The sequence below is a fragment of the Gallinula chloropus genome (genome assembly GCF_964237585.1).
Source record: "Gallinula chloropus genome assembly, chromosome: 5".
NCBI lineage: Eukaryota > Metazoa > Chordata > Aves > Gruiformes > Rallidae > Gallinula > Gallinula chloropus.
In genome coordinates this window covers 75,617,661-75,679,889 of record NC_140090.1, presented here as the reverse complement: position 1 = coordinate 75,679,889, position 62,229 = coordinate 75,617,661, and the positions used below count along the sequence as shown (strand labels likewise).

General features: G+C 45.0%; 3 protein-coding genes across 3 annotated transcripts; 1 reads left to right on the top strand and 2 right to left on the bottom strand.

Moving 5' to 3' along the window:
* Positions 1-3,297: 3,297 nt before the first annotated feature.
* On the bottom strand, positions 3,298-10,846 carry DENND10 (DENN domain containing 10; the record flags this gene model as incomplete). Its single annotated transcript, XM_084264715.1, has 9 exons — positions 3,298-3,577; positions 4,284-4,378; positions 4,857-4,964; positions 6,348-6,448; positions 6,797-6,908; positions 7,178-7,326; positions 8,728-8,807; positions 10,003-10,199; positions 10,801-10,846. The coding sequence occupies 9 exons, from the start codon at positions 10,844-10,846 to the stop codon at positions 3,401-3,403; spliced, it is 1,065 nt and encodes a 354-aa protein (XP_084120841.1). The 3' UTR covers positions 3,298-3,400.
* Positions 10,847-13,491: 2,645 nt separating this feature from the next.
* Positions 13,492-45,429, top strand: EIF3A (eukaryotic translation initiation factor 3 subunit A; the record flags this gene model as incomplete). The annotated part of the gene is made up of 22 exons (XM_084264666.1): positions 13,492-13,540; positions 17,747-17,937; positions 18,095-18,231; positions 20,328-20,491; positions 21,733-21,932; positions 22,943-23,151; positions 24,044-24,215; positions 25,204-25,308; positions 26,074-26,172; positions 26,864-26,980; positions 27,789-27,974; positions 30,378-30,725; positions 31,273-31,377; positions 33,070-33,183; positions 33,478-33,600; positions 34,218-34,371; positions 35,107-35,291; positions 36,156-36,244; positions 39,972-40,822; positions 42,124-42,298; positions 42,700-42,869; positions 44,148-45,429. The coding sequence occupies 22 exons, from the start codon at positions 13,492-13,494 to the stop codon at positions 44,387-44,389; spliced, it is 4,185 nt and encodes a 1,394-aa protein (XP_084120792.1). The 3' UTR covers positions 44,390-45,429.
* A 5,313-nt stretch (positions 45,430-50,742) lies between these two features.
* NANOS1 (nanos C2HC-type zinc finger 1) lies at positions 50,743-51,764 on the bottom strand (the record flags this gene model as incomplete). Its single annotated transcript, XM_084264529.1, has 1 exon — positions 50,743-51,764. The coding sequence occupies one exon, from the start codon at positions 51,762-51,764 to the stop codon at positions 50,964-50,966; it is 801 nt and encodes a 266-aa protein (XP_084120655.1). The 3' UTR covers positions 50,743-50,963.
* Between the last annotated feature and the right edge of the window lie 10,465 nt (positions 51,765-62,229).

Genomic DNA, 62,229 nt, shown 5'->3' with positions numbered 1-62,229 from the left:
TCTCCTCAGCAGTCTCACATCCCTTGGCAGCTACAAGGAACAACCTCACTTGCCCAGGGATCCCCCCAAGGCAGCCTCCAGCTGCCATGGGAAGGGCGGAAGGCACAGTCCAAGGGCGCTGCAAATGTCTCGCACTGAGCTGTACTGCCTTCCTACCCAGGAACAGAGCTAACGCCATCAACACCCCACAACACCCCATTCACTGAGTATCAGTCACCCTTCCAGTGGTTGCAGGACTGAAGCAGAGGTTGAGATCAGCAGCAGTAGCCCATAATTTTTAAGGTGGACACTGTCAGACATCCTGCATCATTTTCTCCCCAGTTATGAGGCTTTGTTTTGCTCTTATCCAGATGGCAGTCAGGCACAGGGAAACAACCAGGATTAGCTTTGAGGGGCTGGCCCAACTGACTCAGCAAATTACACCAGAAGGGAGTGACCCTTGTCCCCGTTGCCCTTCACTCTGTTCTCTGCCTTCCAACATCTGCAGACATAGAGGAGATGTCCTGCTACAGCCACTGCATGAACTGGTACCCCTGGGCAGAGTGCTCTGGGAGGAACTGCTGCTCAACTGAGGGAGGAGCAGCACTACAATTTTCAACTGAATTCAAGGCTTTCAGCTGTTCCCCATGCTGTATGCCTTTCAGAGGGACACTTCTGAGCAGATCCACAGGTACCAACACCCACCATTTCATATTTGTCCGAGAACAGAAAGAGAGAGGGAAATGAACAAGTTGGAATGAGAAGTTTTTTACCCTGTCTAGGAGGAAGGCAGGACATCATCTGACCTTGCAAAGCCAGCAGCTGCACAGAGCCTGCTTGTATACATCCTGGGGAAAGGGAAGTGAGAAATCAGCAGAAATCTTCCCCTACCCTGACCTTCCAGATTTTTGTGGTTTATTCTGAACCTTTTTTGAGAGGAAATGGTGTCAAAAGTCATCACAGAAAATGTGAGAACACCGACAGTACTGCAGCCAAGGGAGGCCCAGCATCTTTCTCAGCACCAACACAATCAGCAGAGATGACAGCACAGTTCAAACCTGTAGTAGATTTCTCACCCAACCATCAAGCTGCAGCATAATCCCAGTATTGCAAAACCAAGAGCCAAGGCCTGTGACTCAGTGGCCACAACTATTCAGGAATAAATTTGCATAAGTTGAAGGGCAGGCAGTTCAGGACTTTGTTTTTTTAATAGACAAACATGCCATGAGTCTGGTTCCTTAAGTGCAAAATTATATTTCATTTGTTTCCCACAAACATCAGAATACAAGATCTAACATGCACCAGGACATGTCTGAAACAGAAAGCAAAGCAAGTATTCAACATTTAGTTTGTAACTGAGCTTCTCTGCTTTTTGGGGTTGTCTCTAAGCCCCAGACTACCTTAATGCTACACTGTAAGGCTTTGTGTTAGTTAGAAACTAGGGGGAATTGCCTCACAGTTACAATGTGGCAGCTGACTGAAAGCATGTTCAGGCTGTTCTGGGGAAAGGCTGTTTCAGTGGACTTGAAACTACTCCTTGTTTACTTCAGTAGGTCCCAAATGGGATTTTCAACATAGTTGTGCAATTCTGCTGTTTCAACTGCTCTAAGAGTCCCACAACAGAAGCAAAAGTACTAAAGAACCATCAAGGAAAAGCATTAATGGCCAAATGAGGGGAAAAACAAGCTGCAGAGCACTTACAGGTAAACAAAGGCAATTGCAGTATTTTTCTCAGCAGTTTCAAGGAACTAAACTCTTCTGTCTTCACTTTCAACTGCAGAGTAACCGTTTGAAGTAGAGTTTTACACCCCTGAAAATAGGGGATTATTCTGAAGGACTTTCATTTATTGACTGTAATAACTAGACATTTGATACACAGATGCCACGTTCCTTATCCACATTCTAAACAAGATTTCCTTAAGGTATGACACACAGCAAAAGGACAACCCTTTCTCAAACAGATATTGCTTGCAGGTAGTTATTGGTGAGCTCTACAGGTTTCAGGAAAACAAACATCCAGTTATTTAACAATATAAATATTGATTACTAAAGTTTTAATCATAAGTATAAAAACTCTATGTAAAACCACAGCCTATCTGTACAAAGGCCAGGAAAAAAGGTGATTGGGTTTTTTTTCCTTCTAACAAAGTGCTTCTGCAGAATTGACTGATTCATTGTGGACCTTTCTGAAGAAATACAGATCATTTGGCTCAGAGCATTCCCCTACAGAGAATCTAAGTTCTTCTTAGAAGGTTACAAAGCTGTTAGTTCCAGGCTACTTAAGCCAAACAAAAAGAAAATCTCTGGAGTTATGGCTATGCAACCAAATAGGCAAATTGTAATTTTCTTTGAACTATTTCCCAGTTTTCACTATTACTTCAAAAGTTTCCACCCATATTTAGTTGGCACAGAGCACCATCTGATAGTACCTGTGTGACAGCTTGGCAGGTTAAGAGGCTGCTGCTCTACCTGCAGTACCTGGCCATTCAAACATTTCTAGTCCCTTAGGCTGCAACTCCTCTGATTTTCTGCCAAAGGGATCAGGAATGAATGGCCAGGTATCTCCTCAGCAGAGAGCCCCAACAACTCCTTAGGTGACTCCAGCTGTAAAGCAGCACTTGTCTGACCCCCCCTTGGAAGCCCCATTTTAAATGCACTAATCCTGTCCTCTCTTTCCTCCATCCAAGGCATGGGACTGAGTGATGGGGGGGTAGCTTCTAAGGCAAGATTCCAAAAGAGGTTCTCTACTCCCACTTGAGCTTGAAAATACCTCTTTCTTTACATAGTAAGGCCTCCACATCAGATTTTCCCAGACATCCTTTTTCACACCTACCCACTTCCAAGCAGAAAGACAAGACCTTGTCCATTGATTTGGGATTTCCAGGCATGAGGAAGCCCAGAGCCAGCGCAGCACCTGACAGGCTGACACACCTGGAAACCCACAGCAAGCACTCAGACCAACTGCACGTTCTCTGTGTCCCTGTGCAGAGACTACCACATCCAAACCGTGCTGGTTTTACAGCCTGTGTGCTGCAGCCTGAGTTCCACAGCCCAGAAAGACAAGTTGGAACAAAACCAGAGCTGTCTGATACCTGGAACCTGCAGGACAAATGGCCACTGTAAGTGTCTGGCACAGCCTGGACACACAGACCCACTCTACTTGTACACACACTCACGTTGTGATATGAAATACAGGGGCCACATAAACAAAGTTATAGTTGGGGGAATATAACACCACCAGGAATGTTCCCAAATATGCCTCCATACATTCTCAGCCAAGCTCTGATAATCTGCATTGTATCACAGTAAATATGACATTATCTCTTATACCTTTAATTTCTCCATACAAAACCCCAGGCATACCCATCTGTATGGCAAAGAGTATCTCTCAGTCGGTCCCTAACACTGTGGTGCATCAGAATCAGATCTTGAGCAGCTGTTCAGCAGCTGCTAAATGGAAGAGGAAGTTTTCTGTAGCTGGTGGAAATCGCTTTTGTTTCAGAGCCTCAGAGTTAAGGGTGGGTTTCTCGTTGCCATTGGAAGCTTCAGTAAGGGAGGCTAAAGTAGCCAAGATTTCTTTTGTCTTCAGAGAAATATCCTTGAAGAACAGAAAAAACAAGCAACCCTGAATATATTATTAGGTATTAGCATGTTTTAATACACACACTAAAAAACCCCCCACCCAAAACTAAACAATAAAGAACAAAAAGGAAATAATGATAAATAAATCATTCATTTTATATAAAGGCCCCATTTATTTTAAGGAAAATTAGCAACAGCTCTTCAGTCTGCTGTGGCACAATATTGAATAAAGGGAGCACAGCAACTCCACAGGCTCCTCTCACTGACCTAACTCAGGTTTCTGGGCTAAGTCACTCAGTTGTGAAATCTCTAACTAATTATTAGACAGGGGAGGAAGTGAAAAAAAGCATCCTCATAAAAATCAGGCTTTATGGCTTCTCAGCTCTATCTCAGCAGGACTTTGTCAAAGGCATTGACAATACTATTGACAAGGTACTGAGCAAATCATGTGCTTCATAGAATAAATCTGGGACACTAATTATAGTGGAAGTCTTATAATCAATACAATTGCTGAAGTTTCTTCAGCAATATGGTTACCAAGAGATACTATAAACCAAGTATGTCCCCCTTAAAAACCTGTATGAAGAATAAAAATGCTCATTTCCCAGAAGTCAGAGGGTCCAAACAATCAACTCATTCCCAGAAAGAGCCTTCCTCTGCTTCAAACAAGATTCAGCAACAGGAAGTTAACTAGATTAAAATAAAAACCTTAAAATATTAACCTTAATGACTTGGCTGTCAGATTTATCTGGATCTTCTGCAGACTGAACAATTAGCTGTCCAATTTCTTTGTGAAGTTTCCCCATTGTCATTGCCTCTGAGTAAAGGGAAAAAACAAACAAAACAAGCATAAACCCCAGCACATTAAATGGCCACTTCTCTGACATTTCTACCTCCAAAACAGCCCAAAGCAGGTGACAAGGAACAGCAAGGTGACAAGCACATAAAAGATTCCCTTTCAAATAGCACCCAATCTCCATGTGTAGCAGAGTGTTTTTTCTAAAGACTCATGTGATGCATCTGCCTTCAGCTGAATGTCTCTTCCATATCACTGCCTAACATGGATGTTTTGAAACCTCAGCTGTACTCTTGTTGAAAGATGAATCACATCTTTCCAAATTCCAACTTTTTCCAGGGTCTCAAGGAAACTGAAAGACAAAAGCTTATATACTGACTTTTCAGAACCTGGATGGAAAAAAGGTCAAGACTGCTTGACCTACAGCAAAATTCAGCAATTACAAATCAACTCTGGAATAAATGGCTCCCTAAATCCAAAAATATAAAAAGCAACCAACCTTTTACTACAGGAGAAATGGTGATCTCACTATCTGCCAAATTCACATACACATCATAGAGGTCTGGTCTACTGTTCACTTCAGAATCTGTAAATCCAGCAATGTAACCTGGAGAGCAGAATTTTGGCAAGATGAAAATCAATCAAACCCAACCCAAACATTGTGGAAAACTGCAGTCCTGAAGTCTGTTCTAAGAGTATTTGGCTCCAAGCATTTGATCCAAGAGGTTGCTTTCTTGATATTGTCAGTCTTTTGATGAGTGCAGCCAGCAGGATCCTTCACTTCCGAGATTAAAAAAATCAACTTTTGAAAAAGCCTTGAACATGGATGAACAGCAAATGCTACATGCAACATCAAATGGTTATTCAAATTTGAAATTTTAAACCCCCTTCCTAACTTGCTAGTAAAATTAATCTACTGAAGGTTTAGATGAGATATTAGGGGGAAGTTTTTTACAGAGAGAGCAGTGAGGGGCTGGAACAGGCTGCCCAGGGAGGTGGTGGGTTCCCCACCCCTGGAGGTGTTCAAGGCCAGGTTGGATGGGGCCCTGGGCAACCTTGTGTAGCTCCAGGCTGGAGGTTGGTGGCCCTGCCTGCGGCAGGGGGGTTGGAACTGTTGGAACTCTCTGATCCTTGGGCTCCCTTTCAACCCAGACCGTTCTATGATTCTATAAGCTTCCACTTCAAAAGAATCTCCACTCAGAAGACCACATCTAATTTTGACTTAGAGAGTGACAGGGAACTGAAGAATAAACTCAGCAGATTTCCTTATTTATAACTTGCTGGGTGAGCAAACTGAGCAGCTTTTTGATGTTTAGTGAGCTCAAACACCATTGGTAATGCAGAAATAAGTGATGATGAGTAGTCTGCTTGCTCATTATTTCATACAGGGAAGCCTCCTACTTGCCAAATTATGTGTCACACTAACCTTTGCATAAACCAAGTGCCTCTTCCTGGATTACACATTAGGTACCACACAGAGCAACGCGTCACACGTAGCTGGTAAAGTCTACCTGTGTTAGGAGCCAGAGGCTTCGCTGGCAGCCCTCACAGCAAGAGTCTGGAACATCAGTTAAGGACTAAAAACATTTAACCCCCACCCCAAAAACTAAAAGTGAAGTTAGTAGCTATGTGTAGAAGTCAGAAAACAAGTGGCTGAAGGGAGCTGCTTCTGTACAAGGGCAAGAAGTAGTTCACACCCTCTGATCACATCAAAGAAGTCTCAAAGCTACTTTGCATCTACAAGTAGTGGTAGACTGATGAGGATCCACCCAGAAACACCAGATTAACTAGTTCTCTAAGATATCCACTTTGTTGATTTGCCTTTTCTAAAGAAAATTGCAGTTCAACCTCGAACAAAAGCATTAATAGCAGAATAACCCTTCCCCCCTACCCCCACCCCCCCAGCCAAAGAGCAGCGGTGCAAGACCTTGCAGCAACACAAACTGAAATTAAGTTCTCTTTCTATTTTTGATTAATTCATAATCACTACCTGTGCAGGCTTTTAAGGCTTCCACTTCCTCCTCATTTAGATGCACATATGAATGAAGAATTGACCAGTCTTGTCGATGCCACACTAAAGCAGGCAAAGTCCTAGAGAAATAAGATTGGTATTTGACATACAAGGGATTTTTACCTATAGTATTTACAGTTTAGCAGCAAGAAATGCATGTTGTGAAGTATAAGCTGGTTATAACTAGGTCTCATCCACCATGCATATACACAAACAACAGAGATTTCTGCTCTACGTGCAGAGTTATCACTCATTGTACAGTTAAGTTGATAAACACATGGCTAAAGCCTTAGGGATTTATTTATCAATAAACAGGTTTAAGAAAGTTGGGGTTCCCCCTCCCCTAAAATATAGTAATTTCTTTCAATGAAGGTTCAAAATTCGTTGGACTTTTGGGGGTGGGTGGGAGGTAGGGGTTGACCAAGTACCTGGTAAACTCCTGGATAGCTTCTATTCTAGGATGGTACACTACAATCCTCTTCTTTAACATCAGTGCTGTATACAAGATAACTGTTTCCATCCCAAACTGAGACACTACATCTGGGAAAGAGGGAGAAAGTTATTTTATGCCAACATTATAGTTTGGTTTTTGAAGGAGCTTAAAAGTAACAGCACAGACATGAGCAATATGAGCTTGGGAGCTGCTTTGGCAGGGGGGTTGGACCCGATGATCGCTCGAGGTCCCTTCCAACCCCTGTGATTCCATGATATTACTGTTATATAACACTATTTACTTGAGGTACACACAAAAACTGGATTGGTTTTTATGTAGTAAAAAAGAAATCAGAATAGAGACTTCTGGTATGAACCTTTGATGGAACCAGCAAGATAAGCCTTCCGAGCATCAAAGTCTTTGCTGAGGAAAGATCCATTTTCTTCACTTTGGCAGATCCCCTTGGTGAGGACCGCGATGTAACTCTCCATCATTTTAACTGGGCTTCCATGCTTCAAGTAGATCCTGCAGGAGAAGAAAGGGTCAAGTGATTTGACTGCAATCAGTACCAGCAGTATTATTTACCAAAAAAATTAAATCTTATTTTGGACACTTGGTGAGGGGTTTTTATACCCAAGTACAAGCCTTTCAACATGCACACAAAAAACGTGTCTGTCTTCTAGAACAGAAAACCACTCTAGACTTTTGAGTTTCCTATTTTATGAAAGAATGAACATTTACTGCCAAAGAAACAGCACAAAGGTGTAAGCAGGTGCCAGACAAAGGATTTTGTGCAGACTTGCTTCATGAAAAAAGCAACCACTACGGTAACACCTGCTGTTACAGGCAGACCACATCACTAGTTTTTATTACTGTCAGGCACTCTTCTGTACTCTTTGTTAAGTGATGAAAGAGAAACAGACATAGGGCCTTCGTACTCATTAAAAAAAACAACAAACCCCATGCACTTTCAGCTGTCTTCCTGACAGCAGAGACACACCATAACCTGCCTTACAGGTTAAGGTACTTCAAAGAATAGCTGAAGGTGAAGCTCTCAACTACCTCTCTTCCCTACCAGATATGGTACAAAACTACATCACATCTGAAACCTAATTATTACATATGGAAGAATCTGGATTTGAAAAATCTTACTTTATAAGTCAGCATTAACATGATCCACAGCCAATCTAAACTTTTCATATATCCATGAAAAACTGAGGTTGTTCTTGTCAATACCCTGAAGAACTGGCACACCTGACAGCATTCCCAAATCTGTGATACAATAACCTCACAAATGTACCCAGTTAGCTGCAAAAATCTCAGGAAATCCTCTTGGTATCAAGAGCCGGAACCCAAACAACTTGGGGAATGAAGGAAAAGCAAAGAAAGATGTAGAAGGAGATCAGGAGAACAGGAACGTGGGGGGAAGCAAGTAAATGGGGCTAGGGAAGGAGAAGATGGCAGTCTGGAGAGGCTGAGGGCCCTCATTTTCCTAGAGGAAAAGCAAAAAAAAAAAATCCTGGGTGCTGTGCCTATTTTAGAGGAGCTGCAGGAAGTGTCTGTAGTGGAAGGATGCACACTGTCCACAATACACTTAAACTCTGACTACAGAGCACTGACCTCTCCATACATGCCTGTAAGTTTTAAAGATATGAGAGAAAATGACCACGTGTGGGGAGTGGTGATGTCTCTGGAGAAGACACATCAAAACCCACTGGGCACCTGACATTCACCCAACACTCACTGCAGGGACTCAAGACAAGCAGCTCAAATCAAGGATTTATATCATTTGATTCAGTTTGTAGCACTGAGTTGCCAGCAGATTGTTAGACCAAAAGCAAACACAACATGATGAAACTTAATCTTTTGCCTTGGCAAGATTAAAACACCCACAGAGCAGTGGCACTAAGCAGTTTTTATACAGACCTACACAGTATCCTAGTGAAGGCTGCGTATTTCTCTGGGTTGAAGTCTTTAGCTGTCAGAACAATGGAGAAGTGGGTCACCTGGGCAAGACACACACAGAGAAAAGACACAGAGTTTATTTAATGAACCCATATGAAGAGTCTTCTTCACATAACTGAGCTTACTTCAGCAATCTGACAAGGTGTTTCAATTAAAAAGAAGCAAGCAGTAGCAGCTGATCCAAGTTATTAACTGAAGAAAAGGCCTGGTTAACAGATTTCTGATGTGACTCATTGCCACTGAGTCAGATCTAGCACATACCATCACTCCCTTCACCTACTCTTACAGAGTTGCTCTCCTTTAATCTCATAAGATTACTTTAGAAGGCTTTTTCTTTCCTCACAGGAGGTAGGAAGTTTCCAGAAATTCACTGCCCAAGGAGGCTGTGGAGGCAGACAGCATCACCATACTTAGAGAATGGAAAACAAAAATCACAGATGCAGGCCCACCAACAGAAATACTCTTTAACTTCCTTAATCCAACAGCTGTGGGCTGGGACAAAAGCCAGGCTCACGTGTTCTCCTTAAACAGTATCTGCCACTCTCAAAAACAGCACTGGGACACAGGATTTCATTTTTTACACCTCTAAGGTTCCTAGATGTAAGTTAGAGTGAAGAAACACAAGCAACATTCTGCTGTGGGCATGCAAAATCAGCATGTTACCTTTCTATTTAACAATACAGCATGTAAAATGATAAAGATTAATAAACTTAACAGGCAACTTAATGATTGTTTTAATGGGTATAAAGATATGAGCATAATTGCAGTCTTTCAGTTATAAATGCAGTGGAAGATAAAGTACCTGTATAACTCAAACTTTTGGATAAAAAAAAAGCATCAAGTTCTACATGAACAAGCTTTTGGACACTATGAAAGACCCGTTATAGAACTTTTTTGGAAAGAAAAAACACCACAAGAGAAAAAAAGAAGCTGAACTTGAAATGCAAAGTAACTAGAAATAACAGCATGAAGGAGCAACTCTATTTTAACACATCAAATGTAAGTTGTGTGACAAGCATCTCAATCTCTCTGTACCTCCATCCAATATACACCTTGGTGAAAACCTTAGCACGCAGGCTGCTTAGACAGCTGGGTAAGAGCTGCATTTGTGAGCACACAAAACCTCAAATCCTTTCCCCTTCTCACAGTACAAGGTGGGGAAAACTGGAAAACTGCCAGAGGAAGCTCTACAATCTTCCCTGCACCCTACCAAAAAAACAACAGGACAAGCCCTACCTTTTTCAAGGCTGGAGAATCCTGAACTTCCACTGTTGTGATGTAGAACCACAGCCTTTTATACTGGCCAAATACAAAGGTATGAAGCAATTTATTTTCATCTGTAAGGCAGCACTTCCGCAGCAACAAAGTCCTCAGTTCAGCTGTTATGGACGGATAACACCAAACCCACAAAGCATCTCCGTTGGTGTCTTTTTCTATGGTGGAAAGATGTTCACTGTGAGAATGCCAAACAGCAGCAAGGAAGTAAATCGATGGGTTAATCAGGTTTGTTTCCTGGAATCAGATTAAAATTCCACTTTACCCTGACCCTAGACCATCTAGTTCTGCCCCTACACCAGGGAGCATTCGTGCCACAGGTTTTATGCTTTAAATGTTAACAAATACCCACTTCTGACCTTCTTGGCCGAGGTCAGAGGAGCACCAGGCGTTCCAAGAGACATCCACACACGCAAAGCGCTGACCAACGAGCACCCAGACCAGCTCACTTAAAGAGGATTCCCCCGCTTCTCCCCCGACTCCCTAACAAAGCCCTTGAAGCCGTGAACCCAAGGCAGGGCGCCCGAGTTGCGCAAAGGTTTAGCCCCGTCGGAGGCAGCCCCAGACACCGGCCCTCAGCCGGCAGATACCCCTCGGCATCACCCCAGGCTGCCAAGAGCCCGACCGGGACAGGCCCCGCGGCCTCAGCTCTGCGGAGCAGCCCCAGCCGCCCCATCCCGAGCGGCCCCAAGCCCCGGCGCGGCCCTCCCTGCGGCCCCTCGCGGCCCGACCCCTCTGCAGGGCCGGGAGGGCCCTCACCGATGAGCCCCACGGCCAGCAGCAACTGTGGCTCCGGCTCTGCCATCTTCCGCGCCCAGCCCCGCCGCCTTCCGCCCGCCGAGAGCCCCGCCCCGCCGGAGCCCCGCCCGCCGGCTGCCCCCCTCACGGCGGCCGCCATTTGGCCGGTGCGGCCTCAGCTGCCCCTTATCAAAAACGAACGTTTTCCCCGGGTTTTTTTTTTCTTTTTGGGGTTCGTTTTTAAATAATTATTATCAAGTCTTTAGTGTTTAGGTGAAGCGTTACACAAAGAGGCGGCCACCGCCTCCCAAGTCAGAAGCCGTAGCCCTGAACAAAGCCCACACCAGCCTCCCCAGCGCATACAAGGGCTGGTTTGTGCCTGAAAGGCTTGAGCAAGCCTTCAGTACGTGTAAGGTGAGGAACAGTCATACAGCCTAACAGCTACTCCAGCATAACTCGGTGCTTGATGAGCTCAAGAATTAAAAGCACTCATTTTCAAGTCTGGATGAACGATGGCACCTGAATGCCACCTGTGGAAGCCACAGAACATGAACTGCAAGGCCACAGAGCAACCACTGAGGGGGAAGAAGAAATAGATAAAGAGCAAAGAACTTGTAGAATACCTGGGATGAGCTAGGAGCACCAGAAGAGGCCAAAGAAAACCTGCAGTAGTCTGGGGAGAGAAGGCAGGCCAGGGATCACACCTGGCTGGGAACGTGTTAGAGGGCAACCTGTCCTATGACTTTATTATAGTCCTAAAGCACACGCACATTTAATTTACTGAGCTACCAGCAGAGAGAGACATGAGGACTTGGACTATAAAAGCTCTTCCCAACACAAAATTGCCCCCATTGAAGCCTGGAAGCCTTTCAGGAACTTGAGAGAGAGTCAAAAAGGTGGAGTAGGCTCCTGCACAGGAACCGCTGCTCTAAAGCAGCACTAAATCCCAGGCAGCACCCCTGCAGTGGGGCCTGCCCGAGCATGGATGTCCCCCAGGGAAGGCTGCGAGGCCTTGGGATAGGCACTGGCTCCAGCAGCATGGAACAGGCAGACACTGCAAAGCTGCTGCCCGGGCCAGGGCTGTGTCTCTGGTGCTAATCTGATAGATTTTAAAATTAATTTTATGAAGACAAGGACTTGTTCAGCACCATAAATAGCGTAACAAAGACTATTGAATGTGTAACTGTGGTTTGAAACAGAAACAAAGAGGCTGGCAGAGACAGCTTTGAATGCAGACTGCGCTGAAATGCCCTCATGTAAATCGATAGTGTGGCCTGATAGAGAACACTGTGTACTATAGATTTACATCAGATCTCCCAGGGGTAGCAAGGACACAGGACACGGAGAACCACCCAAGTGAAGACAGCCTGAAGAAACAAAGCTGCTTGCCCCCATTTCTTTAGATTGAAGGCTCATACAATAGAGTGGAAAGCGATCAGTATTGCCTGGGAGCACTGACGGTGCTAAAGCTTCCATACCGTGACTGTGTCTTAGTTGTAACTGTTTTCCTGTTTAGCAATAAGCTGTGATTACAAGCCAACATTAAAAGTAAATTTCTAAATGCGTTGTATAATGGTTATGAAGCTTTCTGGTGGCCGTGCAAGATGGTTAACGTGAATAGCGTGAGGAAAGAAACCAAGGCAGTGAGTACAGAAAGAAATCATAGAATGCTTTGGGTTGGAAGGATCCTTAAAGACCATCTGTGTACCAAAACAGAATATCAGAGGGCAAATACAGGCTCTCTTCAGTCATCATAAAACAGATTTTGTCTTCATCTACCTGTTATTTTTTCAAAAATCGTACTTGGATATGCTTGAAACCAGTGTGAGACTGGGTCTGCAGAGTCACACGCATACAGTCGTGATGTCATTCAGCAGCTGCTGTTCTAATGCCGTTGTCGGTGCTGTTATGGGACTTTTGCCTGTAGTTCATGCACCTTTACACAGGAAGACACATGCCAGTACTAGTACTTATCACACAAGAGGAACGACTGAGTTCCTCTGAAGGAGTTTCCCAGGTTTGTGGGATTAAGGACACAGCTGGTGATGACTACATGCACTCATTTGGGCCCTTCTGCGAGCTCTCAGTGCTCCAAAGCTCCATTTCTGAACCAGCTGAACGGGCTGTGGGGAGCAAAGGCTCTGCACACGCGTGACTTCTTCCCCAAAATGTTCTTCTGCAGCGAGTGCACAGCCTGAGGCTGCGTTAGCCCGGCGGCTCCGTGCAGCCCCGAGAGCTGGCTGCCCGGTCTGGAGGGCTGCCGCTACCACCCACCGCCCAGGGGCTGATAGGCCAGGCGCTGCCCTGAACGGCTGCGCAGGGTTGGCAGCACCCACCCCCGGCCAACCCGCCGGGGCCGGCCCTAGCCTCTGCGGCGAACCAAGCCGGGAGGCCCGCACGGCACGAGTCGTCGGCGGGTTACAAGCGGCAGCAGCCGCCGCGCCGGACAGCCTGAAGCGCGGTTGCCGGCGGAGGGCTCAGGCCGCCAACCGCCGCCACGGCCGCTCCATCGGGATCCGGGCTGAGCCACCCGGCGCGGCCCCTTCCCGCCGGAACCGCCCCACGCTCGCCGGGAGGGGTTTCCCCATCCGGCGACGTCAGCGCGCGCGAGTGACGGGCCGCCCTCCCTTTCCGGCCTCGCGGGCTGCCTGGCTGGAGCACGCAGCGAGCCCTGCCGCCGCCGCCGCCCTGTGAGGAGAGGCCGCCGCCATCATGCCGGTGTACTTCCAGCGGCCCGAGAACGCCCTGAAGCGGGCGAACGGTCAGTGCGGGCCGCTCCGCTCCCACCCACCCTCCCCCCAGCCCCATTCCCCGCCGCCGGTTCGCCTCCCGCTCCCCACGCCGCGGCGGGCAGTGCGCGCCTCTCCCTTTCTCCCGGCCGCGCCGGGCCAGGCCCTGCCCCCGCCCCGAGAGAGCCCCTCTGCCGGCTCCTCGGTGCGGCACAGGGCAGTGGCCGGCGCCCTCCCGGCGCTGAGGAGAGGCCGCCCGGGGATGGCGCGGCGCCGCTTTGCCGCGAGGAAATGGCCGAGGCCTGCCGGCGTGGGCCGCGCCGCATGGCGGAGGCGAGGCCCGGGCGGCCGCGGGGAGCGGGCCTGGCCCGGCTCCGCCTCCTCCTCCCCAGCGGGGCCCCCGGCTGCCCGCGGGCGGAGGCGGTAGGCGGGCTGTGGGGGAAGGGAAGGGGGTGTCTCGGCGATGGGGGCCTGTTTCGCCGAGGGCAGCGCGGCCCGGGCCTCGCAGCGCCTCGGCCCCCACTCTGCGCCCGCGGGAGGCAGGTCGCCGCCGTGCCTGTCGCCGGGAACTGGCTATTCTTTGGCCGGGGGCTTGGCGGGAGGTGTCCGGCCCGGATCGCACGGCGTGGGATCGGAACCAGTCTGTTCCCGGCCCCTCTTTCCATGTGGGCTTCGTATTTAATAATCACAGCCTTCTTGTGACTGGTGAGGGCACGGATGAGTAAACTCTTTAAGCATTGCACAGGCTGATGCATAAGTTTGCCCCTGGAATAAACACCGAGGAGAGCTGCACTTTGGCTGTCTCTTGCTGTCTTCCACATACAAAGCTAGAGGGGTTATATTTATCAGCTGTCTCCTTTCAGGCTAAATATATGGGTTTGACGCTTCTTTTTTTATAGTATCCTATTTTAAGGACTGAGCATGACCATTTAGACCATTCATTGTCACAAGGCTGATTGCCAGGTGACACTTCAAGACATCCAAAAATTACAGATGATGTGCCAGTCTTGAAATGACAGCCGAAGAGTCTGCATAGTCTGAGGACCATACGTAATTCAAGTAGTTGGCGTTTTACAAGAAAATATTAAAGTACTTCATGTCCTCAGGATTTCTAATCTGATTGTAAAATCATTCACACAAATATAAAAAATAAAGATGAAAACTTGAAAGAGAAAATTGGCTTCAATCAACTTCCAAGGATGAAGTTGTATTTTAGCAGTCCTTTTATTGGAAAGTTGCACTGGCCTTATCACCACCTACAATTACCTGAAAGGTCGTAGAGAGGTGGACAATGATGTTTTCAGCCAGGTGACAGGACAAGGGCAAATGGCCTCAAGCTGTCCCAGGGCAGGGTCAGATCAGATATAAGGAAAAAATTCTTCCCTGAAAGAGTTGTGGTGCTGTGGAACAGGCTGCCCAGGGAGGTTGAGTCACCATCCCTGGATGTGTTCAGAAGATGGGTAGATGAGGTGCTCAGGGATCTGGTTTAGCACAGGACAGGAATGGTTTGGCTTAATGATCTTAAAGGTCTTTTCCAACCTTGTGATTCTGCACCATAGTATATAGACTGTAGTTAAAATCTGGAGTTCTTGAGTGGAGTTAAGTTGTACGTACATGATTAGGAAGTCACATTGCTGGAATATTGACCGTAAACTGCTTACATCTGATGCTTTATTGTTGCTTTCCTTGTATTGAAGAGCAGCTTTAAATTCACATCTCCTGCACTGCTGTAAGTCTACTAAATTCTAACAAACTGGAGGAGTAGAGTTGAACAGAAGGGTTGGAACTGAAGGGAGCATTCTGTAGACAAATGCCAGCAGTCCTGAGTCTCCATAGACTGAATGGAAAACATAAGGAGCAATGTCAAGTCTAGCAAGGGCTCAGTCTTACCTTGTCAGAGTCCAGTGAAGTGTGAGAAGTTGTACCTGAGGCAGGTTGTATTTCACAGGAAGCAGTTTAATTTCAAACTGATGTTTTGTATTAGAACATTCAGTGCAGTTTCCAGAGTTTCAATGTTTGCATGTTACATGTAAGGTTTCAGTGAGCATAGAAGAGCTTGACTGATTGTGAGTATGTACAGATATGTAAGAAAGGCTGTTTTTCCTTGGAACAATAAATATAAGTCAAAGCCAACCCTTAGCCATTGTTAATACCTGGCATTGTTTTGTATAGTCAAGGAGGTAATGCAACTTTTGGGAGTGTTTTATTGCAGGAGCTGAATTTGCTTTCTGTAGATACTGGATAATGCCTGCTATCTTTGTCACCTTCTGTAATGACATACGTTTTCTCAGATCAAAAACCTGATTTGGGGTAACAGTAGTTCAGTTGTTGGTGTGTATCAGCTCTTGTCCACACAGTTGCTGTCTTAGATAGCTTTTAGCATTTTAAGTGGTGTAATAGAAAAAAAACCCGTTTCTGACCACTATTTAGGGACTAAAGCGTTATATTTTGTTACAAGTACTAGTTTCCATAACTTACAGTTTCTACTGCACAGCTTCATGCTGTGTGCTGTGTTTGACTCTTCAGGTTCACTTTGTGCTTTTACAAGTGTTTGTTAAATTAGCCATAATTATTTGACTTACTCGTAAGAACTTGCTTGACCAGAGTTAATTAAGAGCTTCAAAACAATATGAATTAATTTTGTGCTCTGTGCAGTTGGTTATCGACCACGGAGAGTTGTGGTTGGAGAGGCCTGGCATTGTTGCAAGATTAAACTTGCCTTTTGAGGAATTTTCATAAATAAAAAATTGTAAACCTGTGCTCAAAGGCAGCACTGAGATAGAATAACAGTGCACGTTACGGGGTGGAGGATAGCTTTATTAAAACTCCCTTGGTGAGTAAAAAAATACTGTTGAATACTGTCACACTGTAAATTACCTTTAAATGTAACACATGCTTTTTCTAGAAAGGAATGTGTTCCTCTTATGCAAGTTCATTATTTACATAAACTAAGCCCTGAATACATGCTATTGTGGTCTGCTTATAAAAACACATCTTTTATCTGTGATTAACTTTGACTGTAGGATTCCAAAACTTTGCAGCTTTCTTTGTCTGATGCCTGAGCATCTTGTGCAGGCCCCTATACTTTAATCATTCCTGCCATTATTTCTTCAGGAATTAAGTGATTACCCAAGTACTTCATAGGAAATACTGACTCCACCCCCTTCACCCTTTAAGAATACAGGCATTTCCTTTTAGCTGTATTCCACTTCTCTTTATTTTTTAAACCTTTTTGCTTTTTTCAGGTACAAGGTTTGGTGTAGGGCCTGTCTGCTGGTAGCTTGCTGACAGTGCTGTTTAGGTATTTGCTCAGGGATGGATTGCTGTGCTTTGTACTGAGCAGAAGCTGTGGTATGTCATAGGTGGGAGTTGCTGTAATGCTGAGAGATCCTGTTAGGAACAGCAGCTGCTTAGGGAATGATTAAATGGGAAATTGGTTTCAGCAGGAAGGCTGATTTTAAAAAATGTCTGACCCTTCAGTTGGACTGCAGCAGCTTTTAGTTCTGTAAACTGAATCGAGACCACCTTTTCTGAGTGAAGTTTCATTCTGTGGGGACAGGACAAGGGGCAATGGCTGCAAGTTGGAGCACAGGAAGTTCTGCACCAACATGGGGAAGAACTTTTCCCCAGTGAGGGTGAGGGAGCCCTGGGACAGGCTGCCCAGGGGGTGTGGAGTCTCCTTCTCTGGAGATATTCCAGCCCCGTCTGGACGCCGACCTGTGCAATATGAGCTGGGGAGCTGCTCTGGCAGGGGGGTTGGACCCCATGATCTCTCGAGGTCCCTTCCAACCCCTGTGATTCTTCACTTGAGGGCAGGACTGTTTTTTTTTAAGTCACATTCATGGAATGGTTTGCATCTTGTTGAATGGCATTGGTAGGTGCTGTACAAGCCTCATAGTGTGTATTTTTTTCCTTCTTGATGAAACTAGCTTTAAAACTGGATAGGTATATCTTTTTAACATGTATGAAGCTCCCAGTCATACCTTGATGGATGGAGAGACAGCTCTGCTATACTGAAATTTTCATGTTAGCAGAGATGTCTGTATTCATTCTCAGTATTGTCATTGAAGGGCTACCACTGCAGTTGGATCTGCCTAAATTTTCATAGAACCAGCTAAAACAAACCATCAATGAACTTTGTTTGGAGTTGATTAAATTCTAAAAATTTACATGGTTTAAGTGTAAACACATGGATCTTCTGGTTTATAAGTCTTGTGCTAATTGAATTTTGCTTACAGAATTCCTTGAGGTTGGCAAAAAGCAGCCTGCCCTTGATGTTCTTTATGATGTTATGAAAAGTAAGAAACACCGAACATGGCAGAAAATCCACGAGCCGATTATGCTGAAGTACCTGGAACTCTGTGTGGATCTCCGCAAGAGTCACCTGGCAAAAGAAGGGCTGTACCAGTACAAGAACATTTGCCAGCAGGTATGGCTTTTGATATATGTTTTTTTTGTATGTCAGCTCGTAGGAGTTAGAATTAACCTGCCTTTTAGATGTTCCTGGGTTTGTATTATTAATGTTTTAAATATCTGCTGCCTGTTTTGTGTGAAAATATCCTTCCCGTTTTCTACCTCTGACATAGGTGAACATCAAATCTTTGGAGGATGTTGTTCGAGCCTATTTAAAATTAGCTGAAGAAAAAACAGAAGCAGCTAAGGAAGAATCCCAGCAGATGGTACTGGACATAGAAGACTTAGATAACATTCAAACTCCAGAAAGGTAGGCAACCTTTAAAAAGTAGCAATTCACAGCAAAGTATTCTTATTTCCATGAAGGATGCTGGCAATTCAGGGAACTGAGATATAAAGGTGATGGATTTGAAATGGAATTATAAGTGGTGTTCCAGAGGGTTCTAAAGGTAGGGGAAAAGTAGGAATTTTGCATTGAACAAAATCCAAAGTCCAAGTAAAGAAAGGTCAAGAAAGTAAGTAGTAAAGAATAGAAAATATAGATACAGTAGGAATGGTTCTGGGAGCCAGGTCACTGCTTTCTAGGATATGCTCAGATCTGCATCTATAGTGGTGTTTGGAGAGTTCACTATTGAAAGCTGCTTGTTACCAGTTGATGTATGAATGCTATTAATTATATTAGACCAATTTAATTCCTGTATGTGATAACTTCCAGTCCTTCTGACCACATGTGCCTATACAAAGAAAGAAAGAAAGAAATGTTATTTTATGCCTGCTTGAGTAGCTGATGAGATATTAAAGAAAGAGCATAAGACATAAATTCAGAGTGTCATCATTAATTGGATGGATAGTGAGAACGTAGAAGGAATGGAAAAAAGGATCAGTAAATATGTCTGCTTTACGTTGTGTATAGATCTTCATTAGCAAGTAGTGCCAGGTTAGGATGAAACCACTCCAGCTCTGTGAGAAATTGCTGTTCTGTGTAGGACAAGTTCCTAATCTGCTTCAGGCAAAAAGTGAGGTTAGCTCCAATTTGTGTTCTTGAGGTGAATCTGTTGATTTAGGGAATGCTCACCTTAGCTCTTGACGGTTCAGCTACATAGGTGGTTACATCTGTGGAAGAGGGTGATAAGGTGGTGGTAAAGAAATGTTTTACAGCATTCCAGCTGAGTTTGGAAGATGCCATCTGCCTTTAAAAAATAAAAAAAGCCTAGCAAATAGTTTAACATTTCCTTAAGTCAAACCAAGTAAAACTTGCAGAAGATAGAAAATAAAGAACCAAAGGACCTTCAGCCTTAAGGGGAGGATTCTTGGGAAAACAGTGGAAAACATTTTATCAACAGGTATTTTGGCTACTAAAACTTGGCAGATACACATCTGGGCAGACTCTGTGTTTCTCATCCACGTGCAGGGTGCGTGGTTTGAACAGTTGCCCATGTGTTATCTTGATTGTAATAACATTCAGGTCTTTAGTTTGAGTTTTGAGGAAAGTAGTAGTATACAATGTTCAGGCTTGCCAAAGGATAGATGGCATCAAATCATGTTAGAATTTTATTTGGTAATTTATTTGTTTAGGTTCAAGAAATTCCAGATATGTAGTCAGGGGAAAAGTAAAGCTGTTGATACCATGCCAGAATGTTTGCAGTTGAATGGGAAGGAACTATGACTGCCCAGTGACAGAGTGATGACATGTAATGATGAAAGGAGATGTGAAGCAAGAGTGAAGTCAGTAGGAATTCTTTAAATTAGAATTGTGGCTCAGAGTTTTAAAAAGAAAGTCAGTTTTATCTACTGATGATAAAAAAATTGGAAGAAATTATCAATTGTCTTGTTATGGCCACTAAATGCAAGACATCTTTAAGCATATTTTTGATGCTTTAAGTGTTCTAGTTTTCAATGCCCATAGATGATAAATCATAATGCTTTTGTGGCATGTGTCAGCTAGAAGTGAGCTTTCTGGCAGCATTGTTGGTGACTTCAAAGGAACTACCAGCAAGTAGGAAAGTGTGTGAGTACACAGTGATACATGAATCTTAACAGAAAAAGGACAGTGTGCAGGTCCCTGCTTGAAGTGGGAAAGTGAAAATCCTGGAGTTAGTTTCCTTTGGCTTACTCACGTGAAAGATACATAAGCTTCCGATGTTTCTTACCTCTGGAGCTTGTGCATGTCAGTCTTATATGTAGGGGCCAAAGTTTGAAACTTTAACAGCAAGAAACATTATTTACAGCCTTTAGAGGAGAAGGATGTCTGAGGGACCAGTTTGAAAACAACTTGTAGACCGACTGTTCAGCAGCAGTTAGCTGTTGAAAGTCATCCGGTCTCATCTTAGATCTTGATAATAGGTGAGATTTGTGTGGATTAAAGCTCTTTTTTTGCATTCCCTTATCCTTCTACCCTGACTGTAGTGTTCTTCTGAGTGCTGTAAGTGGAGAGGACACTCAAGATCGTACTGACCGACTGCTTTTGACACCCTGGGTTAAATTTCTGTGGGAATCCTACAGACAGTGTTTGGATCTTCTTCGAAATAATTCTCGAGTAGAACGCCTCTACCATGATATCGCACAGCAAGGTGAGTGGAAAAGATGGAGACAAAGGGTAGTAAGAGAGAGAACTTCTTTATTACGTCCTGTAAAACTAGAAGATGAAAGGTTAATTCTGTTTAGGTATTGCTTCAGAGTTGGAAATAGATTATTCTCTCAACATGTACAGACATACTGTTCGTAAAATTACAGAGGTTCCTTAAAATTGTGGAGGTTTCTGGACACTGGTTGTTTCTTGTAACAGAACCTGCAAAGAAAGAGTTACTTTTTTCAGGGACACATTGAGAATTACTGGTGCTGTGTCCTTATTTTTTCTTACTGATCAAATTCAGTCATGTTTTCACTTCGTTATGCGGAATGGCAACTGCATCTTCCATTAATGTCTAACTTCAAATACTAGCGTACACTGAAGGATGCTGTAAAATTATGACATGCTATCAATTGTGACACAGGTTTAATTTAGCAAAATACTATGCTGAAGGCAATAGAAAAAGTCTAGTCTGATTCTTTCTGGCATTATTCTGCAAAAATTGAATTGATAAGAAGGAAAACATAGATGTTCAATCTTTTATGAGGGCGAGAGCTGAGCGGAAACACGTTTTACTTTGTATGTATAATTTAGGGATCTGTATTTTTGAAGAAAGTGTCTGTTAGATTTTTAACTCTGGATCCAAATTATGGAAGGACATTAGAAAAGATGACCATCAGATGAATTCTTTAGTGTATTTAAAGTTTTTGTAATACAGTGTTGGGACTTTTTTGCCTGTTTCTGGTAAAAATACAGTGTGGTAGAGTGACAGTGGCAAAGCAAAACCAGATTTTTGAGAAGAGCTATGGGAATCAAAGACAAATTTTTTATTGTGTTACTTCCATTTGAAAGCTTAATTTAACTTTACCACGTGGGAAAAAATTCCCAAGCCATTTCAATATTGTACAAAGCCAAAACCTGAATTTGTGCCATTCACAGAATTCTATTTGCACTTCATTCAAAATAAAAGCTAGAATCACTGCTTAAATTAGAGCATTTTTAGAGACTGGAAGTGTTCCCTTTTCTGCTTAAGCTTAATGATGTAGAAGCATCTTCATTTTTTGAGGTCAAGATGGAAGTGCTCTGTATTGTCACTCATTATGTGTCACAAATTGTGTCTAGTGAGATAGGTCTTTCTGGACAGTAAATGAAGTTTCTCAAAATGTCCCGATTTAGATATTTGAACCCCATTTAGGTATGTCATTAGTGAGCATTCTTACTTTATGTTGCTCATTTTTGCAGCTTTCAAGTTCTGCCTGCAGTACACGCGTAAGGCTGAGTTCCGCAAGCTCTGTGATAACCTGCGAATGCATTTGGGGCAGATCCAGCGTCACCATAACCAAAGCACAGCAATCAACCTCAACAATCCTGAGAGTCAGTCAATGCACCTGGAGACCAGGCTTGTGCAGCTTGACAGTGCTATTAGCATGGAGCTCTGGCAGGTATGCAGCAGGGCTCCTGTAATCATGCTGTAGTCTACAGCCTTTCCAGAGTCTGTTCCACGCAGATCATGTTTCATGGTTTAAACTCCAAGGTAAAGACAGGATATTAGGTAAAGAATAAAGTTCTAACATCTATGATGTGGTACTACATGCATATTGAATACATAGTCTGATGTTCCTGGCATTGCTGGCTTTGCTTAGCATTTCAAACCAAGGTTCTGCTGGTAGTAGTCAATGGTAAAGGTGCTGAGGTAATTCTGAGTTGTGAAAGTGAGAAGTTGCTGGTGCCTTCACGTCCTCTATCCTGTATCCTCATCAACTGGATCACTGGGAAGCGGTTGGGAAACGTTAAAGCCTGCTATTAGGCTGGGCCCCAACATTTCTGGTTGAACAGTTAGTGCCCACTCTGGCTAAACATTATCAAAACAAATTTTTCAAAGAGATGCTTTGCTTTTCCAGTCTTTCTAATGTCAAATTCTATAAAAGCCACAGTTGTAATTTTTCAGTTTTGTGAATCTGGAGAATGTTTTCTGTTGTGTTTTGGTTTTTGATTACTTGCAAGTAAGTAACTATATGTAAGGCATTTTGAAGATAATATGGATTTTTAGGGAAGCTATACCCATTTTTTGATCAGAAGACTTACTTTTATGAAAACCCAGTAAATAGTAGAATTGGTGTAATAGTAAAATAGTTGAATTTTTGTTATTCTGGTTTGGGGTTCTCTTTCCCCCTTGGTTTGTAGGTTGAAAATCAGAAGGAAACCAGTTTGGAAAAAATTACATGAACTTAACTAACAAATTCTAAGCAGATAGTTGATGGATTTGCAGTATGTCCAAATACTTCCTTTATTAGGAAAGAAGTTATTACATTTCATGTAGCTGGAAAAACCGAAGATCACAGCTCTTGGGGTAGTAAATAGGTTTACAACCTTTAATGAATGTATATTTTCCCCTTTTTGGGGGTTGCAAAAATCTTCCTAAAAGTAGTGTATTTGTTGTTTTATTTTTTAGGAAGCTTTCAAAGCAGTGGAGGATATTCATGGGCTATTTGCACTGTCTAAGAAACCACCCAAACCACAGCTGATGGCAAATTACTATCACAAAGTCTCAACTGTCTTCTGGAAATCAGGAAATGCTCTTTTTCATGCATCCACCCTTCACCGACTGTATCACTTATCAAGAGAAATGCGAAAGAATCTCACGCAAGAGGAGATGCAGAGGTGGGGAAAGATGCTTAGTGTGATCTCAGAGTCTGTTTTTAACCCCATAGGTTTGAAAAATCAACTCAGTTGTACCCAAAAGAAGCAGATGATACGGCTGTGCAGCTCTGGTTAAAGTGGCCCAGTATTAATTGCCTCGATAGAAACCTAGATCAAGAAGGATATTTTACAGAGCTACAGTGTAAATAGTGTAAATGTCAGGATCACCTTAGTTAAGCTTCCTTCTCTGTTACTGACTGTGAAGCCAAGTGAGTTCGTAAGTATCTGTGTTTTGCTTCCTTTTTCTCTTCTGAGTGGTAGTATTTACTTCCCAAGGTTTCATTCTAACCTATATAAACTTGTCCTTAATATATAGAAGTCGGTATAGCCAAATGGCCTTTAATGTTTTTGATAATAAGTATGATAACTGGCAAGGCATTTGATGCATGCAGAACCATAAATTGCATCAACCTCTGAAGGTCATCTACAGGTGTTCATAGAATCAGAACCTGGTGGGAACAATCTGTGGAAATTCTTACATTCCTTTTCATCTAGGTACTAAAGTAAACATTTTAATATATTTAGTGTCATTTCTATTATTACATCAAAAGGTACATGTGGCTTGCAAAGTAAATTCTAAAAATTGATGTAGTTAAACTGATTGGTATGGATTTGTGCTAAAATAATCTTGAAAACTGCTGCTTTCTGCTGTTTTCATTATTTGATAGGATTTTGATATTTACAGAGGCAGCTTAAATCTCCTAGCATTTTTCTGTGTGTATGTGTATCTGTATACACACATGTAAGTAACGAAGATGTTACCAAAACTTTTCTCCTTGAATTGGCAAATATATGAAAAGGAATTGATTAGTGTTCTGCAGTTTCATCTTCTGTGGTTCTGCTTTGTCAACAGGATGTCTACTCGAGTCCTTCTGGCCACTCTGTCGATCCCTATAACTCCTGAGAGAACTGATATCGCTCGCCTTCTGGACATGGATGGCATCATTGTTGAGAAGCAGCGACGTCTGGCAACCCTGTTGGGTCTTCAGGCCCCACCTACCCGTGGCAGTCTTATTAATGATATGGTAGGTAGCCATGTTTGGATAAGCAGCTTTATTTAAAGATTAAGTCTTTTTGGCCTGTTTTCCTTTTAGAGCATTGTGCTTAGGTTATGGGTTGGCAGTTTAAAAGTTAAACCAGCTCTGATTCGTGGTATAGTGTTAACGTTTCAGATTGGCAGCAGTAACTTGAGGCATGAATGCTTGTGTGCACTAAAGAGTGAGACTCAGCACTGTCCTTGCTGTCACCCTAATGTTGATTTGAAACTGAGGAGTCTGAAAAGAAAAGGCTTGTGAGCTAGAACTTTGGGGTTGGGTTGTTTTCCTTACTCTAAGGCATGTCGTTAACAGAACTGTTTATTTTTCTGTTTTAAATGTAGTTTTGATAAACATGGATCAGATATACAGTGGACCATAGGGACCTAAGTGATTACGAAAACTGAATTGTGTTTGGCTTGAAAGGAGGTTACATTTATCCATCTTCAGACACTCCCAGATACTCATAATAAACAAATTAGGCATTCAATCGTCGTTAGGTGTTTCCAGAGGATATTGCATTTCTTGCAGTCGTTTGCATGCATTCCTTAAACTTAGACACAGGTTTCATTTTACAGTTTACGTTAATTCTTTTTCTGGTACCTCTGCACCTTAAATCACAATTTAAAGCTTCAAAAGTTTACTCATGAATGGAGATGTGTAGTTTTAGTTTGAATGTGGGCCTACATCTGTGTGGTAGGACTTGTGTCTTAGAAGTGGCTAGTAAGTTGAGGGTGGACTCTAGACTGACTGTTTATATTGTTTGCATGGCTTTTTTCTACTTTTCCATTTTTAAACACAATTAAGTGGTGTAGAGTTATTGTCACTGCAGTTAAGAATGCTGTAATAAAAAATAAGTAGCCTCCTGTATTAAAAGGTAGATGTGGTGCCTGTTTACCTCTTGAATATAAAATTCTTTAAGCTTAACTGTTAATATTGTATTTACTTTGAGATATCTGGATTTTTGTGTTGACTGTAGGTGAGGTTCAACGTAGTGCAATATGTTGTTCCAGAAGTGAAAGAACTTTACAATTGGCTCGAAGTCGACTTTCACCCGCTCAAGTTATGTAGCCGTGTCAGCAAGGTAAGTTTTGTAGCTCTGTGTATACAGTAGTTGGTCGTTACTAATAGTTTGTTATTTGATTAATGATTTGTGGTAAATGCCAGCTGGCCTTTTCTGTTGCCAGAATTTGCAATGGTGGGCTTTACTTGGTCAAATTCCATTACGATGACATGCACCTGATAGGTGTAGTGCACCAGGTTATTGAAAGTGAATGAAGATTCATTCAGGAGTCTAGGGTGCTATTCAGAGGTTTGGGAATATATCAGAAGGTCGTGTTGTTGGAGGTGATTCTCTGTTAAATTTTGTGTTAAGGTGTGGAAATGAGAAAACTGTGTGTGCACGTGCATGTGTGTGTGGGAAGAGGAAAAATACACCAAGGACTGTTTTTATTTGAAAAATGTACAGTATTGGGGGTAAAATGCTGTGAGAGCTGTTGATCACATTAATTTAAATTCTGCAATTGATGAAGCACATCACATTCTTTTTCTTTAATAGTGGGAACAAAGATAAATTTGAGGTGTGCTAAAAAGAACTTGAAGGTAAATTAGCAGTGTGGTAAAGGTTGCCAGTACTGTCAGTCGCCTTCATACAAAATACGTTAACTGTCCATTACAAATGAAAGCCTTCTGAAGATACACTTAAGTAAAACAATGTAGTATGTGGACAGAAGTGCTGGTGTTTCATGAGCTGTTAGCCAGAAGTATTTAACAACCATGCTTTGTACTTTGATGTTGACATTTTTAAGGGTTGATGCAGATATAGAGTAACTTTTCAGAATTTTGATAGGTTCTGAACTGGGTGAAAGATCAAGCTGAAAAGGAACCTGAACTGCAGCTGTATGTTCCTCACCTCCAAAACAATACTATTCTTCGCCTTCTGCAGCAGGTATGAGTAAAGGAAATGTAAGTTCTTAAGAAAATGCTTTGGAAGAACAGAATTTGGAAACTTCCATGCTGAAATACTTTTTTTTTCAATCAAATGGAAGGCTGTTATGATTTTGAAATACTTTATTCTGTATATAACTTGTATCCTCAGCTTTGTACATAATTTAGGTACAGCTGCAGTAGCTATGTTTAATAGTAGTTGCATACAGTGGTGCAGTTGCTTTTCTTCATTATAGATCTATGATGTCTTAATTTAAGACAGGTAATTCCTTGTTTATTAGAACTTTGTGGAGTAAGGCCTGGGTGGGATATGTTTGTGCTGGCTTCTTTTGGATGTCTGGGTGTTCTATAAAACGCACATTTCATTGACCTGCTTTCGTTACAAGTGACGAGCAGTGTTATTTCTGATGTGCTAAAGAAATAGCTGAAGGCTAATTAGCAGCATAGCTGTATGTAGTTATTGCTGCCAGTCTCCTTCATACAAAGAAGCCCTTCAGGAATGACATTTGATCTCAGTTAAAAGTTTGAATACAGTACAGAAATAAAAACCTGAAAGAGTATTTGTAGCTGCATTAATATTTAGATTCTCATTTATTGATGATTTAGTAAGTTAGCTGTAGAGGTCGTACAACAGCTTTTATTTCTGGTCTCTTTAAAGAGGAAAAACACCTGATGTTTCTGTTCATATATAGGTGGCCCAGATTTATCAAAGCATTGAGTTTTCTCGCCTGGCTACCCTGGTTCCCTTTGTTGATGCTTTCCAGCTGGAACGCAGTATCGTAGATGCAGCCAGGCATTGTGACTTACAAGTAAGTGCTGTAAAAAGACTTCTGGGAAATGATGTATGGATTTGTGTGTATTTTACTGGGTGAAAGCTATTGAAATTGATATTGAATCCAAGGAAAACAATCCTGAAGCAAGTCTGAACAAACAGGGCTGAGAATTCCTGACTATGCCGATTTAGCTGTTCAGACTGAAGAGCTAGCAGTCGCTTCTGTTGAGTTTTGTCTAACCAAGTGGTTGAAGTAAACCACCAGTGTCTGAGATGTTTCAAATGCTGTTGAAGATGGCATTGTTGGTAAAGTTGTCTGTGTAGAATGAATGACAGCCTGGAATGAAACGTTTAAGCTGGTGTTGAGATAGAAGTAGTTTTTAGTTGAGGTTGATTAGTAACTAGGCATTGAGGGGTTTGGATAAAGCTGAATTAATGCATTAAGGTTAACACACAACTTCAACTTAACATTTTAGATGCATTGAAATTGCCTGCTTTAAAGTCGGGTATCTTTTGCATGTTGCTTATGTGGAGGAAGAGGCAATGGTGATTTGTCTTGCAATGTTAATTTCATAGAATCAATAAAAGTTCATCCTTTTCCAGGGATAATATAAAAAAAACCCCAAAGCAACCATATGAAGTAAGCAAGATTGTATTTACAGTGCTATTTTCCTTCTACTAATTTTTCATGGTCTGGTATAGGTAAAACTATATTGTTTAGAAAGGGATTTCTGCTTAGAGCTTCTGTTGATTGGAATCAGACATAGGCAGAGTAACAGAGAAATTACTTAAATAACACAAGCCTTTTTCTTCTTGGTGGTGTGTGTGTTTCTCTCTTTGCAAAGGTTCGCCTTGATCACACTACCCGGACACTGAGTTTTGGCTCCGATTTGAATTACAGTACTAGGGAGGATGCTCCACTGGGCCCTCAACTACAAAGTATGCCTTCTGAGCAAATTAGGAATCAATTGACTGCTATGTCCTCAGCTCTGGCTAAGGCTCTTGCAGTCATTAAGCCCCCTCACTTACTGGTAAGTCATGTTAAGTCTTCTGAAATTCTGACATACCCCAAGAAGTGCATTGTGTTGTGTGATGTTTATCTGTTGCCCTCATACAGCTTTTTGTTATTGGCTTGTCTGATCAACTGCTTGTTCCAGTAATCTCTTTTCAGTGCAGTGGTAATCAGTATTTTACTGCTATCCCCTCCCTTCAGAACAAATAATTGATCCTTGAAGCGCTACCGTGTACAAATGCAGTGTAGCATTAATGTATTAATGATGGAGCATCCTTCTGCTAAACCCTGGCATCCTGTTCTAACATGTAAATTTTCTGGTTTAGCAAGACAAGATTATTTTGATGTTAAGAGATGAAATTTCAGTGTTACACCAAGGAGTTGGTTTATTTTTCTTGACATAGCAAAGGCATTGATCTGCTCAAGGATTGATGTGTCATTGCAAGGATCTGAGTAGGGGGGAGATCAATGTTTTTGTAGGTTTGCTTCTTTTCAGAAGTGTATTGCTCTGTTTTTCAGAGCATTGTGATAACAATCTCTAATTTGACAATAATGATGGGCTGCATTTATACATGTGGATTAAGTAGAAATATAGCTAATAACTTGACATTTTATACCAAAGCTTGTGTTTTAATGAATGTGTTTTCTCAGGTGAGATGTACCTTTTAATTTCATGTCATTTTTTTCAGGGTGGTGGTAGTCAGCTCTTTGTGCTTGTGAAGACAAATAAGTAAATCTTAATGCACTCAACTAGTTGGTGCTTGGTCATAACTAAAATCATGTCAAAATGTACAAAAGAGGCCTGAGTTTAAGCTGTTCATTCTTGCATGTATCATGTCTAGAATATACCAAATAACAACTTGCCCATAGATGGGCCCAGAGAGCTAGGATTTGTTTTAAATTCTTGCATGCATTTCTGAAAATCCAAGAGCCTGCTTTCTTCATTCTTCCTGGAGAAACTGCTGTTGTGAAGAACCTGGAATGTAACTTCATAGCGGAATCTAAAAACATGAACAAAAGACCCCACAACTCAAGAACTGACCTGTCCTTGTCGCTCCCTGTCCTCCTCCCTGGGGCTGTTGGCTTCAAGGTCGAACTCACCGATGAGCTCACATTTCAGGTTCTCCAGAGCCCTTTGGAGCAAGGTGTAAATCACTCTCCGATTTCCAGCATGCTTTGGTTGTGGCAAGTTAAACCTTCACTTCTCTTAAAAGAGCAGTGGTGATTTTTCCTTTTGTGTTATGTTTATGAAAGATACCCCAGCAAACATAGCAGGTAATTCTTCTGTGTGGGGAAAAAGGCTAATAGCAAGACATCTGTGTTAGATTCTTTTTGTGAGTTAAACCACCAAGTATTATTAAAATACAACAACACAAAGTAGGTCTGTAGCATGACACCTAATTCTAGCTGGCATTATGTTACCTTGAACATAATATTAGCTGTTTTTCAGTCTTTAAGACAAAAAGATTTAATCTATAAATTAATCTAAAGTTTTTTACATTTCTGGCACCTCCATTTGTCTTTAAGTGCTTGCAGATCTGCACCAAACTATGGACGTTTCAGTGTTGTTGTTGACTGCCCTAAAAGTGACAGATGACTAAAAATACACATTTGAGCTAGCTCACATTTCAGGAGCAGCATGACTCAGGGAGCACAGTGAGCTGGTGGGGCTGCAATGTTTTGCTGGTTGCTGGAGCGATTAAAACAGGCAGCTCTGAGCTGGCACATTTAGATTTCGTCACATACACAGCTTGAATCTCTAAAAAAACCCATATAGGTACTGTGGAGAATGGTTGGGAGGTGAGAAGGCTGCTCAAAGAATAGTCTGTATGCTCATATCTAGAAGTCTAGTGCTTTGTATAGTTTTATTAAATGTTTTTATAGTCAGTGTTTATATGTAATTTGTTGACTCATCAGTTGTTTATCATCTCACAGGTAGTGTTTAGTGTTAAATGGGATATTTTTCTCTTACGTTAATGTGTTTGGAAAAAAAGCAAAACTTTAAAAACAAGGGAGCTTCAGTGGAATACAGTAAATGTGGTGCTGTGCTTGCTGACACATGCAGACACAAGGTTACTGCCCACTACCCCCCTCAATTAGTCTTACATATCAGTAACATAGGAGTGTGCAGTATTTTTGGCTAGAAAACTGTGATACTGAAGATGTGTTGCAGAATATTGTCTTTGTAAAAGACAACTTCCTCTGTGAGCACGTGGTTCTACTCAGTTAATACTACCCCTTGTAGGCCTCTTGGATGAGTGATTAGATTTGCCAGTATGGTTATATTTCCATGCAGTGGGCAAGCTTGGAGGAAAAACCCTAACTTTGATGTTTTTTGAGAAATATTTGCTCTGCTTTCTGCCTTTGTTACACTTTCTGCCTTTTTAAAGAAGTGCCATCTACATCTTTGTCTTAAATTCAGCAAGAGAAGGAAGAGCAGCATCAGCTGGCAGTCACTGCCTTCTTGAAAAACTCAAGGAAGGAGCATCAGCGTATTCTGGCACGTCGTCAGACTATAGAGGAGAGAAAAGAGCGCCTGGAGAGTTTGAACATCCAGCGTGAGAAAGAAGAGCTGGAACAACGTGAGGCAGAACTGCAGAAAGTCCGGAAGGCTGAAGAGGAGAGACTGCGCCAGGAGGCAAAGGAGAGGGAGAAGGAGAGGATTCTGCAGGAGCATGAGCAGATCAAAAAGAAGACTGTTCGTGAGCGCTTGGAGCAGATTAAGAAGACTGAACTGGGAGCCAAAGCGTTTAAAGATATTGATATTGAGGTAGACAACTTATTATTGAAGTTGGAGGGGGTTTTTAAATGCTTTTTGGTGTTAAATTGCTAGGCTTCCTGGATTTCACGGGTTTTACTGTTTCTGTACTGTAATCGGTGTTAGAAACAGTCTCTCTTAAAAGTGAGACAATTTAATACTTAAGTATTCTAATTTACTCCACAGTGTAAGCAAACCTTAGTTCTGAGTTTTGATGGGACCTTTTTTACCTGGAGGAATTAATTCCAGCTGGTTTTTGTTTTCCCCATTGTTTCTTAAACAGTATCTGAAACAGAAAATGGACCTGTGCAGATCCACTTTTCTAGTACTTGGACTCTGTTGCAATTAAAAATTAAGAAACCAAATGCTTTAGAGAGTTTTTAAAAAGTAAAATGGAAGTTACTCAAAAGAGAGGAGAGGAAACTGAGAATGTTTCTGAAGTGTATTAGTTTAAAAGTTAAGGAGAAAACTGCAGAGAAGCTTAAATAAATAAATAAACAAACCATATTTGTAACATAAAAAATGCTTATTTTGTACTGATGACTTTACCTGGTTGTAGGATCTGGAAGAATTGGATCCTGACTTCATTATGGCTAAACAAGTTGAACAGCTTGAGAAAGAAAAGAAAGAACTTCAGGAGCGTCTGAAGAACCAGGAGAAAAAGGTATGAAGTAGGAAGGGTATGAACCCCTGTCTATACAACGCTGTACTTAATGGCTGTGAACTTCTGGGTTGAGGGATAGATATATGCACACATATATGATATCAGTGTTGAAAATGTGATTGTATTAAACAAAAAGGTAAATGTGTTAAAAAGCAAGAGAGTTTTTACTATTGGTGCCCAAATCTGTTCTAGTTAATAGAGTTTGGAAGCCTTGTAACTGGAAAATATTCACAGATTAAATGTTTGCAGAAGATGAGGCCGTTAGAGAAGCTAAACTTAATCAGTTCTCACAGGAAATTCTACTACTACAGCTCTTGCAGATGGCAGAATAGGATCTGCTTGCAACTTGAGTGTCTCTGAAAGTGAGGAACACGTTGTAGTAAATAGAAATACATAGCCTGGGCAAGGTGAAACTCACTCAGGACTTCTGACAGTAGTCAAGAATGAAACGGAGGATATATGATACAGCTGGCAATTCAGCTCACTTAAAACTGGCTTTGTACTAGAAGGGGGCAAGTTATTTAAAAAGGTTCCAGTGAGGATCTTTTATGCTGCAGACCTGTAAACCTGATCCTTGTACTGTGCAATGTAGCAGAAATACATTGAACAGTTGAATTAGTGGTCACCTGGGTGAATATGATCAGGGTCAGCACAGCTTCTGTAAAAGAATTGTAAGCCAGGGCCTCCTCTGAGAGTTATCTGAAGCTGTGAAAAAACCCAAATGAATAAGCGTGGTCTGGTTGGCATAACTGAGTTGCATTTTCCAAAATGCTTTTATAAATTTCTTCACCAAAGAACACTCACCTGCTGTGAGGTACAATGGGGGTGTCTTTGGATGAAGTTTCATGTACAAAGATATAAAATACTTGGTGTAGGGAAAGCGGAAAGAAAACTCTCTCAGTCTTTATTGTTACATATTAAATAATAGGCTCCAAACTTAACATTCTTAGTTTGCAATGAGAACTTGGTGGTTCTGCGTCTTGAGCACTGAGTGCAGTTCTAGTCTCTTATCTCAAAAAGCACATGGTTGAACTGGAAGGCTGAGAAGAGGCCAGCAAGAATTACAAATTATGTGGATTGGCTTCTGTGGGAGAAATATCTGTGAATCGGTATTGATACATTTGAGAGACTTTTGGGGAGAGGATGTGGTAGTGGTCTGTAAGACTACCTGTTGTAACAGTTAATGTTGGGAGCAGTTGTTCTTGCACTGGAAGGGATAGTGAACTGAAGCATCAAAGGAAGCTAGGAGGAGCCATATTCAGAACTTTTTGTAGGTAGAAGGTGGGAGTTGGGAGCCATGGGCACACGAATTCTTTTCAGAGTAAGTTGTTGTATACAAAGTGCTGCTTTTGAGTTCAGAGGGACAAGAGAAAAATGCCTGCTAAATGCAAAAGGCTTGACACAGGAATTACAGTAGGAGCTGAAAATGGATGATGTTGAGAGGGTATTGTATCTATGCCTGCCTTTATTCTTGTATCCTTGCCTAGGAGTCCACTTGGTTGCCAGTGATAGAGCCAGGACCTTGCACAGGTCTTTGATGTGGTCCAACACTGTTTTTCTTACTTAACAATATATCAGACATATTGGAGAGGCCTCCAGATACTGGGGTTTTCTTTGGGGAAATGCTGAGGATGGTCTTCCAGATTTGGTCTTTGCAGTGTGACATTCTAACAGTACATTCTCTTTATTTAGATTGACTATTTTGAAAGAGCAAAGCGCTTAGAAGAAATTCCTTTAATAAAGACTGCATATGAGGAGCAGAGAGTGCATGATATGGAGCTGTGGGAGCAACAGGAAGAAGAAAGGGTAAGAATTTTTTGTACATATGATAAAATCCACTAGTAAGTAATGAAAAACAGTGGGGTTTGCATTGTTCTGCGCTTTTTTTCTCTGCTCAGTCGAAGGGAAGAAAGGAAAAAGTTGATGATGAAGAATGAAACATGAGTTTCACAGTTTCTTTGTGCCACTGGGCAGCAGTATATTCTGTCTAGGATCTGAAAGAGGAAAAGATACATTTTGTTTCTAGTGGCTGTGGTAGATTGAATCCAAATATAAGTAGTACTACAAAGTAAAATCTGACTATATATTATCTATTTTTAGATCACCACATTGCAGTTGGAGCGCGAGAAAGCCCTTGAACATAAGAACAGACTCTCAAGGATGTTGGAGGATAGAGAGTTATTTGAAGCCAGGCTGAAAGCGTCACGACGAACAGTTTATGAGGTACGTGGGATTGAAATAAAATGTTCTCTCAAAGCAATGAACTGAACTTGTGACCCTGTGATTCTTCATGAAAACTAGAAACAAATTAGCAGAGTGGCTCAGAATTAAGGAATTGTTTTTCTGCTTTGACTAAAATATTCTTGCACTCATTCCTATGTATTAATCACTTAAAAATTTTGGTAACTTCTGGAATAGCTTATATGGAAAATAAAATAAAAGGTAAGTTACTTATTTCAATGCAGTTGTTACTAAGAAATCATTTGGTATCATGTTATCAGTCAGCTGCATCTGTACAAGTACTTGGATTTACTGTCATGATGGAATAATACTGATAGTAATACTGAAGCCAAGAAGTAGATAACTGTATTTTTAATCTTTTTGTTTGAATCTGGAAATTATTTTGATAGTCCAAGTATCTGGAGTCTCAGGTGTTTGCTGATGTTGTTTATACCTGTGATTATTTGGCTATGTTGTAGTAAGAACCGGTTTGAGGTGGGGACAGGGGGCAGGGTGGAAGGTAAAATAGGCATTATCTTAAAATAATATGTTAAAAATAATATGTCTAGCCCTTAAACATTACATTTCTGGTGTTTTCATGTGGATTCTTTGTGTTCCAGGATAAACTCAAGCAGTTCCAGGAGCGGTTAGCGGAAGAGAGGCGCAGTCGTTTGGAGGAACGCAAGAAACAGCGCAAAGAAGAGAGGCGCATTACCTATTACAGGGAAAAGGAGGAGGAAGAACAGAGATTACGGGAAGAACAGATGCTTAAAGGTATAATCCAGAACATGATTATTTTATCCTTTGTGTCCATGACCCATTCCCGGTGTGTGCGTAGCTCTCCTCTGTTTTCCCTGTTTCACAATGCTGGACTACATTTATTTTGCTTAGTTTGAGTTCTGTCCTCTTGTTTGTGCACATCTTAATAGGAATGGAATTTTGGTATCAGATGAAGAACTCAAGAACTGTGACTCACCCATCTTTGTGAATTGCTTTGTCTGGTAGCCCATTTCAGGCTTTAGAAGAGATGATAGGCGTCCTGTAAGGCAATTTTCTATCCTACTTGTCACTGGGTGGATGAAGACTTTATGTATTAGAGTTCACAGTCGTGCAGTATTTTAAAAAACAAAGCAAACCCCAAGCTGTTCTGAATATCGAGTTTCTGACACTGCACACTGATTGCTTGAGGTGGTTGCTGATAGTTTAGCTTGCCCATATATTGTGTGTACATCAAATTAGGTATTGAAACTCTTGTCTTCCTGGCTGTTGTTCAAGATGCCACATTAGTGAGTGTATCAGGGTTCCCTTTCCTATGGCTTTTGTGTTCTACTACGTCCAGAAAACCGATTCTACAGTTAAACACTTCCTCTGAAATGCTTGGATCTTTTCTTTTTTTTTTTTAAATGAGGAGTCAAAAGGGAGAGATTATATTTTGTAACCCTTCTGTAAATGCAGAAAAGCAATGAGATTTATATTGGTAACATGTTCTGTGTATGTTTGCAACTGCAGAGCGTGAGGAAAAGGAGCGCATCGAGCGTGAGAAGCGAGAGCAGGAGCAGCGCGAGTACCAGGAGCGTGTCAAGAAACTAGAGGAACTGGAGAAGAAGAAACGCCAAAGAGAAATGGAGATCGAAGAAAGAGAGCGCCGCCGAGAAGAGGAGAGGAGAGGTCTGGATGACCCATTTTCAAGAAAGGTAAGTAATGCTTCCACGTCTGTTTTCTTTTAGGCTGCTCACCTTCCTGTAGATTATTTGGAGGAACATATTAGCATTGCAAAATCAGAGGTTACTTTTTTTTTTTAAGCTGTATCCCAAGTGGCTAATTTAATAGTTAAGTTACTGTCACTTAGTTTCAACTAGCTATCAGGATCTAGAATCCCTATCCCAACAGGAAGCAAAGTGAAAGTTACTTGCAAATAAGCATGTAATGACATTCAAAGAATGTAACAGAGCAAGGCAAATCCACTATGCTCCCGCTTTTTCAGAGCTTATCAATAAGACCATGGCCATTTTCTTAGTGTAATGTGCACTTTGTAGAGTAACACTATGGAGGTAGGTGATCAAAGCTTTTATAAATTGATAGTTGGTTAGGTGTATTTTTCGAATACGGGGTACTCCTAGCCAGGGGCAGTTGATGGTAGACAAAAGCTGACTCAGGTTCTGAGAGAGGTCTGTACTGCTTGAAAATGGTATTTGGGTTTTGGGACTCTTCTTTGCTCACTTTTGTTCGTTGAGGCACTTGTGGAGTAGTGGATATGTAAGATCTTGTGCAATCTGTGTATTTCCTCATACATTTCACAATGTATTTGTGTATATCCTACTCTACTAGTAAAGTGTGTGGCACAAAGTTAATAACCATATTGGTTTTAAAACTGTCAGGAGGAGTTAATCAGCTAAGACCATGCTTAAGTTATTGAAACTGTGTATTCAAACTCAGTATTCTCTACAGTGTAACAAGTGAGGTTTTAACAGCACAATATGCTCTGAAATTAGTAAATTACATGTCAAAAATCTTGGAAGTATTCAGAGAGAATGTTCCTTACTTTCTTTGGCATGCAGGAATCTCGTTGGGGTGACAGGGAGTCTGAAAGCTCTTGGAGAAGAGGTGGTGAGGCAGAATCTGAATGGCGACGAGCACCTGTGGAAAGGTAACCTTTGGGTTGCTAAGCATCCGTTGTATTGGGCTCAGAATGTCTAGGCTCCCTTTTTATTGCTGCTGCTGCTAAAGCTGCACCACCTGAGTGTTATCCCGTATCTTTACATCTATGAAAGTTACTCTTGATTTAAAAATCACTTTGTAAGGATCTCAGAATGAGAGGGAGGTTTCTTTTGTAAATTAAAAATGTCTGTCCCACTCACACATTGGTGTGAGTTGTACAAATGGGGAAGGGTGATAAGCAAACACAGGATTCCTGGGTGATGAAACTGTTTGAGGTTTTCCAGTTAGAAAGCTGACAGTATAGTAATAGAGTAGTAGAATCAAAATTCAGAGTTTAAAACAATTGAAGTCACCAATCAGAAAATGTTTACCTTAAACCAAAGTTCTGAAAGACTGCATTGAACAGAGAAGGAAGGATTTCTGAAGGAGGACTATCCTGGAGGAGCTTTGCACCTCAAGTAACAAACAGAAAAACCCACCACAAACTCTTCACAGAACCACAGAACATTAGGAGTTGCAAGGGACCATGAAAGATCATCCAGTTGACCCCCCGGCCAGAGCAGGCTCCATCTTCCTGACTCCCGCCCCCGTACATCTTTATAAACATTAATAAGGTCATCCCTCAGTCTCCTCTTCTCCAAGGTAAAGAGGCCCAGCTTCCTCAGTCTTTCCTCTTAAGCAGGGTGTTCTCCATGAGGGAATTCTCTGCTCCCACCTTTAATTCTCTGCTCTCCTTTAATCATCTTGGTGGCCCTTTGCTGGGCTCTTTCAAGGAGTTCTATGTCCTTCTTGAACTGAGGGGCCCAGAACTGGACACAATATTCCAGGTGCCATCTCACCAGGGCAGAGTAGAGGGGGAGAAGAACCTCTCTTGACCTACTAAGTCTTGTTCATGCCTGTGTATTTTGGGGGACTTGGATAGGTTCTTTAAGAATGAAGACTGTTTATGCATTTGTAGAAAAGATGATCTTTAATGTTTTTCATCCCTCTACTCCACAACAGGATGAACTGTACCTAAAATATTTCTAATGGTGTACATCTATTTGTTCTTAAAAGCCTGTGCTGATGGAGATACTACTGCTTGTTCCAATTGGCAGTATGTTTTATTGCTTAATTAGCCTTCCAGATAGATTTTTATAAATGCCTACCCTTAATTTCCAGTGCAGCAATTTAAATCCATTACAGCTTACTCTGACTCCAGTGGAAACAAATTAGTTTACTCTTTCTAGTAATTTCTTCTAACTGTTGGAAGAGCATGATCTCTCGATAAACAAAATAGGCTTTCAGGCTTTCCTTAAAAGCTGTGTTGTCATTCTTGGTAGTGATCCACTTTCTCCTGAATTGCAAAATCAGAGATTAGTTGACAGTCCTGGGTGAAGCCTTTAACTATTAAGATACTGGAGAAGCATTTAATGCATCTATTTGTCTGTTTCATTGTGTTGGGGTTTATTTCCCCACAGAGTCATACAGGCGACCCATACTAATTTTTGAATCCTTACTGCATAGAGTTATTCTGAACAAGTGTTGTCTTAGTTATTTCTCATACAAGTTTTACAGAAATTGACCTGAGTAACTGCTCAGGAGTTAAAATTTAGCATATTTTGGATTATTATTTAACATGTTTGGTGAAATTTTCACTGAAAGGAATACACTGACCAGTGAAAGTTACTATCTCGATGGAATTATAACTAAAGCAGTATTACTCAACTGTTTCTTGGTACTGAACTTGGGGAATAACAAAGTAAAAATGAAGGTGCTCAAACATAATTGCAGAAGGAAGGTGTACCTTCCATTGTCTTCTAGCCCAAAAGAAGGGAAAATCTGTTGGATGCAAACACAGCAGTCCCAACCAGACTGAGTGAAGTAATTGCACAATGTATTTCTGAATTGAGAGATAAAGGCTGTAACGTAAGAGGACAGAGCATTAGATGTAATTTGCAAAACACATCTAGCTGGCTATATCCATTAAAATTCCTTATGGATGCTAGTGCAAGGAGAGAAGCTCATAAAATTTGTCCTGGAGACAATTTCTCATGGAAATAGCACAGTCCTGGTGTACATGCCGTGTTGGTGCACAGGTCCTTACAGTCATGGAACAGGCAGTTGTACTTTGCAGCCATCCCCAGATGCTGTTTGATTCGGAGTTTCACTAGACTTACAGAATGGGAGTCAGGATTACTAAGAGGGAAAGAAGGCCAAAAGCTGAATTACGAACACTAAAGTTGTCAAATGAGGAAAAAAACTGTAAAAACAGAGGCATCATTTCACCTGCAAGCAATAGTTTAAAAATTAGAGTAGGAGTAGTTTAAAAGTAATAGCTTGAAATAGATTTAAAAATCCAGAAACCCTGAAACAGTAGCTAAGAATGGATGAAGTAGCTGTTCATTTGATGAACTGAAGTCATAACCATTTCTCTACATGTATTTTACATCAAAGCAATCAGAATTTTCAAAGGAGATTATCCAGTTTGAGTCTAAATGGAAGCTAACAATCTTGTTTCTCTCTGAGCTCGATGGTAATTGCGTTTTCCCTTACTCTTCCAAAACTGGGAAACATGCTGCTTACGATTCCTCAAAATTCTTGACATGTCGAGTTGTCACAAACTGTTGCCTCTTTGTTGTCACCTCTTGAAGTCCTACATCTGTTGTTTTGTAGCAATTCCCTGCTGTTCTTTTGTTGACATTTAGTAGCATAGTTGATTTCTGAACCAGTGGAGTGGATTGTTTTGTTTTTGTTGTGTTTTTATTTTTTGAATCCGTGAGATTCAACCCCAGTGCAGCTTCTCTTCTCCTGCCAAGCAGCAGGTACCAGTAATCTCTGTGAGTTGTATAGCTTGTTTCTTTTTATTGCTGAGGAACTAGTTTAGGAAGATTAATTTCCTGAAATAAATAAATCCATCTGGTGACAAAGCCAAAGTTCTTGGTCAAAATGTGTGTGTAAAAGCCATAGACGTTAAACCAAAAGGTGTATCCAGAGCAGTGACAAGAGTGGAAGGCTTTGATCATTGTTCAGCAAGGTCTGATTCATTTCCAGCATCACAAATACAAATGTATTTCAAAGATGAACCCATGACTCAGTAACCCAGGGCAAATTCTCACCAAATCTTACTTAGCACATCCATCCAGCTAAGGAGAGCCCCTGCAAGCACTGAGAGCCTGCCAGAGCCTGGCACACCCCACTGCCGTCAGGCAGCACAGTGGGTTGAATCATTGAGTTTACTATGTTGTCCTGCTGTATCTACTCGTGGATGCTTGTCAGTGACAGTATTGCCAAGCTGTTGGGCTGGAACTGGGCCAGAGGATTTGAAACCAGGGATCATGAAGAACTAGCTGTGGGGTTTTTTAATGCTGGTTCTGTGAGGCTTGGCTCGAGTTTGCCAAATTAGGCTTGGTGAGGCCAGACCTCTTCTCTGTTGTGTTACAGCAGATAACCAAGAGGGGACTGTAGTTACTCCTTGCAATTCTAGCTTTGAAGGAGATAACAGACCGTTCAGTGTTTATTGAAGCTGTTGGGATGGTATCCTACCTTGTTCTATAGCAGTGAAGGCAATTAGAACCGGTGTGTTTGAAAACTGCAGGCTCTGTAAATGCGTTTGCTACCACACATCACGTGGATGCACTTGAGGGGTTTGATAGTGCTGATACTATTGGATACCATTGTAAAACTCTCCTGGATGTCAGCTTCTAATTTTTGCCTCTTCCCTGTGGTTTTTATAGAGACTGGAGACGAGGAGAACCAAGAGATGATGAAAGACCTTTCCGAAGAGGGGATGATCTACCCCGGCGAGGGGATGATCTGCCCCGACGTGGTGCTGCAGAAGAAAAAGAACGTCCTGCTGTGGAATCCACAGAGGACAGGCCACCCAGGCGTGAAGGGGATGAGGACAGACCACCCAGGCGTGAAGGGGATGAGGACAGGCCACCCAGGCGTGGATTGGATGAGGACAGGCCACCCAGGCGTGGATTGGATGAGGACAGGCCACCCAGGCGTGGATTGGATGATGATAGAGGAAGCTGGCGGGCTGCTGATGAAGACAGGGGTCCTAGGCGTGGAATGGATGACGACAGGCCACCCAGACGTGCTTTGGATGATGACAGGCCACCCAGACGTGCTTTGGATGATGACAGGCCACCCAGACGCGGCTTGGACGATGACAGAGGCAGTTGGCGTGCAGCAGATGACGACAGGGGTCCCAGGCGCGGGATGGATGACGACAGGCCACCCAGACGTGCTTTGGATGATGACAGGCCACCCAGGCGCGGTCTTGATGACGACCGGGGCAGCTGGAGAGCTGCAGATGATGATAGGGGTCCCAGGCGTGGCATGGATGATGACAGGGGTCCCAGGCGTGGCATGGATGATGACAGGGGTCCCAGGCGTGGCATGGATGACGACAGGGGTCCCAGGCGCGGCATGGATGACGACAGGATGTCAAGGCGTGATGAGGACAGGGGACCATGGCGCAGCACAGATGATGACAGGCTCTCCAGACGAGATGATGACAGGGGTCCGTGGCGTAGCAGTGATGATTCCAGGCCAGGTCCCTGGAGACCATTTGGTAAACCAGGTAAAATACATTAATACCATAATCTTCCTTCCAAAGCGTGTGCTAACCTAGGAGGTAATGGATGTGTAGGGTACTTGAAGCTAGAGGTGAGAGAATCAACTCTGGAAACATCTGGATTAGTTTGGTTAATGTGGACACTCCTCTACTTAGTAAAACTAAACCTTTAAATTTGGTTGAATTAGAAAGAAATAAAAATGCAATGGTGTTCATTGCTCCCCTGGCAGCTAGCTAAAGGTCGTGTAGTAATGCTGGTCACCTACTGTGTGCAACACCAAAATGTGGGAGCTGAAAGCTCTGTCGGAAGACAAGCATTCACCCTAGATTAGCACACTTTGGTCTCTTCCCCTGCTCCCTCTGTATGTCTGGAATTTACCTACGAAGGAGAATTTTAATGCATCATTCAGGTGGGTCTGGTTTAGATAAGCTGCTTTTGTGTACAGAAATATTCCTGGGTTTACCGGTCCTTTTTTGGTTTTGAGTCTGCCTCTTGAAAGTCCTGCTTTGAGCAGGAGTTTGGGCTCAGTGACCTTCTGAGGTCCCTTACAACCCAAATTGTCCTGTTCTTGTGCAGTTTATTTCTCATCTTAAGTCTGGTTGATGGTGACTGCTGCAACTGTTTCTGATTCTTTTCAGACCTGTTGATGGATGTTTAAATTTAGATGAGATTTTGATTTCTCTTTATTCAGATGTGTGTATTCTCAGACACCACATCAGCTTTTATAGACACTAATGCTGTAATCAAAACCTGTAGAAAAGTCACTGTAATTCTCAATACTCTCCTGCCAAAAGTTTTGTCCTGATTTGTATTTCAAAAGAAAGCAGACTGCATCATAAAGAACTCCCATTCATAAATAAGTGAATGATGTTGTGGGGTGCACTGTATAAGTAGACGCCAAACAAGAGTCATATTTTAAATCAGTGCTTTAATAAGATCTTAAAAATGTGCTTGTCTAAAATCTCACTGCTGGTAGATTTTCACAAAGCAATCATCAGCTGAGCTGCCCCTTTTGCTTCTTCCTGCACAAGACCCTGAGGAGTTTGTGGTTTCTGACTGAAACGCTGGCTGTAATTGGCTCTGCTAAACTCTGACAGGCAGTGCTGGCAGAGGAGCTGTGGATTCACTGCCTGTTCTGCAGAGCTGTGACTGTGGCTCCCGCTCTGCGTGGACACTTCTCACAAGGATCTTGAGTTGGATCCTCAGGGATCAAAACATGAAGACCCGGTTTCTGTGAGGGAAGTAAAAGATTCTTTGTACACCGAGAGACTGGAGGTCAGTGACAAATCCCTTCTGATTCTTACAGGGGGCTGGAGAGAACGAGAAAAGGCTCGTGAGGACAGCTGGGGGCCTCCCCGGGACTCCCGACCTCCTGGAGACCGGGAATGGGATCGAGACAAAGACCGTGATGAGAATGAGAAAGACCGTGAATTCGACAGGGAGAGAGACTTTGATCGAGATGATCGTTTCAGGCGTCCCAGGTTTGACCTCTCTGCTTAGATACTCCCTGAATGCTTCTGTTAAAATCAAACAGTGCCCTGCTGGTTAAGAAATAATGTGACATCACCTAGTGAGAGGAGCCGTGGTTGGTTTGTGTGAAATTAAGGCAGCAAATGGATAGTGGCATTTTTGGGGGCTTTTTGGGTTTGTTTTTAAGATGATGTTAGCTTGTTTACAGAAGGAGTCCCAAAATGCTTTACTGCTTTTAATTTATTTTTAACCTTTTATAAAGAGAATTTCACGTTGAGCTCCAGAAAAGTTTTTGGAAGCGTGTCAGTATGTTAAATAGAGACCCAGTGGGCCTGAAACTACCTGTGTTGTGATTTATTATGGCTGCTTTCCATAGCAGAAGTCAAATCTTTTGTGTTTTGAATGACAAAAGGGATGATGCTGGTTGGAGAAGAGGACCTGCTGAGGAAACTTCAAGCTGGAGAGATTCAAGTCGTCGTGAAGAATGGGACAGAGGTGGTCGTGACATGAGGGATCGACGTACTGACGATAGAGACCCACCCATCAGAAGAGGACCGCCACTCAGATCTGACCGTGAAGAACGTATGTCTCATGTTCCTAAAGGAATATATCATGATGTGTATTACACTGACAGTGCTGGGACGTGGTAAAGTGGGGATAAGTTTTCTTTTTGGCCTCTTAAACTCCCTTTGCGTAAGGAAATAGAAAGAAGCTGTAGTGTAGTTGAGAATTCTTCCTGGAATCCTACCTTTTCTCAGTTGTACTCTGTCCTGTCATAGCACTGCTTCACATCGCAGTAGGAGGAGATAGCACTGTAAGTATGTGGTTTTCATAGTAGGTTCATGCTCAGGGTGAGTGAAATTCTTGTACTTAAATTACCAATCTAGACGTCCTGGAAAGTAATTTCTGGGTCATTTCTTAAAGCCATTAAAACGCAAGGGAAATATTTCCAAACAGGACCTGACGTGTTTCACACTATTAATGGGTTTGACTTTGATGGATAACCTATTGTAATTACATACATTAACCTGCTTTAATTATGTACATTTATTAAATCTTTGCTGTGTTCTAAAAATATGGTAACAGCGAAACATTTAGCCTGAGAAACCCTGCCTGCCAGTTCTGGCTGCCTCACATTCCCAGTCTCCTTTGGTATCTGCCCCGAGTGTGGGTGCTTCCTGAAGGCGGGAGGGGGCTGGTGGGCAGAGGGTCTCAGGGAGCAGACTGGGGCACATTTGGTGTTTGTCTGGTTGGGTATTTGGTACAGCTTTGTTCACACACTGCAGGGGTAGAAATTTTAGCTTTGATTTGATGGAAATGAGCAACACTTCATCTAGTGAAGGATGGTGAATGGTGTCACCAGTGGAGCTGTGTAATCCAGTGCCGTTAACACCTCCTGATTTCAGTTGGCTGAAGTGTGATTTGTCTTAGAGACAATGAACACCTGAATGTTTTTCACAAGTGTGTGCTAAGTTTGGGGCTCCCCCCTTCCCCTTCCTGTTTTCAGGGTTCAGTCATTTCTAAGGAGACACTTCTGTGCTTTCAATTCTGATCCTTTCAGAATACGTTTACATCATAAAGCCACGTGCATCAATAGAACGTTCTTACTGCTGCTACTGTGTTGCAAAGATGACACTTGGGGTGCTCACAGCAGTCCTGAATCCCATAGGAGGCTGGAGTAGTTCCTGTCTGTTACTTTGCTGTAAAATGAAACTCCACACATTTGTCTGTCATCATTGAATTGCCTCCTGGCAAGAAGGAGAATCAGTAAATCAGGCTGTCGGGCGTGTTGGTTTAAACTCCTGTGGGCTGCTGGTGGAGCGTGACAAAGGTTGGCTGATGGTCTGTCTGTGTTTGCAGCGAGCTCGTGGCGGCGCGCTGACGACAGGAGGGAAGAACGCGGAGAGGAACGTGAAACAGCTCGGCGATCTGCTCCTGCCCCTGCTGCTCCTCCAGCTTCTGCTCCCCCACCAGCATCCAAAGATCGGGAAAGAGATGGGGAGAAGGAGAAAGGTTCCTGGAAAACAGAAAAGGAGCGTGAGCCCCTTCGCCGTACTAAAAACGAGACAGATGAGGAAGGGTGGACCACTGTACGACGCTAGGTGAAAATCACAAGAGGTTAACCAATGTTTTAGCTTTGATTTGATTGAATCCATGGATTATATTTGTGCTTATAAACATTCTGAATTGGAATTCTTTAACAAATGTTTTGAGGTAACATGAAAAAGCATGAGCTTGAATTACTTACTCATATAGATTGATCATGCACAAAACTCACAGCAGAAGGTTGGAAATTGAATGCCAGTTGTTGATACTTCAAACGATGCTTATTTCATGGGTCATCTGTTGCTAAAATAAAAAGAAGCAAGCCCAACAGCTGTCTTGAGTAATGCTTCTGTCTCGCACCAAAACAGGCTGACCTTTATATTTTTAGTCTTTCTTCATTTGGAATGGGGTATTGTCGTCACAGAACATGCATTTTCAAACTCTCCTGTTCATACAGTGGAATTACTGCAAAAGCAGAGCTAGATCAATTTCTGCAATTAGCCAAAAAATCCAGAGGACGATAATAAGCACCCTCTTTTCCATGGGTATCTTTGAGGGCAAGGCATATTTTAGCACTATCTAAATTCACTAAGTTGTTTAAATTTGGATTGAATACGGTAAACATGATGAGCATTAGCTACACTGGGATATTTTCTGTAGATCTACTTGAACACGTAACACCTACGAGGCCATCTTGCAGTCATCACTCCAGTGATGGATACTGCTGCAGTGTACAACCACAAAACTTGGAGCTTTTACAATTTAAGTGTTTTGGTAAGCATATGGCTATGTATTTTCTGTTGCCAATAGCACAACTGCTTTTTCCATTACTGGATAATTCATGCCTTTCAAGGATTTATAAATACTGTCATATTTAAAATGTGTGTTTTTTGGAGAAATTGTTGAATTTCCCCCCCCCCAATTCTTTGTCTTCAGGGTCAATTCTTTCCCTTTCCAGAAAAGTGATTTGTAGTAACGGCTGTGTTGACTTCAATTTCGGGGTGTGGTAACAAGGATTAACTATCTGGTCATACTGAAGCCAACACAGAACTTGCTGCTGTGTGTTTCTTCAATGATAAATAAACAACTTATGGAATTAGCTGCTACGGTGTCTTGACTTTTTAGTAACTTCCTGTGATGTCCATGAACGCAGAGCAGCTGTTGAACAACTCATCTGTACCAGCTGCAAGCACCCAAACCTGGGACAGTTCTTTCCTGAGAAACCTGGTTTAATTTTAATGTGTGAACAAAAGTTGTAATGCTCCTTGTGGACTTTTCCTGCCGCCTTCAGAGCTCTCTAGGGTCAGTGGGGTTCTTGGGAAGAACTTGTTCTCATGCTCATCTTCTGAAGGGCTCGTTTTTGTGCCTCAGAGCAGTAGTGTTTTCCAAGCAGTAGTTTTGGGGTGACTTTGTGCCTCATCTGGTCACATGGCAGCTTTCCAATAACAAGAACTGCTTTCTGGAATTGGGGCAGTGGTACTGCTGTTCAGCTGCCTTGTGCTGGCCTTCTGTTCTCTCTCATAGGATTGCAGATGATTCCTGTTACGAGACCCCTGGAGCTCACCCAGCCAACTGTGTTACTCAGAACCGTGTTTCTCCAGTGTGGGTTTGAAAACCTCCAAGGATGGAGACAGCACAACCTTTCTGGGCAGCCTCCTCCAGTGCTTGGCTGCTCCCACAGTGAAAAAGCATAACCCTGTGGTTAGGGTGCCTACTTGTGTCTCATCCTCCTGGTTCATTTTCCCAGTGCTTTCCAGCTGTCTGCTGTCAGCCTTCCAAAGCTTTCCCTTCTCAGGGCTGAACAAAAGCCCTGTTCCCTCAGCCTTTCCTCCCAAGCAGGTGCATCTTGTTGGCCCTCCCGTTTGTACTGTCCTTGTACTGGGGAAAAAGGAGCCAGAGCTGCACACTGGAGTCACGATGAGGTTGGCTGAGCACAGGGGGACATTCTTCCCCCAGCTACAGGCTGAGGTCTGGGATCTAGGCTGAAACATCCCAGCTTGAAGAAGAGAATATTGGCCTTTTTTGGAGATAGGTGCAGGGTTTGCCTCTCTCCAGCCAGGAGGGAGACAGAAAGAGTAATTATACCTCCAGTAATATGTTCTAATTTTATCCAAAGTCATTTTAAGTGGGGATAAACAGTGACCATCACACCAGCCAGAGCCCTGTTCCCAAATCTGCTCTTTACTCCCATTGCTTGAGACTCTGGTCATGTTGCCAGCACATGGAAGAGTGTCAGGACGGGGCAGCTTGAGAAAAGATCTGCAAGAAGTGAGCTGTACAGACATACCAGTGTCTTTATTTTACTGCTGGATCATTTTAGACAGAAAACTGACTACAGTGATCAAAATCCACTACTGACCAAATCCCACAGCTAAAACCTCCCTCTACTGACAGAATTACACATCAGCACAGTCTGGTTACCTGAAAACGCTGGAGGCAAATGAACTCTCTGCCAGGCACTGATGTATAATCACATTCAATTACACATCTACAAGAAGAATTAAAGTGTTAACTGTGAAGTGCTGTATTCAGAAGGCAGAACTTAAGGCTGCTGGTTAAGCAGGGTGAATGCTTCAGCTTCTTTCCTAGTCCAGGAGCAACCCCGAAACTGCCCCTCCAGCTGGAGGCAGGGCTGAGGACCTTCAGGGTGCCCAGCAGAAGTAGGGTACAGACAATTCAATGTTTTCTCTAATGTGCCTCCATTAAAAATAAAATTTGAAAAAATCATTATTTTGTGAGGGCAGGGCAATGAGTGGTGCCACAACTGCACCTGGGCACACATCAGGACAGCAGGTAGATCGGCCATGGTGGGCAGCGAACCTCAAATAGGAACAGCACGGGAACTTCTCTTGCTGGAACTTCAGTGTATCTCTCTGGGTTCAGTATCCAGGGCTGCAGCCACCCTGTGACTTCTGTACCTAACAGGTGCTGTTCCACACTGTGTAAGCCTGCACAGTGCTAGGTCCCTGAAAGGCAAGAGTCAAACCCACCTGTTGGTCGCAATCTCGTGCCCACTGTGTGTTTTACTGCAGGGAACCAGCACCCAAACACTACCCTGTTTTTCCAACTTTGCCACAGCAGGACCAGCTAGAACTGAAACACTCTGATTTGTCCAGTCCTCCTCTTGAAAAGACTAATGCATTTGATTATGGTGGGATGGAGACTCTGCAAGCTATTCCCCTGCTTTTATTAATCAAAATCTCTCATGCTGTAGCTTAAGCTTTGCTAGCCTTTCTCCCTGGGGCAGGAGGACAACCTGCCAGCTTGGACACTTCTTCCTCCATATCATTTCTGTTCTGCCCAGGCAACAGGCACACTGGAAGCAATTACCCTCCTCCTCATGTGACTGTTCTCAAGCTCTCCCCCACAGATAGTAACCTTCAGGTTTGGTGGGTGGCACTGGCACATCTGTGGGAAGGAGAGGCATTGTACAGCCACCCTGCCTTGGACCTACACAGAACAGCCCCGAGGCGCTCCGGTCAGCAGGCTGGGAGCAAACTGTCCCAGTAGGAATTCCACTACACACTGGTGCAGACTTCATCTGGATCAAGTTACCTATGCATATGAAAGTACCTTTTAATTAGAATTACCTTGCTTTTTGCAAAGACTAGTATTAACAGAGGATGATTATAGCCTTCACTCCTCTTTCTTAGCTCTCCATCACTTGCATGCTTAGGAACATTTCCCTGCAATGAAGTATTTGTTTTAAATGAGCGGCCATAATACTTGGATGTGCAGATGCCTGTAGAATGAAAATACCTGGCTTTTCTTAGACCTCTTTTGAGGAGCACCTAACAGCTCCAACCTGGGCTGCTTTCAGATTAAGCTATTTGCTGTTCCTAGGATTTCAATTACCAATGTAAACGGCTTCCAGTATTTAGGGTACCAAAGTAACACTGTAAGCTTCTCAGTGACCAAGAACAAGGATGTTTCTGCTTACTCAGTGCCACAGGAGCATGCTGCTGGTGCACAGGAAATTGCAGAAGCTTGCTTTGAAAAACCCCAGATGTCCTTGAAGGTTCAGTCCCTGTCAGATGCTGACTTGGAAAACTTGGAAGGGCAAATTGCCCTGTTGAGTGATCTAAGGTAACTTGCTCTCAGGCTGCCTGGTGCTGATTCTGAGTCTTACCCTCTCCTCTCCGGAATAGTTTGGGAGTCTTTTTGTTCCCCTTAACTGCTCTTTTGAAGCTGTTACTTGGCCACCTGACACACTAAGACCTTATCAGCTGCCTAACACCATACAGCAGCTAGGACAGGCAGTTCTTTTGGCCTTTCCTCAGCAAGGCTGCAGGCACAGGTGTAGGACAAGCCAGGACTCACAGGCCTGTTGATACAACAGCTTTGCTCTTACACAGGCAGAGGGAAGGAGGAGACATAGCAGAAGGCCAGTGCTGTCCAAGGCAGAGCATCTTCTGCTGTCCTGATGAATCTCCAGGCACTGCAATACAATAGGGCTGTTGCTACACAGCAGCTGAATGTACAGGCCAGGGAGGAGGGGTGGGCACATGGCAAGTGCTATGAGGAGTGCCTGGATCCAGCGCTGCCAGAACTACCCCTCTGAGAACACCCTGGAGACTTTGACATCTTTCTTGCCTTTGTGTCCAGTCACAGTCAACAGCATTAAAATGTGTGTACTGATCTCTAAGCTTCCCAACAAGGAGGTAACATAGGATGTAGGAGACAACTCTTGCCATAGCACCACGCTTGAGTTGGTTCTAATTAAACAGATATGGACTAGATGTCACAAAACTGAACACATCTAACTTCTAGAGCCTTAGAGGAGCACATGGTGCACGTCCCACAGAGCAGGAGACAACACACAAGTGGCACTCCACACAAGGAGAGGGTAGCTGCAGCCCCTAATGAAGTGTTATTTAACACAACTGTGTTTGGTAATTAGACCTGACACCATCTTTGGAGCCACGTGATGAAGGTTTAAGACAACACTGCCATACAAAATCAGTTTCCCCCTCCCAATTGCTGCAGCTGTAGGTCAACAGCAGTGACCAGCACCCAACCCTGGGCCCCTCCCCAGCCCACATTTTGACTCCACTGACAGTCTTGCTCTTCCCCTCTCCTGCCCCCACCTCCCACCCTGTTCAGCAGCTCTGCCACAGGAATCACCCCTTGCTTTCTTGGCTCCCCCTGCCCAGACCCACCTCCTTTCTCATATTCCTGGTGCTGTCCCAGCAGTTCCTGCACAAGACTGTCTTTCCCTCCCCACTTTTGACAGGGTCACCCCCCATGGACCAAGCACCCCTCTGTGTCCCAGGGGTCGGTAAAGCCACCAACAGCACAGCCAACAGCTCAGACACCCACCCCTCTGCTCCTGAGCAAGCTACAGACCTGCTGCTGCCCCTCAGCCCACCTCAGAGTCACACCAACAGCTATTCCCGATCTCTTGAGGATTAGAAGATACACAGCCCTGCCTGATACTCAGCACCAAGGAACTGCTGTCACCTGGGCTCCAGGTCTTCAGCATCAGTGCTATGCTTCGTACGGTCTATGTAGTGCTCAGGGTGTTTGCTAACTGCGTGGGTGGAGCCCTCCCACCTCGGAGTGAAAGCCACATTCTCCCAACTCTTGAAAACACGTCAGCCTTCCCTTCCACCGCTGTGCCAGTCACGGCTTCCCGCTCTGCGAGGGGTCTCTCCTCTCCAAAGCCATCCCCCCACCACCTCCCCGTTCTCCATCACGAACACAAGCGGCACCCGCGCCTATTCTCTGCCAGCCTCCCGCCTCCCCTTCAGCAGAAAGGGCTCGGTTTGCACCTCAGCCTGGAGCCACCGCATCTCCAAGCAAACATTTGGATGCTTTCTCCTCTCAGACCTTCCCTAACACCACGTATCAGACCCGAGGACCGGTGAGATCAGCCCCATCCCTGCTCACTAGCGGAAGGGTCCCGGGGTAAGCAGGTAGGACGCTGTGATTTTGGGGAGGAGGTGTGCATCGCCAAGCGAGTACCCAGCGCGGGTTTGATCACGACTCTTCCCGGCTTTAAGACCGGCAAAGGAAAACCGCTCAGCTGTTTGCCTTAAGACCTGACACACGGGGAGCTGCACCCTAATTAAGTGTCCTGCTATTAACAGGCAAGACGACCACTCTACCGCCCAACCACCCAGCCGGACCCCTCGATAGCTGCCCACCCCCCTCCCCCGGGGAAGGCAGAGCCGGGCCCGGCCGGCGGCAGAGGGCAGCGCTGCCCCGCTGCAAGCGCCCGGGGACCCCCGGGGACCCCCCCACACACCTTCCGACGCCGCTCTCCGCCCGGTGCTGGCTTCGACACTTCCCCCTCCCCACTTCACCGCCCCCGGCTCTCCCAGTTACATCTGGCCGTGAGATCCGTTTCCGTAAAAATCACATATATATATATATATATTTCTTACAATAACCAAATACAGTGCCTCTAAGCTGCGCAGTTCCCGCGGCCCCGCGCCGGGCTCCGCGCGGGCCAGCGCGCCCCGGGCGCCATCGGCTGCACGACCCCGGCCCCGGCGCTCCCGCTCGCCAGTCTCCGCCTGCCTTCAGTATCTGAACGTGCGGGAGAACGATGCCGCCATCCGCTTTCCAGCCAAAAACCCAAGGGAATCCGACGGGAGGAGCCCCGGGCCGCCCCCGGGGTCCCGGCGACTAACGGCCCTTCTTCCCCAGGGCGGTCCGGGCGTGTTTGAGCTGTTTGGCCGCCTGCATTTTGGAGAGGGGGCAGTACTTGATGGTGTGGGCATTGTCGCCGCTGGCGCCACAGAGGGGGCAGGTGTAGCGCCGCAGCACCGGGCAGAGGACGCGGCCGTCGGGTCCCTTGAGGATGTGGGTGGTGTAGAGGGCCACGGCCTCCTTGTTGTTCCTGCAGAAGACGCAGACCTGCAACTCGGGTTTGAGGAGGCGGGAGGCGGCCCGCGGGTGGGTCGGCAGCCGCCCCGTTACCACCACGCCGCCCCAGGAGTGGGGCGAACCCTCCCGGCCCGGGTGCTCCCCCGAGCAGTCGAAGACCACGGCGGCGGGACCGCCCCGCCCGGGAAAAGGGCTGAAGTCGGCGAAGCGCTCTTCCAGCAGCCCCTCGCCGTGATGGTGGTGGTGGTGGTGATGATGGTGGTGGTGGTGATGGTGCCCGCACAGGTCCAGGTCGTGCAAGTCCAGCGCGCCCTCGAAGTACGGCCCCGCCGCTTCTTCCTCCTCCTCCTCTTCTTCCTCCTCCTCCTCGGCCGGCGGCACGGCCGCCGCCACCACCACCGAGGGGGGCTCGGCGCCGAAGCCCTTGCCGGGGCGCACGGCCTTGGTGATGAGCGTGGCCAGCCCCAGGTAGTCGTTCCAGGAGTTGAAGACGTTCCCGCAGGCGCTGTGGCTCCGGCCGCCGTAGCGGGCGCCCGGTAGGCACTCCACGGGCGGGAGGTGCCGGTGTTGCTCCAGCTTGCCGCCGGGGAAAGCCTCCATGGGGGCCGCCCGCTCCGCCGAGCGCGGTGCCGGGCTGGGCTGCGCCGGGCGCCCGTCCGCACCCCCCGGGCCGGGTCCCACCGCGCTCCGGCCGCTCCCGCCGCCGCCGCCTCTACGAGCGCGCGGCCGCGCGACGCGCATTAAATACGGGGCGGGGGCGAAAGTGGGGGGCGGCCGCCGCGCTTCCATTGGCCGTCGGTCGGAGCCCCCTCTCGCTCATTGGCTGCCCGGTGGGCGGTGGGGAGGGAAAGGGGCGGGGCGCGGGAGAGCGCGCGGTGGCGCGCGCGCTGGGGGCGCAGGTGTGGCGGCCCGTGGGCGCGGGGGGTGTGTATGTGGGGTCTGGTCTGTGCCCGGGTTCGGGTCCGCGGAGCCCCCGAGCCGCTGGGGCCTGGCTGGGGAGCGGGAACACCGCGGGGGGTTCACGGAGCTGTCCGTGCGGGCCGGGTCCGGCAGCTCCCAGCCCCGCTGGGAACGAGCGGAGCCGCTCGGAGCGGGCAGAGCGCCGGCACGGACACCCTGAACAGAGCCGCGCAGGGATAAAGCGGGTTCGGGGGTGCGCAGCCCAAAGCGGAGGGCGATTAGTACCTGTTAAGCTCGTTAAGGGCAACAGGTACCTTCCCGTAGGTGCCAGTGAGCTGCGCGGGGCAGAGCTGGCTGCTGCCGTGGAGCCCTCACGGGCGGTGGGCTTGATGGGCTCCATCTCACTGGGCTTGGGCTTCTGACGGGTGCGTGTGCTCACTGGGGGCTGTGGGACCCGCCCGCTAGACAAAACCCCCTAAAAAGGGCTGATCTATGCTACCTGTGGTCCCTGTGCGAGGGACCCCGCGCAGCAGGGTGGGCAGGGGTGACCTGCAGCACCTGCCCGGTGAGCCTCCTGAGCCTGGGCTTCCGTGGGCCAGTGCTCATCCTCTGCCCCGTGCCTGCGGAGCAGATGCCATGGGGCTGGACACAGGCCCACGATGGGTGACACAGGTCCCCTTCCCTGCCCCTGATGACTCCCAGGCGGTCTGGTCCCCCAGGAACCACATCCTCCTCCACAAAGCATCAGCTGAGTGCTTTTCCGTTTGGGAGAGAGGAGTTAAAAATGCAGCTGCAACTAAAAATCCTGTTGATTTCCACCTCCTGATAAGAGCTGCTGTGTTGGGCATCGTGGGGGGAGTTTTGTCAGTGGTGAATCTGTCTCCCCTGTGCAGGGCCTTGATTTGTGGGTCTGACAGGTGCTCCCCTGGCAGGTAAAGCAGCTTTACAGAGTGGCTGGTGTGCAGCTGAAGTTGGCGGGTTTCATGAGCTCAGGTACCAGAAATACCTCTCGAGGGGCAGGCTCCCTGCACCCCAGGGCTTTGATACGCCTCTCCAGCTGTGTGAAGTGGCTGGGAAGTGGGTGTACCCAAGGACCAAGATGGCTGCAGGGCGTGGAGCCAGCTGGAAGTGGCATTTCAGGTCGTGGATGCTCTCGATGGAAAATGGGGGTCCTTTCTGGGCTGAATAATTTAGTGAAAGAACAAGTCCTGGTCTGGAGCCTCACTCATGGTGGGACACGGTTCTGCAGCAGGTGACCATGGGGACAGTTCACAGTCGTGTGGCGTCAGGCTCAGCCTAGAGCTCTTCTCAGAGACCCAGTTACGTGACGGGCCTTTTCTCTCTGCAGCGAGCATTTTGGGGCCTGGACAGTGAGGGACAGGGATGTTACCTCTCTGAACACGGATGGACAGCCTGGTTTTCACGAGGGGTCAGCGCCTGCAGGGCAATGGCAGAGGTGGCAGATGTGTGAAACAGCGCAGGGCGGTAAGTCAGAGTGGTCGAGCATCACATCCTGGGGCAGTTCTTGGTGCTCATCTTCTGCTCTAGACGTTTTTAAAAGGAAATCTTGGAGGGCAAATCATTTCAAATCACTTTGTGCTGTAGCAGTGTAAGATAGCACAGGCAGAGAGGAAAACAGTCCCGTTCCCCTCACTGCTGATGCAGAACACAGAGCAGTATACAAAATACCCATGCTAGACAACTATGGTGAAGGATAGATGCCCATCACCAGCACTGCAGCGACAGCACCCTCTGTTCGACTGACAGCTCTGGCAGGGCTCACATGTGCTGGCAATCTGAGCGTACCAGGAATGTTGCAGAAGTTATTTCGCTGCTTTCCCCACCCAGGCTTTTGCAAACAGCCCCTCACGTTCCAGGTGTTGAGAAAGACCCGACAGATCCACTCAGGCTCTGGGTCCCTGCAGAGCTGTCAGGCATCATCAGGCTACGTCCGACCTCACACAGGCTCGTTGGGTGAGGGTTGAGTCGGGAACGCTGCTGGCGACGTTGGGACAAGTTGATGTCTGGGTGAAACCCTTTGATCAGGGAGTTTCAAACAGTACACAAAACCCAGAGCAACTGATGGGCAAGTAGCTGCAGTGGGAAGGATGCACGTTCACGTTTCGGTGTTCTGGGAGGATGGTTTTCATCGGAAATGTTGAGAACTGCATGAAAAACTGCTGCCTTGTCCTCAACTGGAGGTTGGGACTATTTCTTACTCTACCCCAAACTAGCCTTTTGGCAGCCCTGTGACAGCATTAAACCACAGCTGTCTCAGTGGTGTCTTATGTGAGCTTTTGTGGCAAGGCTGCACAGCAGCCCTGGAGAGCTATGGGCTGGAGCCTGTGTGACAAACAGCTGTTGGCACCATGAGTTCAACACCACGGGCCAAACTCTGCCCAGTGAAGGGGAAAGTTTTCCACAGTCCCCCAGAGCAGCAAGAAGCCACGTCATGTGTTTAAACAATTTTGAGTACAGGAAGCCATTGAATCTGCTGGGAGCGAGTAATCTGCTTTGGGAGGGTGCACCCCACTGTCCATGGGGCTTTGTTGAGCCCAGGATCACTCCTGGGAATATATATACACATTACATTAAAGCCTATGGAGCTGTGGTAGTGGTCAGCAGTGTACCTGCTCCTGGATGGAGCTGAGGTGCTGTGGATCACCAAACCACAGGTGCAGCATCCCTGGACATCGCTGCCTCCCCGGGAAGCCTCCTGTGGGGCCAAAGAGACGTGGAGCTGCTCTCACACACACCAACAGCAAGCAGGTCAGCGAGGTCTTTGTGTAGGGCTGGAGGGAAGATTGCTTCCCTCCTTCCCTCATATTAAAGGAAAAATGGTCTAACAAGTCATTTAACAAGAAGGATAGAAGGATTTAAGCACGGAGTTGGGGGGGGAGGGGGTTGAGTGCATGCAGGACAGCTGTCAAGTTTAGAGAGGAGATTAGCGGTTCATTTGAGAGATACATGAGGAAAAAGAGCTTACTCCAGGGGGGCTGTTAGCTCCCTTGAGGCTGGGGAGGATTTAGTGTCTGCGAGCGGTGATGTATTGTGCGTGTTATGAAGCTTGCCATCCCAGCAGCTTTGACATGTTCCAGCTTTTCTTTAAAACCCCCGTGGATGTTAAAGTGACTTTTATTTAACAGGGGAGATGTTGACAAGCTCTCCCAGGAGGCTGGCGAGTTCTCAAAAGGGTATTTTAAAATATTAGCTTCTCCTCTGCTTTTAGAAGTGGGGTTCTTTCCCCCCCCTTCCCCTCCTCTGGAGTATCAAGGGGTGGTTTGTTTCTGACAGCACCAAAAATACATTAGGTGTCTGCTGACTCGGAAAGATATGCCCTGTGCTGGTTGGACTCCCAGCCTTGTGCTGGGGGGATCTTATCTAAAGCTTTTGGCTTAACAGATGATGCTTGTGTTTGGAAAGCTGAAGTTTACAGCACAGAGCGATCCTTCTGTTTAGAAGATTGGAAGCAGCTGGTGGGACTAACGTGGGGCGAGTTAGGTTTCAGCGGAGGATGCAAACACAAGTCATGAAAGCAGAGCTTCAGCTTGGAGTCAGAGGCTCCAGCACTGACATTCGATGTGCTCATGGGATAACTGCTTTCCCCACTTCTTCCCTTCTAGAAAGGGAGAGGGTTTACGTTGTGAGTGCCCGTGGGCTGGACGTGCTGGCAGGGGGCTCTGGGGAGGAAGCCCCAGCTCTGCATCGGAAGGTGGGGAGCCCCCAGGCACGGTGGCTCTCAGGTGTTGGGGAAAGGAAGGCTTGAGCTGGCATGGGGGTCAGTAAGAAACGTAATGAAATGATTCTAGCCCTTTTTAACTATCAAAAGTACACCAGGGTGGAGGGTTAGGGAAGCAAAAGCCAGCTGTGAAATGCAACTTTGGCTTTGGGAATCTTTCTTTGAAGATGTGCTTTTGCTTTTGTAGTGTGGAAGCAGCTGATCCTTCCAGGAGGTAGAAATCTGATTGCACAGGAGGCAGCAGTGGTCTCTGGTCCATACTTCTGCCTAACCAAACCATCAGGTGTTTCTCTACCAGGGTATCAGACTTCTCCATGGTGAAGACCACAACTGCACTGGAGGCAGGAGTTACTGTCCAGATCTGCTGTCTTCGGCCACTTTGGAGTTACAGGACAGTCCTCAGGGAGCTGCAGGAAATGTTTGTCCAGGCAAACAGAGCTGGTGGGGAATGTCACGTATTTTTAGCTGGCTTTTAATTTGATTCAGCCATCGAAAGTGCAGTGCACAGCGGTGGCCGGCTCTCTAAGAACTGCTGCTCTGTCTCTTTGCACGCAGACAACTGGAAAAAGCTGAGAGGAAAAAATGAAGGTGCTTCCAAAAGTACATTGTTGCCTGGTTAAGAGATAGCAGGATCACAGAATCACAGCATTGTAGGGGTTGCAAGGGACCTCCAGAGATCATCGAGTCCAACCCCTCTACCAAAGCAGGTTCCCTAGGACAGGTCACACAGATAGACATCCAGATGGACATCCTGCCCCAGGATGTTAGTCTCTGTTTCGCAGGTGTAAAACCAGAAATGAATAATCTTATTTAACTGCAGGCTTTGATAAATTACCCCAGCTGAAAAACCTGGAGTAAAATCTTGAAGAGCTAGCTCATAACCCGGGCACTGTACAAGCTGGGCTTTGGATCGCACGGAGGATCCAAGTAGCGGTCGTGTCACTAGTGTGCACGCTGTAGCAAGAGGGTTATATGGGCAACCTAAGCGTGGCTCTCCTTGACTGATGGGTGCTTGATTTCCCAGCAAAATGACATCCTCTTCCCTATTCTGTTGCATCTCAAACGATGGCATCTTCTGCATCCGGCCGTGGTTTGAACTGTAGCGAGAGGCATGCGTGGGGGCAGCGTGGGGGCTGCGAGGCGACAGCTGAGCCCTCTCCAGGGCTGACAGCAAATAAGAGGAGAACAGACTTCACCTTTTAGGGGCTGACAGTGCAGAGAGGAGAGAAACTAATTTTCCTCTCCCCCAGAGAAGTTTGTCAGCTGAAGCTGAGCTAGTTTTTAGAAGGCAAAGATTTTTTTTCTGCACCCAGACCTTCTCAGGTCTTCAAATGCAGAGTGCTGCTGAAAGCCTTGGGGATAGTACCTGTGAAAATAAATAATAATCCATTCCAAGGCTATTTCTACAGTCAGGAATGTATCTGCTCTAAGTATCGTGGCTGATAAACAGTAGAGCTCTTGGCTCTTTCGTCATCTCTTGCAAATGCTTGGAATTTAAAGGAGAATGCAGAGGATGTAGATGACCAGCCAGGGTTTTGACTTGCCCATCCAAACTACTGCAGAACAAAAATAGAAGCCAAGAATCAAATGTTTATCTGCAGAAGCATTTTTTTTAATATATTTTTCCTGAGGATATATTAACTCACTTTAATACCTCACAGAGAAGAATGTCAAAGTAGCAAGGAAATCCATCTCTGCTGTTTATGAGAAAATCAGTTTTAATGAAAACTGAAAGGGCTTTTTGTTGAAGAACAATTTGTGTTTATGCATGTTATGAATACATCAGGGAAGCGTAATAAATGCTGTAAGCATCTCAGTTTCTAAACATCGAAGGAGGTTTCCCTCTTACAGCTACTCAGACACGTTGAAACTGAAAACCAGGTTCTTCTGTAAAGACCCCATGAACCTGAAATAGCACAGAGAAGGTGTTAACTTTACAGTTTTATACTGAATTAAATCAAACTCTATATATTTTTGGACTTTATTGTTACTGGATGTCTCTGGATGTTATTGGATGTTACTGGATGAAGTGACCAAGGTGGGATGGGTGTGTGAGGACCTACAGCTCTCTGATCCACGTTGAGCTGCTCGACCACAGCCAGTGCGACTGCGCCCACCAACACCAGCCTGTGACCCGTCTGGTGTGTTTTGAAATGCTGAGGTCAAAATCCTGGCTCTCTCATCTCCACTGCAGCCAGGGTTTCATCTTTGGAGCTTCCAGTGGTTACCATCACACGCCTCTGTCCGAGCCTGCCCCAGGAGCTGTGTGCTGGGGGGCTCATGCTGTCAGTGCCCCTTGGAGGGACTGGTATTTTGGAGGTTTCACACATCGGAATTGGAAGTGTCGGTTGGCTTCTCCTGTGTGTAACGCTGTTTCACGCTTTCTTTTAGCCCCAGGGTACTAATAAATGAAACCCCAGTTCAGTGAACACTGAAGTACGTGCTTCCCCTTGCAGACCTTGCTACGGAACTCACGGGCTTTCTCAGCAGTGGCAGTTTCTGTTAGAGCTCAGGGGACTGTGGAGGATTTAAAGCACAGAGGTGCTGCGGTGACTTGCAGTGCAGAGTGAAGAACCTGGGCTGGCCAAGACTTGGCGTACCGATCGCATGGCACGCTGCCTGTGCTTTCTTGTCTCTTGTGTAAGGTCATGCACATGGAAGCCCAAGCCAGTGAGACTGGGAAAAAGCCAAGGCTTTCTGCTTCAGACGTCTTCGGATTCACTGAAAAGAATCCCAGAATCCCAAGGTTGGAAAAGACCTTTAAATTCATCGAGTACAACCATTCCCATCCTATGCTAAACCATATCCCTAAGTAACTCATCTACCCCTCTGTTAAACACACCCAGGGAAGGTGACTCAACCCCCTCCCTGGGCAGCCTGTTCCACACCCCAACAACTCTTTCAGTAAAATTTTTTTTCTAATATCTAATCTGCCCCTGCCCTGGCACAGCTTCTTGCCATTCCCCCTTGTCCCATCACCTGTCACCTGGCTGAAGAGACCATCACCCACCTCTCTACAACCTCCCTTCAGGTAGTGGTAGGCAGTGATAAGGTCTCCCCTCAGCCTCCTCTTCTCCAGACTAAACATTCTCAGCTCCCTCAGCTGCTCCTCAGAGGATTTGCTCTCCAGCCCCTTCACCAGCCTGGTTGCCCTTCTCTGGACTTGCTCGAGTGCCTCAATGTCCTTCTTATGGTGAGGAGGCTAGAACTGGACACAGCACTTGAGGTGCAGCCTCACCAATGCCGAGTACAGGGACACAATCACCTCCCCAGACCTACTGGCCACACTATTTCTGATACAAGCCAGAATATTTAAACAAAAACTTTGGCTAGACATTCTACATTCCTTCATGTGTTCCTCCTCTCCAAAAATGACTGCTCCAGGATATACTTTGAGAGGGTTTCATACTTTCATGAGGATTTATTGCTTTTAGTTTCTGAAGGGGGTTCTGAACCTGAATTACTGAGCTCTAGTGTGCATTTCTAGCAGCGACAAGAATTCCAGCAGAATTTCTGAGGTCTGCCTGCCTGATTAAACCCAGCAAAGGATCCTGCTAAGCTCCTAGGCAGAGCCAGCCATTTCAAGGACTTTAAAGACGACCACAAATTCAGTTCTGAAGATTTCTTTTCTATTATTGTGTGAAATTTTGTCAAGCAGAAGGCATATATATGAGTCGATCCATATAAACATCATGTGCACGTGCAAGTCAGTAGTTAAGTTCCTGATCTATTAATTTCACATGGTGAGGAAGGTAGCATTTCTCCTGACAACTTGATTAAATCTGTAGAAAATTCCTGGTGAATAACAGTCATTGCATCTTTTTGTCAAGCCAATAAGTGTGATTTAACTCTAAGGGAAATCTTACTGCAAGCAACCAAAGAAAATCAGACTTGCACTTGAAAACTACCACGCTGGGTCTCTGTTTTGTTGTTTGGGAAAAGGAGTAAGCAGGGGGTTCTTCCTTGTTCTTCTTGCTTGGTGGTGCTGATTTTCTTAACCTGAAATTGAGGTTGCCTCTGTTGGGAAGAACAGCTCTGGCCAAGAAAGCAATGAAATGACTCAAGAATCTGCAAGTCAAGAAAACAACAGGAAATATTTTTTAATCCATCTTAATGTTTTATGTTTCTGATACATCCTGGCATCTTTTGTCTCCTCAGAACTCATAGTTAATGTCAAGACTTAGGATTTTGGGAAAGGAGGTTGTCATTAAAGATGCAGCTCCTTCACCCTGAGATTTCCAGCAAATATGTTTAGGGCGTTGGGTGTATCTTCCAGCTGAACAGGAGATTGGGGTTTGAGCCTGACCCCCACTGATCTCATGGGAAAGGAGACATGATCTCAGCTCTGAGTTGTTTCTCAGAGCATTCTGTGCTGTGCAAGAGGGCGAATGCCCCTCAGATGGTTAATGTAAACTGTTAATTGGTTTGGGAAGGGTTCCTGGAGGTCTCTGAGGGTCAGGGCTTGGGCTCCAGCGGTCTGCCCCCTCTTGGGTGCTGTGCTCTGTGGCTTGGTGCTTGTGTCAGATGAGAAGAGGGGAATTGTGGCAGAGCCTTCTCCCTGGGGAGGCCCCAGTGTGGTGGAGTGGCTGGTGTTTCTGTTGATGTTCAATGGTGCCAGCACCACCAGCACTCACCCCAGTGCCTGGCCAGGGCACAGGAGGTACTGCCTCCCTCTCCATGCTCTCCAGCACAGTGTGTATCTCCAAAGGTCTTTTCCTTTGTTCCTCAACTGTGCCCTTCTCCCACTCATCTCATGGCCACACTCATGGCTTAGGCTGGGACACCAGCCCCGTCTGTCCCCAAGGCTTTCCCTCACTCCCTGGACTACGGGGTCCCTCTGGCAGAGAGGCTGGGGTGTAGCTACTCCTGCCCACCCATGCCTCTTACCCCGGGGAGCTGGGTTACCCCACATGCCCTTGGATGACATGTAAGACTGAGTGCTCCCATGTGCAGGTCCCTGTGGGCAGCAGTGTGAGCAGATGGTGATCTGCACTTCGGCATTGCACATCCCTTGGGAATTGGCGTTAAGTTTCCAGATACGTGTGCTCCTGTTTTCTCACAAATCCCACTCCAAGCCTGACCCTGAGAGCATGACTTCATTTATGCTTTCGGTAAGAACTCTCTTGTCCAAACCTTTGGGTGCTTTTCATTTATTATTTTCTTTTCCTGAAGGGATAAACCACTAATTACACATGGAAACGGTACCTCAAAGATCCATCCTAATAGTATAATTGTAGTAGCAAAGCAACTGGTATGATTATGTGCATCGTTGCACTTTTCAGCCATTAACCAGCTTTTCTTGGTTAATGAAGTTAGTAAAACCTTAGAATGTGCTTTGCTGGAATATATCCAGTGGAATCTCATTATCACCTACAAGCCTCTATAATTGGGGTGATAATGTGCAAAACGTTCTATTGCTGACAAACGAGGCGGGATTGAAAGGGGGTGAAGTTCTGCCCTCAGGTGCAAGTGATGGATCTGGGGATTTTGGTGTGTGTTTGTGGAACGCCTGCAGCCCCATGCCTGAGTTTGGGGCAGGCACATTTAGGGCAAGAGGAGGTACAGTTGGAGTGAGTCTAGTGGCAAAATTAATGAGAGCTGTGACCTCTCAGGATAGGTAGAAAGAATTGGTGCTGTTGAGTCAGGAGAGACTGCAGTGAGGCATGAAAATGGTCTTAAACGCCTTCAAAGGAGGGTATAATCTGTTCTCCATGATCCTGTTGGATAGGACACAGAGGAATGGGCTTAACGCGCGGTGAGGGCGCTCGACACTGGGTATTAGGGAAACACAGATGGATAATTAAGGGCTGGTTGAAATTGCTTGGAGCAGGGTGCATCAAAAGACGAGTCTCCACTGTTGGTGGGCACCAGGAGGAGGTGAGGGAGGTGTCAGCAGAGGTGTCCTCGGTGTAGGCAGCAGGGAACCGAAGCACCAGTGGCACCACTGTGATGCTATTCTATGGTTTGAGGAACATGCTGAGAGACATGAGGTCTACTTGGTGCTTGCACAAACACAGACCAGACCTGCCAGGAGGATCTGTGATCAGGAGTATCCACGTACTCATTACATACTTGGAATTACTATCAGGACTGCTGACAGAAGGGAGAGAAGACTGTTGGTGTTATAAAAAGCAAAAGGGAACATTGCTGTTTATTTCCTTGGGTGATACAGGTCACAAGGCTGCTTCTGCTTCTGCTTGTTTGAATTTCAGTGGGGATTTTTAGGAAAAAACAATCCATATGTTATGAAAAGACCCTAGCAAAGAATCACCCTGCCTGCTCCAGCTCTGGCTTCAGTAATAAATCCATTATTTGCACTGTTAAACACGTGCCTTGTCTTCCCAGTCAGAACTTGTCTGGTTTTGGTGTCAAGTTTTTCCTATGCTAATTGAGGACCTGGACCTCAAAATTGCATTCTCCCTGCAA